The sequence below is a fragment of the Mus caroli genome, unplaced genomic scaffold (genome assembly GCF_978045245.1).
Source record: "Mus caroli unplaced genomic scaffold, Mus_caroli_1 scaffold_8, whole genome shotgun sequence".
NCBI classification, from domain to species: Eukaryota; Metazoa; Chordata; class Mammalia; order Rodentia; family Muridae; genus Mus; species Mus caroli.
In genome coordinates this window covers 135,311,455-135,383,543 of record NW_028227263.1, presented here as the reverse complement: position 1 = coordinate 135,383,543, position 72,089 = coordinate 135,311,455, and the positions used below count along the sequence as shown (strand labels likewise).

The 72,089-nt window shown below is 37.5% G+C and overlaps 2 protein-coding genes across 7 annotated transcripts; one reads left to right on the top strand and one right to left on the bottom strand.

Moving 5' to 3' along the window:
* Positions 1-12,922: 12,922 nt before the first annotated feature.
* LOC147003637 (vomeronasal type-1 receptor 4-like) lies at positions 12,923-24,612 on the bottom strand. Of its 2 annotated transcripts, XM_085841055.1 has the most exons (3): positions 24,467-24,612; positions 24,104-24,293; positions 12,923-14,068 (listed from the first exon to the last, which is right to left on the bottom strand). In XM_085841055.1, the coding sequence occupies exons 2-3, from the start codon at positions 24,287-24,289 to the stop codon at positions 13,199-13,201; spliced, it is 1,056 nt and encodes a 351-aa protein (XP_085697181.1). In that variant the 5' UTR covers positions 24,290-24,293; positions 24,467-24,612; the 3' UTR covers positions 12,923-13,198. The 2 variants fall into 2 exon arrangements, with proteins under 2 accessions (XP_085697181.1, XP_085697182.1); XM_085841056.1 differs by lacking the exon at positions 24,467-24,612 and having other exon boundaries at positions 12,923-14,121; positions 24,104-24,457.
* A 14,083-nt stretch (positions 24,613-38,695) lies between these two features.
* On the top strand, positions 38,696-70,604 carry LOC147003636 (vomeronasal type-1 receptor 4-like). Of its 5 annotated transcripts, none has more exons than XM_085842283.1 (3): positions 38,696-38,823; positions 63,148-63,205; positions 65,006-70,604. In XM_085842283.1, the coding sequence occupies exon 3, from the start codon at positions 65,014-65,016 to the stop codon at positions 65,923-65,925; it is 912 nt and encodes a 303-aa protein (XP_085698409.1). In that variant the 5' UTR covers positions 38,696-38,823; positions 63,148-63,205; positions 65,006-65,013; the 3' UTR covers positions 65,926-70,604. The 5 variants fall into 5 exon arrangements, with proteins under 5 accessions (XP_085698409.1, XP_085698410.1, XP_085698413.1 ...); XM_085842284.1 differs by having other exon boundaries at positions 38,727-38,823; positions 63,072-63,205; XM_085842285.1 differs by having other exon boundaries at positions 38,760-38,823; positions 63,077-63,205.
* Positions 70,605-72,089: the final 1,485 nt, after the last annotated feature.

Genomic DNA, 72,089 nt, shown 5'->3' with positions numbered 1-72,089 from the left:
CAATATTTATAATGTTGGGGACAATATTATGATTATTCCTTGTCCATACCTTAGTATTCTCACCACTTGTGAAAAAAATATTAAAACAAGTTGAATAGTTACAAAAAGAAAAGAAAAAAATCTACAACCATAAACATATTTGCTATTACAATGGTAGTTTTCCTAATGAATAGTGCCTTTGTTCATAAGACTATCAGAAATCTATGCATTCCATTACTCATGAACCATGGATTGAGAATCATCAGTATAGAGCAAGCCACAAACCCACCCAGACAAATGCTTTGTACCACAACATTATACATGCTACCAATGTGGCAATAATGGTAGTAAGTTACAAAAATGGACATTGGCGAAGTTCACAATGTAAAAAGCTGGGTAAATTTATTCTTTGAATAACTTGAATGCACTCAGGTGCTATAAAAGGTACCCAATAGTGCTGAATTGTCTTTGCCAACACTAACTTGATTTCTCATGTCCAATCTCCAAAGTTTGTGGTATCTTAGGCAAGAAGAACTTGCTATAACATTCAAGTTGATAATCAGGACTGACAGAAGTTTGTATTATTTGGGGTATCTATAGAAACTCAGAACAAATATTCAAGGGGAGCCATCCCACATAAGACTTTTAAGTCAGCAACCTGTGTTTTCTGAAATAAAGGTAATGCTCTGTTAAGAATAAGCCCAAAGAAACAGACAAGCATACAGAAAAATTCCATTTGGACTCTCAGTCATCCATAGTGTTATTACCTCCTGTACACCCTCACCTATTTCCCTAGTTTATATAATGTCAAGTAGTTTCCTGAAATGATTGAGCACCCTCCATGATAGAGGCAGATGAGAGGGAAGAGGAGATGGGGTCTTGAGGCGGGGAAACTTGGAAGGGGGATAACATTTGAAATGTAAATAAATAAAATAACCAATAAAAAGAAAATTATTATCATATTTTATAATAAATATATATCATGAGCTTAAATGTTTGAGAGTTTGCATATACATACATGTATATATCCATATATGTATGTATGCACCTATGTATGTATGAATGTATTTATGTGTATTTGTATACACATGTCTCATAGTTGATTATGTGTTGGGAATTTTACATTAATGTTGGTATATATGAATTTTTCTCCTCATAATAACTTATTTATTTAACATAATAAACCTGAATTATTTTATCCTTAAAATACAGACTTTCATTTAAAAGTTGATTTTTAAATTTTTTATTACTTTTAACTTTTACAGTCCAGTCATTTCCTCTCTCATGATTTGCCCTCTCACAGTTCCTCCTCCCATTCCTCTTCACCCCTTCTCTCTTGGAGGATTTCTTCCCCAACCCCTACCAGGCCTCTCCACTACCTCTCTCATGGGTTAGATGCCTCTTCTCCTACTAAGGCCAGACCAGGTAGTCCACGGCTGTATATGTGTCCAGCACTTCAGATCAGCTCATGTATGCTGTCTGGTTCTTGGCTCAGTGGCTGAGATATCTGAGGAGTCCCAGTTAGTTGAGACCATAGGTCTTCCTATGGGATATCTCTCCTTCTCAGCCCTCTTCTAGCCTTTCCCTAATTCAACCACAGTGGTCCCCAAGTTCAGTTGAATGATTGAGTTTTAGTACCTGCATCTGTTTCAGTCAGCTGATTTTTTGGGTCTCTCAGAAGAATACCATACTTGGCTATTGTTTGTAAGTACACCATAGCAGCAGTAATAATGGCATGCCTTGCAGCCTCCCTTGAAATAGAACCCAAGTTGGGCAGGTTACTGGACTGCCTTCCACCAGTCTCTTCTCCATTTTGTCCCTGTAGTTCTTTTAGACAGGTCTAATTCTGGATCATAGTTTTTGACTAAGGGATAGCATCCCAAACTCTCCACTTATTATCCTGTCTTTCTACTGGAAGTGGAATCTACAGAGTTTCCTCCTCTCACTGTTCGGCATTTCATCTAAGTTATCTCCCTTTGAGTCCTGAATGTCTGTCTTTCACCTCCCAGGGCTCTGGTATTTACTAGAGGGCTCCTCCACATTCCACCTTCTGAGGTTGCATATTTCCATTCATTCTGCTGGCTATCAGGACTTCTTGTCAACCCTCCCACCACCCCATAACTGATCATATTCCTCTTTTTCCCTCTTCCTCCTCCTTTCTCCCACTGAATTCTCTCCTTCCCCCTGCCTCCTATGATAGCATTCTTCTCCCTCCCAAGTGGGATTGAAACATCCTCACTTGAACTGTTCTACTTGTTAACCTTATTCAGTTCTGTGGTTTACATCCTAGATATTCTCTATTTCTTTAGCTAATATTCACTTATTTGTGAGTAAACATCGTACATGTCTGTTTGGATCTCAGTTACCTCACTTAGGATGATACTTTCTAGTTCCATTCATTTGCCTACAAAAATCATGATATCCTAGTTCTTAATAGCTCAATTGTATTCCATTGTGGAAATGAACCATATTCTGTATACATTCTTTGGTTGAGGGACATCCAGGTTGTTTCCAGATTCTGGTTATTATGAATACAGTTTTTATGAACACATTTAAGTAAGTATCTTTGTGGTATGATGGAAATTTTTGAGTAAATATCCAGGGAATGTATAACTGAGTCTTGCAGTAGAACTCTTTCCAATTTTCTGCATTATTTCATTAATTTAGCTTAAATAATGCATTCATAACTATAATTTCATTTATATAGTTCTTGTGTTTAAATGAGTTTTCTTTATAAATAAATTTGGTGTCTACTATTTGAGTGGAATTGGAAAAATTAGATATGTTTACTCCAGTTTAATATTTTATTAAGACATGGTAGTAGGAATTTTTAATTAAGGAGTCAAAAGACAAAGACACATATACCTATGAATTTGTTATTAGTGTGGTCCAGTACTGAGACAGTTCCAAGAATGTTAGGCCTATACAAAGACAAACCCACTATAAAAATTCAAAAGCAAAAATTTGGATTAATGTGTATTTTTTATTTTGAATAAATTTAATTAATTTCATTTTATTTCCAAAGACAAAATGACTAATACATGTCATTACCTGTAAAATACCATGAAATATTTACAAACTAAATTAAGAAAAATGGTAGAAGTATTTGAAAGGCATAGTTCTGATGATTAAAGAGGAAAAGAAAACACTATTTTAGTAATGATCCTGTGTTTTAATTAAGGCTATATTTGGGAGGTTACATTTGAGTGTGATTGCCAGTGGCCAGAGGCTTGTCCTACTGTTTAATTGTAGACACTTGTAAACCACCAGTAGGACCTCGGAAGTAACACTGATACAAAGTAACAGGAGAATAGACTCTTAATCATTCACTCATCTCTTTACATTAAAAAATATTTACAACTAAATTTAGAAAAACCTAAAATATAGATTAAGTTGAAATGTGTCCTGAATGTGGAAAAGCTTCCTATGAAGGGTTCGAAATCACCAATAATTAACATACAAAAATGAGGGGATAGAAATGAAGTTGAAATGAGAGACCATTACATACTTGACAAAAGGATGTTAGTTGAAATATATTACATAAATAAGAGCAGGAGTGAAAGCAACGTTGTATATGGAGGAAAAGCAACTGAGTATAGAAGCCACAGAAAAGTAAAATGTTGCAGAAGCTATAAAAATGCTGTTTTTCTTTTAAAAAATGAAAAATAGTTACCACGTTCCGACTGCAGTGTTGACAAATTCTTGTACTTGTTGGATAACCAACTCTTGTTCATCACAGTAACAAATCTTATATAATGAGCTGGGGTACGAAGGTACATAGGGAATGACCAATCTTTTTTTTTTTTTTTCTTTGAGACAGGGTTTCACTGTGTAGCCCTGGCTGTCCTGGAACTCACTTTGTAGACCAGGCTGGCCTCGAACTCAGAAATGTGCTTGCCTCTGCCTCCTAAGTGCTGGGTTTATAGGCATGTGCCACCATGCCCAACTGGGCATGACCAATCTTGAATAAGAAGGATTAAGGAGATGTTAGAAATTCCAGACCAATGCCCTGATGAGTTTCAGGAGTTCTCAGGAAGAAACACAAGAAGATTCATTCACTTCTTTCTTGAATGCTTGATGTAATCCTGTATTCAGATGTACAGACATCCTGAATGACACTGTGTAAACTGAATAGCCACCTGCAAAATGGGATTATATTTATGTCCGCTTACCAGTTACAAATATTAATGTTAAATTACTCTAAATGAGAAATGAAAAACCCCCAAAGTGAAATGTTAGAAACACAAGACATAGGTAGAGGCAATCATACTAATAGAAAGGTAATACAAAGACAGGCATGGTGGCACACTCCTTTAATCCCAGAACTCGGGAGGCAGAGGCAGGCAGATTTCTGAGGTCGAGGCCAACCTGGTCTACAAAGTGAGTTCCAGGACAGCCAGGGCTATACAGAGAAACCCTGTCTGGAAAAAAAAAAAAGGGTAATACAACAAAAATTAACTAGTGAACTGTAAGAAATTAAAAGCTTTCTGTACATTGAAGAAAACTATCAACCAAAAGTAGATAAAACATACAGAAAAAAACTTTGATGTTGGTATTTCACTCAGAAGCTTAAAACCTACAATAAAGGGAAATACAGATTAAACAATCTCATCATAAAATTTCCAGCAAAGAAAAAGTTAATGAAATGAGCCAGGGTTTCTTTAAAAAACAAGGCACTAATGTGCAGTATGTATTCCTATAGAGGAAATGTAAATTACAAATAATTTGAGACTATATTATTCCACTTAGAAATATTAACACCAAAAGCATAGAGCAGAAAAAATAGACAATGGTGTGGAAAGAACAGAGTCTCATTCTTTAATGATAAGTCGTTAAGTGTTTCCTTCATAGTACAAATAAATATGAAGATTTCCACTAAACTAAAATTAGAATTACAATATAACACAGCTCTATAATTTCTGGGCATATACCCAAGGGACTATATGTTCTACCATATAGAAACTGTACATCCATGTTTATTTAGTTGTACATATTTTAATCAGCACAAAAATAATATTCATTAGCATATACTAAAAGTATGGTATCAACGCACAGTAGAATTTTGTTTATCTATGAAAGCAAAGATATCATCAAAATTTCCAATGATCAGATGTACTTTCACCAATTGTGTCAGTGTTTGTGTGTTTAAGATTTCTGTATATCTTAAAATTAATTTAATTTTCTAACTCATTAACTTTACATCCTGCTGGCTGCTCCCCATCCAAAAGTCCTTTCATCACACCCCCACCCCCTTTTCAACCAATATGTCAGGGGTCTCTTCTGGGTTTCCCTAAATCTTGGCACTACAAAGTCTATTCAAGGCAAGGCAAACCCTGTCCTACTGAAGCCTAGCAAGGCAGCCTAGCTAGAAGAATGTTACCCATGTATAGGTAACAGCTTTTAGGATAGGTCCCATTCCAGTTTCTAGGGACCCACATATAGTCTATGCTGTACTATTTTTACATATGTGCAGGGAAGCCTACGCCCAGCTCATATATATTTCTTAGGTTGGTGGTTAGGATTCTTAGAGTTGGCCAGAGCACCTGGGGAAGCCATCTTGGTTACCGGATCCCTCAGAGACTAGTCTGCACAGGTGAGAGTGTGGAAACAGAAGCTAACAGCTTCTGGGACAGGCAGAAGCCACACAGCTTCTGAGGCAGACCCCGTTTCAGGATCCAGACATCTTAGCACCTTCCCTGCGAGAAGAGAAGTCTCTTCCCTGCCTGGGAGAGCTTTGCCTGAGCACCTAGGGGAGCCATCTCTGGTCTGGGATCACTTAGAGATTAGACTGTGTAGTTGAGAGTACTGACTACTGAAGCTACACAGCTTATGGAACAAGTGGAAGCGAAATAGCTTCTGGAACAGGCCTTGTTTCGGGCCTTCATCTTCTGCTAGGAGGCAGGTCCAAATGCCAGATATCTGTGCACCTTCCCTGCAAGAGGAGAGCTTGCCTGTAGAGAGTACTCTGACCACTGAAACACAGAAGAGAGCTAGTCTCCCAGGTCTGCTGATAGAGGCTAACAGAATCACGGGAGGAACAAGCTCTAACCAGAGACAACTAAAACAACTAACTGCAGAGATTACCAGATGGAAAAAGACAAATGTAAGAATCTTACTAACAGAAACCAAGACCACTCAACATCATCAGAACCCAGCACTCCCACCTCAGCCAGTCCTGGATACCTCAACATACCCGAAAAGCTAGATCTGGATTTAAAAGCATATCTTATGATGATGTTAGGGGACATCAAGAAGGACTTTAATAACTCATTTAAAGAAATACAGGAGAACACTGAGAAAAAGGTACAAGTCCTTAAAGAAAAACAGGAAAACACAACCAAACAGGTGATGGAAATGAGCAAAACCATACTAGACCTAAAAAGGGAAGTAGACACAATAAAGAAAACCCAAAGTGAGGCAACGCTGGAGATAGAAACCCTAGGAAAGGAATCTGGAACCATAGATGTGAGCATCAGCAACAGAATAGAAGAGATGGAAGAGAGAATCTCAGGTGCAGAAGATTCCATAGAGAACATGGGCACAACAATCAAAGAAAATACAAAATCCAAAAAGATCCTAACTCAAAACATCCAGGAAATCCAGGACACAATGAGAAAACCAAACGTACAGCTAATAGGAGTAGATGAGAATGAAGATTCTCAACTTAAATGGCCAGAAAATATCTTCAACAAAACTCTAGAAGAAAACTTCACAAACCTAAAGAAAGAGATGCCCATGAACGTACAAGAAGCCTAGAGAACTCCAAATAGACTGGACCAGAAAAGAAATTCCTCCAGACACATAATAATCAGAACAACAAATGCACTAAATAAAGATAGACTATTAAAAGCAGTAAGGGTAAAAGGTCAAGTAACATATGAAGGCAGGCCTATTAGAATTACTCCAGACTTTTCACCAGAGACTAGGAAAGCCAGAAGATCCTGGACAGATGTTATAAAGACACTAAGAGAACACAAATGCCAGCCAGGCTACTACACCCAGCAAAACTTTCAATTACCATAGATGGAGAAACCAAAGTATTCCACGACAAAACCAAATTCACACATTATCTTTCCATGAATCCAGCCCTTCAAATGATAATAACAGAAAAAAACCAATACAAGGATGGAAACTACGTGCTAGAAAAGGCAGGAAAGTAATCCTTTAACAAACCTAAAAGAAGACAGTCACAAGAACAGAATGCCAACTCTAACAACAAAAACAATAGGAAGCAACAATTAATTTTCTTAATATCTCTTAATATCAATGGTCTCAATTCCCCAATACAAAGACATAGACTAACAGACTGGCTACACCAACAGGACCCAACCTTCTCCTGCTTACAGGAAACCCCTCTCAGGGAAATAGAAAGACACTACCTCAAGTGAAGGTTTGGAAAACAACTTTCCAAGCAAATGGTCTGAAGAAACAAGCTGGAGTAGCCATTCTAATATCGAATAGAATCGACATCCAACCCAAAGTCATCAAAAAAGACAAGGAGGGACACTTCATACTCATCACAGGTAAAATCTTCCAAGAGGAACTCCGAATTCTGAATATCTATGCTCCAAATGCAAGGGCAGCCACATTCATTAAAGAAACTTTAGTAAAGCTCAAACCACACATTGAACCTCACACAATAATAGTGGGAGACGTCAACACACCACTTTCATCAATGGCCAGATCATGGAAACAGAAACTAAACAGGGACTCAGTGAAACTAAGAGAAGTTATGAAACAAAAGGTTTTAACAGATACATACAAAATATTTTATCCTAAAACAAGAATATACCTTCTTCTTAGCACCTCATTGTACCTTATCCAAAATAGACCACATAACTGGTCAAAAAACGGGCCTCAACAGATACAAAAATATTGAAATTGTCCCATGCATCCTATTAGATCACCATGGACTTAGGCTGATCTTCAATCACAACAGAAATAATAGAAAGCCTACATTCATGTGGAACCTGAACAACACTCTACTCAATAATACCTTGGTCAAGGAAGGAACAAAGAAAGAAATGAAAGACTTTTTAGAGTTTAATGAAAATGAAGCCACAACATACCCAAACATATGGGACACAGTGAAAGCATTTCTAAGAGGAAAACTCATAGCTCTGAGTGCCTCTAATAAGAAACTAGAGAGAACACACTAGCAGCTTGACAACACACCTAAAAGCTCTAGAACAAAAGAAAGCAAATTCACCCAAGAGGAGTAGACAGCAGGAAATAAACTCAGATGTGAAATCAACCAAGTGGAAACAAGAAGAACTATTCAAAGAATCAAACAAAGGAGGAGCTGGTACTTTGAGAAAATTAACAACATAGATAAACCCTTAGCCAGACTCACTAGAGGGCACGGAGACAGCATCCTAATTAACAAAATCAGAAATGAAAAGGGAGACATAACAACAGATCCTGAAGAAATCCAAAACACCATCAGATCCTTCTACAAAAGGCTATACTCAACAAAACTGGAAAACCTGGATGAAATGGACAAGTTTCTAGACAGATACCAGGTACCAAAGTTAAATAAGGATCAGATTAATGACGTAAATAGCCCTATATACCCTAAAGAAAAAGAAACAGTCACTAATAGGCTCCCAACCAAAAAAAAAAAGCACAGGACCAGATGGCTTTAGTGCAGAGTTCTATCAAACCTTCAAAGAAGATCTAATTCCAGTTCTTCACGAATTATTCCACAAAATAAAAGCAAAAGGTTCTCTATCCAATTCATTCTATGAAGCCACAATTACACTAATACCTAAACCACAGAAAGATCCAACAAACATAGAGAACTTCAGACCAATTTCCCTTATGAATATCGATGCAAAAATTCTCAATAAAATCTTCACTAACTGAATCCAAGAACACATCAAAACAATCATCCATCCTTACCATGTAGGTTTCATTCTAGGGATGCAGGGATAGTTTAATATATGGAAATCCATTAATGTAATCCACTATATAAACAAACTCAAAGACAAAAACCATATGATCATCTCATTAGATGTGGAGAAAGCATTTGACAAAATCCAACACTCATTCATGATAAAAGTCTTGGAAAGATCAGGAATTTGAGGCCCATACATAAATATGATAAAAGCAATCTACAGCAATCCAGTAGCCAACATCAAAGTAAATGGTGAGAAGCTGGAAGCAATCCCACTAAAATCAGGGACTAGACAAGCCTGCCCACTTTCTCCCTACCTATTCAACATAGTACTTGAAGTCCTAGCCAGAGCAATTCGACAACAAAAGGAGGTCAAGGGAATACAAATTGGAAAGGAAGAAGTCATAATATCACTTTTTGCAGATGATATGATAGTATATATAAGTGACCCTAAAAATTCCACCAGAGAACCCCTAACCCTGATAAACAGCTTCATTGAAGTAGCTGGATATACAATTAACTCAAACAAGTCAATGACTTTCTGTACACAAAGGATAAACAGGCTGAGAGAGAAATTAGTGAAACAACACCCTTCAAAATAGTCATAAATAATATAAAATACCTTGGTGTGACTCTGACTAAGGAATTGAAAGACATGTATGATAAGAATTTCAAGTCTCTGAAGAAAGAAATTAAAGATCTCAGAAGATGGAAAGATCTCCCATGCTCATGGATTGTCAAGATCAATATAGTAAAAATGGCTATCTTGCAGAAAGCAATCTACAGATTCAATGCAATCACCATCACAATTCCAACACAATTCTTCAAGGAATTAGAAATGGTAGTTTTCAAATTCATCTGGAATAACAACAAACCTAGGACAGCAAAAAATCTTCTCAAGGATAAAAGAACCTCTGGTGGAATCACCATACCTGACCTAAAGCTGTACTACACAGCAACTGTGATAAAAACTGCATGGTACTGGTATAGCGACAGACAAGTAGACCAATGGAATAGAATTGAAGACCCAGAAATTAGCCCAAACACCTATGGTCAATTGATCTTTGATGAGGGAGCAAAACCATCCAGTGGAAAAAAGACAGCATTTTCAACAAATGGGGCTGGCACAACTGGCAGTTATCACGTAGACGTATGTGAATTGATCCATTCCTATCTCCTTTTACTAAGGTCAAATCTAAGTGGATCAAGGAACTCCACATAAAACCAGAGACAGTGAAACTTATAGAGGAGAGAGTAGGGAAAAGCCTTGAAGATATGGGCACAGGGGAAAAATTCCTGAATAGAACAGCAATGGCTTGTGCTGTAAGAATCGAGAAATGAGACCTCAAAAAATTACAAAGCTTCTGTAAGGCAAAAAACACTGTCAGTAAGACAAAAAGGCCACCAATAGATTCAGAAAGGATCTTTACCTATCCTAAATCAGATAGGGGACTAATATCCAATATATATAAAGAAATCCAGAATATGGACTCCAGAAAATCAAATGACCCATTTAAAAAATGGGGAACAGACCAAAACCAAGAATTCTCACCTGTAGAATGCTGAATGACTGAGAAGCAACTTAAAAAATGTTAAAAATATTAAAATATATATAAAGAGCTCAAGAAGGTTGACTCCAGAAGATCAAATAACCCCATTAAAAAATGGGACTCAGAGCTAAACAAAGAATTCTCACCTGAGGAATACCAAATAGCTGAGAAGCACCTCAAAAAATGTTCAGCATCCTTAATCATCAGGGAAATGTAAATCAAAACAACCCTGAGATTCTACCACACACCAGTCAGATTGGCTAAGGTCAAAAACTCAGGTGACAGCAGATGCTGACTTGGATGTAGAGAAAGAGGAACACTCCTCCATTATTGGTGGGATTGCAAGCTTGTACAACCACTCTGGAAATCAGTCTGGCGGTTCCTCAGAAAATTGGATATAGTACTATTGGAGGATCCAGCAATACCTCTCCTGGGCATATATTCAGAAGATGTTCCAACTGGTAAGAAGAACACATGCTCCACTATGTTCATAGCAGCCTTATTTATAATAGCCAGAAGCTGGAAAGAACCCAGATGCCCCTTAATAGAGGAATGGATACAGAAAAGGTGGTACATTTACACAATGGAGTACTACTCAGCTATTAAAAAGAATGAATTTATGAAATTCCTAGGCAAATGGATGGACCTGGAGGGCATCATCCTGAGTGAGGTAACACAATCACAAAAGAACTTACATGATATGCACTCACTGATAAGTGGATATTAGCCCAGAAACTTAGAATACCCAAGATACAAGATATAATCTGCAAAATACATGAAATTCAAGAAGAATGAATACCAAAATGTGGACACTATGCCCCTTCTTTTAATTGCGAACAAAACACCCATGGAAAGTGTTCAGAGACAAAGTTTGGAATAGAGACGAAAGGATGGACCATCTAGAGACTGCCATACCCGAGGATCCATCTCATAATCAGCCTCCAATGGCTGACACCATTGCATACACTAGCAAGATTCTGCTGAAAGACCCCTGATATAGCTGTCTCTTGTGAGGCTATGCTGAGGCCTAGCAAACATAGAAGTGGATGCTCACAGTCAGCTAGTGGATGGAACACAGGGCCCCCAGTGGAGGAGCTAGAGAAAGTACCCAAGGAGCTAAAGGGGTCTGCAACCTTATAGGTGGAACAACAATATGAACTAACCAGTACCCCTGGAGCTCATGTCTCTAGCTGCATATGTATCAGGAGATGGCCTAGTCGGCCATCATTGGGAAGAGAGCCCCCCTTGGTCTTGCCAACTTTATATTTGTCAGTAAGGGGGAACGCCAGGGCCAAGAAGTGGGAGTGGGTGGGTAGAGGAATGGGGGGGGGTGTCTGGGGGGACTTTTGGGATAGCATTTGAAATGTAAATTAAGAAAATACCTAATTAAAAAATCTAAAAAAAAAAAAAAAGAAAGAAAGAAATGCACCTAGCAGGGATAAATCATCTTGGTCAATATGAACTTAATATGCCATGTCTTATGTCTAAATCAGGTGGTCTTTTCAGCAAGAGGGTCTTGCCATAAATTTATGGTTGGAAAATAAGATTACAGTATCTCTATGGTGTGTGGGGATTATAATCACTCAGACCTGAAAAACGGGAAAGCATGTCACACTGCACTTTTAAGGTACCAACCTATGGCTTCTGGGATGAGCATAATACTCTGTATAGGATAACCCTAGTAAACACTCAAACGGACAGCCATAATCAGAGCTATCATACTGCTTTTTCAATATTCTTGCTACTTGTACTTCTGCCAACACCATCCCTGGTCAAGCTTGTTCACCTCTTCATACAAAGGTATGCAATTTTCTGAAATGAATAAAATATATTATGAGCATAAATATTTGGTGATTTACATACACATATATGTATCTGAGCATGTATATGTATATACATATATATACACATATATTTATATATATGTATTTGTGTATTTATGTATGAATGTACGTCTATATGCATATGTATGTATACAAATGTATACTTATTAAGTCTGAGTTCAGACTTTTACAGCAATTGTGGCATATATTAATTTATCTGCTCATGATTAATTATGCAGCTTAAAGTTGGGAATAATGTGCCATATTGTCCTTAAAAATATAACTTTAATTTAAAGATCAATTTTTATAGTTTTTAAATCATATGTATGGGTGTCATGTTGACAGTATGTTCTAGTGATGGCTATTCTTCAGTGTCAATATTACTGTGTATGTGTTTTAGAGAAACTCAACTGATTGCAGAAGACCCACTTTGGATCTATATGACATCAAAGTGTAGACTGACACTGGTGTAGAGTCTTAAAATTATTACCCCATCTTAAAAAATGGGAAAAAATAAACAACAGATGAGAATTCTAGTTCCAGTGGATCCAACATACTTGCCTTGTGTCTGTGGGTAGCAAACATGCATTTTCTTCCCCTATATGCATCTAGGCACACATACACAAAACTAAATTTTAAAATATACTCAAAATATTCAGGTCTGGACACATGGCTTGGTGCTTGAAAGCACTGATTGCTCTTCCACAAGTCCAAGGATTTATTTTTATCATAAAGGAGTGGCTCAAAGCTAACAGTAACTCCAGCCATAAGGAGGACAATGCCCTCTTAAAGACTGACCAGATATTATACATATGTTTTACACAGACATAACACAGAAAACAGAAAAATGAAGTTACACACAGAAATACACATAGATGCAGCACACACACACTCATTCTGTGTGTGTGTGTTTATGTTTCATTGAGATCTCATGCTAAACTTGGAGGAAGCTATCTCTTAACAAAGTAGGGTAAAAACGGGCTGGAAATGGGCTTCATATTGCTGAGAAGAACAAAGGGACAAAGTATGGGAAAACATATTTCCAGAAATGTAAATACACTTACTCCCCATAGCATTGGATATTTGGAGTAGGTTGTAAAGATCACCACAATAGAAGAGAATGAGTAAGAGATGATAAATGTGAACACCAAGATGAGGATTGTTTGGGTAGCTCTGTTTTCTGGTGATTGTTTTAGAAAGTACTGAGCCTTATGAATATGTCTCACTTGTCTCTTGTGTCTGTAGAGGATAATCATCATGGAGACACTTGAGTAGGCCATGAGACCCAGGCACAGTCCATCAGAGAAGCATAGTAAGAACATATACAGTGCAGTTGCAAAATTGCCTGATGCAAACCATGAGCAGTAGGCATAGCTCATCATGTTAGTCACATTTTTCTTGTAACTGGGGCCTGACACTCTTGCTGGAGTCAAGATGTTTAGAAAAATATGCACAAGCCAACTGACTGAACAGGAAGGACCAATGTACTTGATGACTCTTTGTTTAAGCATCAGCCCTTTGGAGTTATTAGGGCTGATTGTGATTGCTTGGAAGCAACTCAGTAGGCACATTGCATAAAGGGACACCCCCCTTGTTATTCTGTATATATACACTATCAATTTACATCCAGTGTCATCCAGGAAATCTTTAAATCCATAATCTGCCAGTGTTTGTGGAATACCTCTTGAGATGATAGACAAGCAGTTGGCAAAGGTCAAGTGCTCTATAATCAGGTCTTTAGGCATTAAATTCTTTCCGGTGAACATCAAAATCACATAATGAAATAGTATTGAAGAATTGCCAAGCATTCCCACTGTCATCTGGGAGAATAGAAAAATTCCCATTGCAACATTTTCAGAAGCCATTTTCATCCCTATGAAAAAAGTTAATACATTTGTTATGGCCATAAGACCCTAGAAATACATTGTCAGTGTGTATTTCTAGTGATGTTAGCTAAAATAATATAAACATCACATTATTGCATTTATCTCGAACTTCTTTTAAAGAAGAACATCCATAGCTTTGCTATTTACTAAAGTAAATAAATAATTTATATGATTTATCATTTAAATGGAAGGTATTGGATATGTTTACTGAAGGATAGTGTTTTACTGGACAAGGTGTTGCATGACCTTCAAGATAGCAATCAAGAGATAGAGGCAGACAGACATTTGAACTTATGGCTAACCTGGTCTACTGAGTCATTTTCAGAGCTACAAAAAGTAACAATCTATCTTCAAAACCCAAATAAATGAGTAGTGCTCTCACTGCTTTTGACTAAACAGAATGATTTGAGTTCAGTTTTTTTTAATTAAGATCTGCCATTATTTCTGAAATGTCTTAAAGTTTGCTTAGTTTCTATGTATTGTAATGGTAAATACTGACCCCCAAGGTCTGGTTGTCCTCAAGGACAAGAGAATCCTCATGTACACCAAAAATGCTATATGACCTTGCTTCTTAATTTAAAACTGTTGGTTGATTCAAGATACTGACAATCTCCACACATTGCTCTGACTTCTTGAGTTTCATGTGATCTGTGAATTATATCTTTGGTATTTCAAACTTTTGGGCTAATATCCACTTATCAATGAGTGCATACCATGTGTGTTCTTTTGTGATTGGGTCACATCACTAAGGATGATATTTTCTAGTTACAACATTTGCATAAAAATTTCATGAAGTTATTATTTTTAATAGCAGACTACTATTCTATTGTGTAAATATATCACATTTTCTATATCCATTCCTCTGTTGAAGGACATCTGGGTTCTTTCCAGCTTTTGGCTATTATAAATAAGGCTGCTATGAATATAAAGGAGCATGTGTCCTTGTTATATGTTAGAGAATCTTTTGGGTATATGCCCAGGAGAGGTATAGCTGGGTCACCAGGTAGTACTATGTCCAATTTTCTGAGGAATCCCCAGACTTATTTCCAGAGTGGCTGTACCAGGTTGCAATTGCACTAGCAATGGAGGGATGTTCCTCTATCTCCACATCCTTGCCAGCATCTGCTGTCATTTGAGTTTTTTATCTTAGCCATTCTGACTGGTGTGAGGTGGAATCACAGTGTTGTTTTGATTTCCATTTCCCTGGTGCCTAAGGATGTTGAACATTTATTTAGGTGCTTCTTGGGCATTTGATATTCTTCAGTTGAGGATTCTTTGTTCAGTTCTGTACCCCATTTTTTAATTGGGTTATTTGATTCTCTGGAGTCTAACGTCTTGAGTTCTTTGTATATATTAGATCATCTATGGGATGTAGGATTGGTAAAGATCTTTTCCCAATCTGTTGGTGGCCATTTTGTCCTATTAACAGTGTCCTTTGCCTTACAGAAGCTTTGCAATTTTATGAGGTCCCATTTGTCCTTAGAGCGTTAGCCATTGGTGTTCTGTTTGGGAATTTTTGTCCTGTGCCCAAGTGTTCGAGGTTCTTCCCAATGGGAGGAAATACATAGACAAAGTGTGGAGGAAAGACTGAAGGAAAGGGCATCCAGAGACTGCCCCACCTGGGGATCCATCCTATATACAGTCACCAAACCTAGTCACTATTGAGGATACAAACAAGTGCTTGCTGAAAGGAGCCTGATATAGTTATCTCCTGAGAGGCTTTGCCAGATCCTGAAAAATACCGAGATAGCCCACCACTGGACTGAGCAAAGGATCCCCAATGGAGGAGTTAGAGCAAAGCCTGAAGGAGATGAAGGGGTTTGCAAGCCCATAAGAAGAACCATAATATCAACCAACCAGACACCACAGAGCTCCCAGGACTACACCACCAATCAAAGAGTAAACATGGAGTGACCCATTGCTCCAGCCACAAATGTAGTAAAGGATGGCCTTGTAGGGCATCAATGGGAGGAGAGGCCACTGGTCCTGGGAAGGCTGGATACACCATGTAAGGAAATGCCAGGGCAGGGAGGTGGGCATGGGTGGGTGTGTTGTGGAGAACACTCTTAGAAGTTGGGGGAGCAGACCAGATACAGTGAAACTTGTAGAGGAGAAAGTGGGAAAAAGCCTCGAAGTTATGGGCACAGGGAAAATTCCTGAATAGAACAGCAATGGTTTGTGCTGTAAGATTGAGAATAGAAAAATGGGACCTCATAAAATTGTAAAGCTTCTGTAAGGCAAAAGACACAGTCAATAAGACAAAAAGGCCACCAACAGATTGGGAAAGGATGTTTACCTACCCTAAACCAGATAGAGGACTAATATCCAATATATATAAAGAACCTAAGAAGGTGGACTCCAGAAAATCAAATAACCCCATTAAAAAAAATGGGACTTAGAGCTAAACAAAGAATTCTCACCTGAGGAATACAGAATGGCTGAGAAGTACCTGAAAAAATGTTCAGCATCCTTAATCATCAGGGAAATGTAAATCAAAGCAACCCTGACATTCCACCTCACACCAGTCAGAAGGGCTAAGATCAAAAATTCAGGTGACAGCAGATGCTGGTGAGGATGTGCAGAAAGAGGAACACTCCTCCATTTTTGGTGGGATTGCAAGCTTGTACAACCACTCTGGAAATCGGTCTGGGAGTTCCTCAGAAAATTGGACATAGTACTACTGGAGGATCCAGCAATACCTCTCCTGGGCATATATTCAGAAGATGTTCCAACTGGTAAGAAAGACACATGCTCCACTATGTTCATAGCAGCCTTATTTATAATAGCCAGAAGCTGGAAAGAACCCAGATGCCCCTCAACAGAGGAATGGATACAAAAAATGTGGTACATTTACACAATGGAGTACTACTCAGCTATTAAAAAGAATGAATTTATGAAATTCCTAGGCAAATGGATGGACTTGGAGGGCATCATTCTGAGTGAGGTAACCCAATCACAAAAGAATTCACATGATATGCACTCACTGATAAGTGGATATTAGCCCAGAAACTTAGAATACCCAAGATACAAGATATAATCTGCAAAACACATGAAACTCAAAAAGAACAAATACCAAAATGTGGACACTTTGCCCCTTCTTAGAATTGGGAACAAAACACCCATGGGAGGAGTTACAGAGACAAAGTTTGGAGCTGAGACGAAAGGATGGTCCATCCAGAGACTGCCATACCAGGGGATCCATCCCATAATCAGCCTCCAAACGCTGACACCATTGCATACACTAGCAAGGTTTTTGCTGAAAGGACCCAGATATACCTGTCTCTTGTGAGGCTATGCTGGGCCCTAGCAAACACAGAAGTGAATGCTCACAGTCAGCTATTGGATGGATCACAGGGCCCCCAGTGGAGGAGCTAGAGAAAGTACCCAAGGATCTAAAGAGGTCTGCAACCCTATAGGTGGAACAACAATATGAACTAACCAGTACCCCCTCCCAGAGCTCATGTTTCTAGCTGCATATGTATCAGAAGATGGCCTAGTCGGCCATCATTGGAAAGAGAGGCCCATCAGTCTTGCAAACTTTATATGCCTCAGTAGAGGGGAACACCAGGGCCAAGAAGTGGGAGTGGCTGGGTATGGGAGTGGGGGGGGGGGAGGCTAAGGGGAACTTTTGGGATAGCATTGGAAATGTAAATGAAGAAAATACCTAATTAAAAATATTAAAAAATAAAATATAAAAAAAAATGAAGTTGGGGGAGCGGGGTTGCGATTAGGGGGTTTTTAGAGGGGAAACTGGGAAAGGAAATATCATTTGAAATGTAAATAAAGAAAACATCCAATAAAAGAAAATAAAAAAATATAAAAAAGAAAGCTTTAATAAAGACTGCAAATCACCAGGAAAAAAAATGCTTACAGCCAACAGCTGGGCAAAAGACAGGTAGGTGATGTTTGAGTTTCAAGGCCTAGGGCCTGAGTAGGCCCATGTGGAAAGAGAAAGAAGATGGATAGAAGAGAAGATGCCATGGGGGTAAAGACTGCAAATTGACTATGCATGTTAGTCAGAATAAGTAAAAATTGCTCAGATGAAGTATGGCAACTCATATCTCAGGGTTATTGGCAGAGAAGTAGACGTATTAGCATAGAAAGTAGATATCTGCCAAGCTCTAGTGTTGATTAAGGCATATTATAATTATAAAAGTTTTGTGTCTTTTATCTGAGAACTGAATGGTCAAAGGTTTGGTAGAAACCCTCAATTGAGACTAATTATTTTATTGAACAGAAGTTCACAAAAAGCAGAAATCAAAAGTCATCAATAAAAATAACAGACACTGCTTGAAAATCCAATTTAGACTGGTTAAATATTCAGACTACATAAGGTATATTTTGTTTTAATATTTACTTGGTTTTTAGTTATGTATGTGCTGGAGTTGGTTGCATGTGAGTGTGAGTGCCAATAGGGACCAGAATGTTGGGATCTGCTACATGAGCCACAGACAGGACCAAGGAATTGAAATCACATCCAAAGTAATAGCAGCACAAACTCTGAAAAACTGGCTTATCTATCAATTATAAATTCATTGAAAAAAACTGAAAGAAAAAATAGAAGAGCTGTTAAACTTTCATATCGTAGTGAGTTTGTATCTTGTTAAAAACGTTTATGAGTTTATTGATACAGTCCTCAGGATCTTTAGAATGTAGTATCATATCAATTACAAACCTGTATAATGTGAGTTCTTTATTATTTGTATGTCTTTTGTTGCTTTCTGTTATTTTATGACTCTAGCTTATATTCTAAGTATTTTATTGAATATCAATGGTGAGGAGAGACACTCCGCTGCTATTTCTATTTTTAGAAGAAATGTTCCTTTTTAAAATGCAGTATAATGTATGTTAACTTCTGTCCTATACACAGCTTTGATCATATTGAGATAAGACCATTGTAGCTAATATATTTGTCTTATTTTATTTTATTTTATTTTATTTTATTTTATGGCTATGGATGCTCTACCTGCATGTATGTCTGTGCACTACATGTGTGTGTAGGGCCTGTAGAGGACAGAAGAAGGGACTAGATCCCTTGGTACTGGAGTTACAGATGGTTGTGAGCCACCCTATAGGTTCTGGGTCTTGAAGCTAGGTCCTCTGGAAGAACAGCCAGAACTCTTATACACTAAGCTACCTTTTCAGGCTCTCCATATGCATTTATTAATTTATCCTATTAATGACAGAAATAGAGGAAACTTCGCCCCAATGGGAAAGAACATTCCCTAGTTTTTATCCTGGGGTGATATACATTTGTGAATTTTTATGTTGTTTTAATTTTGATTGAGAATTTATTATAGAATACTGTAAGGGAAGGAACTTATGTGTTAGACTGGATAATCTATACCTTAGCAAATTTTCAGTGATATAATAAAATACCATGACAAATGAAACTCCTAAGAGAAAAAAAAAACTGGCTTATCTGTCTATTCTAGTATTTGAAACTACAGTGAAAAAACTAAGCTAAGAGATTTCCTATAAATAATTCAGGTATCCAAAATGTGTTCAAAATAATAGCAATATCACAAATAATTAAGGGAATACAATGAAGATATGCAAACCAAAGCTGCAAAGAGAGATCATCACATACTGTATAAACAGGTAATATTTTTAAAAATTGACATAAATAAGAGTAGGATTTAAAGCTGCTGAGCTTAGGGTGAAAAAAAAGATCTCTAATACAGACTCTATTGAAAAGTAAAATGTTGTAGTAACTATACAAGCTAGTATTGTTTTTCTTCAATAAACTGATCAATCATTACCAAGTTCAAATGTAGTGTTGCAAGGATCTGTAGACCTGAAGGTATCAAAAGCTACCCAGGGAATAGCTAATTTTGAGTAAAAAGGATAAAGGAGGGTTCTGAGTTTCCTTGTGACTGCCCTATTGAGTCTCAGAAGTTTTGTGGAAGAACATAAAAAGACAGAATAATTTCTGTTTTGAATGTTTGGTGGTCAGAACTTCTGACTTTTAAAGACTTTGTGTAAAATGAATATTCACTTGCATAAAAATGGAATATGTTTCTATCCTCTCCAATTGCATAAAATTAATGTTAACTTACTCAAAAGCTTAAATGCTAAATCTGTCAGAGGAAAATGCTAGTAGTACATGATTTATGTAGAGGCAACAGGATTCAATAGCACAGACAATGAACCACAAATTAAGGAGTGAAACTGCATGAAACTAAAAGCCTTCTGTGCATTAAAAGAAAGTAATAACTGAGAGAGGATAAATGCTTCAAAATTGGAGAAAAATGTTTCTACTTCTAGCAGGAGTTGAATGCCTAGAATGCATAAAGGAAAATAAATAAATAATAAAATAAACCAAATCCCCACAAACTTTCCAGTTAACAAACAGGTTAAGGAAATAGGCAGAATTAAAAAAAAAAAAACAAGAAACATACATAAGTAGTAAATGCCTTTTGCAAGTGTTCAACATATTTATCTTTTGTGAAAATGAAAATTCAACTACTTTCAGACTCCATTACACACCTTAAAATAATTATCATCAAGAGACCATAACAAGCAGTGATGCTGGTGTGTAGAAATGTAGTCATCATTTTTTGCTTGTGGGAGGACAAAGTTTTACTTGTATTTTTGAAATAAATACAAAGATTTATCATAAAATTAAAAATAGAATTACGGTGTAACACAGCTATATGGGCTGTGTTCAATAGAATAAATAGTGCATAGCTCCTATTTACTCTGGGCCTATATGAACAGGACTCATGTTCTACCACTGTGATGCTTGCACATCCACATAAGCTGCTGCTTCATTCACAGCAGCAAAGAGATTATGCCCATCCTAGGTGTTCATAGTCAGATAATGGATGTATGGTAACTTTCCACAGTGGAATTATGTTCTACTGTAAAAAAACTAAAATCAGGAATATTCAGGAACTAGATGGGATTGCAATCAATTCAGCCAGGTGACAGACTTAGTAAAGAAAGTGTCACCTGTTGTTTGTCAAAAAGGGACATGTCCATATGAACATAAATGGAGAGAAAATGTTTATGGGCTATGAAAACTGGAAGGAGATCAAAAATCACAGACAAAAGACATGTTAAGGAATCAAGAGAAGGTAATAAATAAAGCATATGTGGCAAAAAAGTGAATAGGATTTAGAAGTGCAAGCAGTTATTGGGGGGATTTGAGACAAAATCTAGAAGAAGACAACAAAAAAATAAAATTTTTAGAAACATCATAATGAAATACAAAATTGAAAGACCACTCCCCCCAAAAAAGAAAAAAATATTATTGTATTGTGGTAATTTTTTGACACTGAACATGACAAAAGTGCTATGACCAGTTTTTTTTGTTGCTCTTTGATTCTGTCAAGCTGTTTTAACTAACGTGATCAACTACCAAAACCTGAAAACTAAAATAATAAGGACCAGCTGGCCTCTTCAGCAGATGAAAGTACTCTCTGAAAAAGCCCTATGGCCAGAGTTCAAAATGGGTACCACATAGTGAAAGGAGAGGATTAGCTCTCAAAATATATTTTCTAACCTCCACACATGTATGCTGTCTTAGGTGCATATGTCCTTCCTCAAAATAAATGAATCATGCAATGTAAATTTGAAGAGCGTTAGAATAATGATTGACAGGAAGCAGGGAGAAGGTGGTGTATGTTTATTTCATAAGCACAGAGTTTTGGGTTTATATTGAAATATTCTGGAGAGAAGCTGCAGAACAATAGGATCCTGTTTCACGTGAGTGAACTATGCACTAAAAATGGTTAAAAGGATAAATGTTTGTAGTTTGGCTTTGTTTTTTAACTATGAATAAGGACTTTGTCGTTAATAAACAGGAAGTTCTTGCTCTGTTGTATGGTATGGGGCAAGAATGATGACAGTCAACTAAACAATGCACTGACTTAAGCTCACAGGTTTGTATCATAAAATTAGGGTCATAGTGAGTTTTCATTTTTATGTGTAAGTCAGATTTAGAAACATATCAAGTAAGGGTATGGTATGGCAGAGTTTTGTGCTGTTGTTTTGGGTTCTACTTATTAAGAACAATCCCTGACAGCAGACAGATATATATGATATCTTCTAAAATTCTCAATAGTGACATTGACATTGAAATAGAGAAAGCCAAAATACTTGTGTGTATTTTCAAGAGGGGGACATGCCTAACTCTTTACACAATAAGAAGACTGTGTCTACATGTTCTTTCTAATAAGAAGTAATATGGGATTCTATACCAACAAATCTAAGGCATTTAACAAAAATGAAGAATCCAAAGAAACCTTTCTTTTAAAAACTAAACTTAAAGAAAACATAGGAAGTGAATCAGAACTATTAAATCGGTCATATTTCAGAATAGGGTAAGTACCAAAAAAATTAAACATACACCTAAGATTCATTCAATAATTTCTTGTAATTCATTGAACTTTTAATTTTTATTCTCAACCTTTCATAAAATTAATTTTTCCTCATAGAAAATCGCCCTATAATTTTATCATTGATAATACAATTTAAATTACTAGTAACAATATTCTGTGCAACCCATTCCTATATTCTAATACTTGAAATACAAAAAAATAGAATATAGCATTTTCCAGAAGCATATAAATATGTAAATAGAAGGATCTGAAGAGTAAAACACTTCAAACTATTTATCATAAGATGCGGATGTAGATCATGGCTTGTCTAGCATTCAAAGTCCCCTGAGAGTGAACCTCAAGACCATAATTAAACAAAAATGAAGAGTCCAAAGAAACCTTTCTTTTAAAAACTAAAATGAGGGGGCCATGCCTAACCCCTGGATACGGTCTCTACATTTTCTCTCTCCCCTTCATTGAGTATTTCAACTAATGCCATCCCATTTGGATCCTGGGAGCCTGTTGTTTCACTACCATGTGGGACTTTCTAGTGACTACCCCAAGTTCCCCAACCCCCACTGCTATACAACTCCATTTAATTTCCTGACCCTCTGTTACCAGAGGTTAGGCATTACCCCCAGGTGAGGGATGGGACCACCCACCCATCTTAAAAAATTAACCCAGAATTGTTCCTGTCTAAAGAAAGTGGAGGGACAAAGAGTGGAGCACAGACTGAAGGAAAAGCCATCCAGAGATTGCCACGCCTAGGGATCCATCCCATCTGCCAACACCAAATCCAGACACTATTGCTGATGCCAAAAGGCACTTGCTAAATTGAGTCTGGGATAGCTGTCCTCTGAGAGGCTCTGCCAGAACCTGACTAATACAGATGTGGATACTTTCGCAGCCAACCATCAGACTGAACATGGGGACCCCAATGGAGGAGTTAAGGGAAGGACTGAGGAAGCTGAGGGGCTTTAGAACCCCGTAGGAAGATCCACATAATCAAGGAACCAGACTTACCCCCACCCCAGAGCTCACAGGGACTAAACCACCAACAAAGAATGGAATGACCCATGGCTTCAGCTGCCTATGTAGCAGAGGATTGCCTTATCTGGAATCAATGGAAGGGAAGACCTTTGGTCCTGTGGAAACTCAATGCCCCAATGTAGTGGAATGCTAGGTCAGTGAGGTGGGAGTGGGTAGTTGGGTGGGTGAACGCCCTCATAGAATCGGGGGGGGGGGAGGAGGGAGGGATATGGGGTTTACAGAGAGGAAAACAGGAAGGGGGATAACATTTGAAATGTAAATAAAGAAAATAACCAATAAAATAAAACATACAAAAACTAAATATAGGAAGACATACAAAAAAAGATACAGAGAGGATGTAAAAGATAATGAAAAATACATAAACAGAGAGGAGAGACAGAGTCAGAGGATAAGTGAAGAACAGAAAGAAGAAAATGAGCTAATATCAGTGCTAAGAAAGATTCAGCAGCAGATTATGTGAAAGGGGTCATACAGCTGCGGGAAGTTTAGAGACAGACTACTCTGACCTGAGGTGGAAATAGAAGGAATTTCACCCAAAAGGGCATTTAAGTTCCCACTTCATAAACAATTCCTGAATGCCTTTTACTTAACCTACCTGTGTTGAGTTTTCCTTCTTTTCTTCCTTGTATGCTTCCTTCCTTCCTTCTTTCCTTCTTTCTGTGTTTCCTTCCTTCTTTTCTTTCTTCCATTCTTTCTCTATCTTCTTTCTTTGTCTTTCTTCCTTAATTTGCTTTCCCCCTTTCAGTCTTTCCTTCCTTCCTTCTTTCCTTTGCTCCGTCATCCTTCTTTTCAGCAGAGATTTCAAAACAAATTTTTACTACAGATTTTAAATACAATTAAAAGTAAGAGAAGCACTCAGGAAGGAAATATGAAGCACCTGACAACCCACATGTGGCTTCTCTGAACATAGCTTTCTAAAATCTTTAGTTTTTACTAGTCCTGTGCTCTGATCACTCACCTCAGTCCATGATGACACTATGGTTATACCTTCACGGTGAGAAGTGAGTCTCTGCTGAAAGTGTGATGAAACACTTGTGCTCACTTAAAGAATCATGATCTCCTATTACTCTTTCCCAGAAGATTGGTCATTTTCAACTCAACTCTGGAACCATGACAGCCTCTCAACAAGGATCTGCAGTAACTTTTAAACACCTTCCTGTCAGAAAACAATACAAAAGCAAACAAAACAAGATGTGCAAATTACACACACTACTCCAAGGAAGCAATTAGGAATCTGGATTGGAACACTTTTGTCAGAATTTGGGGCACCAAGGGTATGTCAAAAAGGCAAGGAGAAGGATCTTTTTTTAAAAATATTTTTATTAGGTATTTTCCTCATTTACATTTCCAAGAAGGATCTTAAATGATATTAAGTATCAGCAAGTTGCATGGCCTTGCTCCTGGAGGATCGTTCCCTATCACCCAGCATCCTCGAGAATTTCAACATCTCAAAATTCTATCCTCCCAAAGACATTCAGGACAAATGGCTAATTTAGGTGCCTATTGATATATGAAAGCAATGCTAGCTGCCAGACTCTCAGAGCATTGCAAGTAGCTCCTACAGACTCCTGGCTACTCTCAGCATTCTCACCTCAGGCCCCTACCCTAAACCTCTATTGAACCTGGAATTCATTTCCTTTCTCCCAGCTTCTCTTTTCTATAAACCTTGACATTTTCACCATGTGCTTCTGTGTCGGTGGATCATTTCTTTGTCAGTGGACCTTCTCTTGATTCTTCTCTATTTTTTCCAATATTTAATTTATATATTCACATTAAATTCCAAGCAAAGCCAGCCCTTACATCCAATTCCCTCCCCATCCCTGTACATGGCCCCTACACCCATCCCCACTCTCATTTATGTATGAGAAGTGGGGTGTCCTCTGTGGATATCAACCCACCCTGGCAACACATGTCACAGCAGACCTAGGTCTATACTCTTCCACTGAGGTCAAACAACTTCTCTCCTAGCTCAGTTAGGAGAACAGGATCCACAGGAAGGCAGCAGAGTGAGATTATGTCTCTGCTCAAGTTTTTGTGGAACCCACATGAATAACAAACTACACATCTGCTACATTTGTGCAGGACCTACGTCCAGCTTTCTATGTTCTTTGGTTGGTGATTCAGTCTCTGAAAGCCTCCAAGGGCCCAAGATAGTTGATTCTGTTGGTCTTCTTGAGGAGTTCGTATCATTTCTTCTGGTTCCTTAATCCCTCCCTCAACTCTTCCACAAGATTTCCTGAGCTCCATCTGCTTTGCTGTGAGTTTCTACATCAGTTTTGGCCAGCTGCTGGGTGAAGGCCCTCAGGGGAAAGTAATTCACTGTATCAGGGATTATTATTTACTCATGGGGTAGATATGTCTCAAGTTGGGCAAGTTATTGGTTGGCCAGCCTTTGCTCCATCTTTAACCCTGCAATTTTTGTAGACCGGACATATTTTCAGGTGAACATTTTATGTGAGGGTTGGTGTCCTCATCCCTTGGGAATCTTGTCTATCTACCAGAGGTGGCCACTTCAGGTTCCATATACCCCACTGCTTGGAGTCACAGCTAGAGTCACTCTCATAAACTGCTTGGAGCCTCCCCCATCCAAGGTCTTTGACACATCCCATAAATGCTCCCCTACCATATTACACATCACTTGTTACCTTCCCCAACCCCTGTCTCACCCAATTCCCCACATCCATTCACTTCTGATATCTATTTTGTTTTCCTGACTTTGTGGGATTCAAGAGTACTCCCATGAGCCCATGGATTAAAGCATATGGATTGTTTACTTTATGGCTAATATCTACTTATAAACAGGTACATACAATGCATGTCTTTGGGTCTGGGTTAACTAACTAAAATGATATTTTCTAGTTTCATTCCTTGCCCTGCAAATTTCAAGGTTGCTTTATTTATAATAGCTGACTAGTATCCCGTTGTGTAAATGAACCACATTTCTTTATCTATTCTTTGGTTTAAGGGCATCTGTTTCCAATTTCTGGCTATTACAAACAAAGATATTATAAATATACCAGAGTCAGTGTTACAGCACTTTTTGGGTATATGGCTAGGAGTGATATAGCTGCATCTTGAGATTTCCCTAGTTTTCTGAGAAACCACAAAATGGATTTCCAGAGTATTTGCACAAGATTGTACTCCCACCATCAATGGAGAGTGTTGACCTGGCTCCACATCCTTGCAAACATATGCTGTCCTGAGTTTTCTGTGTTTGTTTTGTTATTGTTGTTGTTCTTGTTCTTATTTTTATTCTGTTGCTGTTGTTGTTTTTGTTTATTTTTGGTAGACTAAAACTAGAGTAAGTTATTCTTATTTTTTAAATTTTTTATTGACTTTACATTTCATTCACAGCCCCACTTCCTCTTCTATTCCCAGTCTCAACCTTACAAATCCTTTCTCCATTACTACCTTCTCTTCTCCTCAGAGAAGGGGAGCCCCACTTGGGTACCATCCCAACCTGGGACATGTAGTTCTAGCAGTACTAGCATATGCTGAACAGCTGTGGCCAAATTAGGCAGTTCTAATGGCAGGTAACAGAGATGGAGATAGACCCCAGTCCATTTTTTAGGGGCCCCACATAAAGTCCATGCTGCATATTTGCTACCAATGTATAGGGGGTCTACATCTAGCTTCTGCATGCTCCGTGGTTGATGGCCCAATCTTTCTGAGCCCCTATGTTTCCAGGTTAGTTGAGTTTTTGGGTCTTTTGATCTTAGCCACTGTGTTTGGTATACAATAGAATCTTAGGTTCATTTTGATTTGGATCTCCCTGATGACTAAGGACTTTGAACCTTTCTTTGTTTATAGGTGATTAGAGATTCCTCCACCTAGAATGCCCTGTTTAGCTTTGTACCCCCTTTATAATTGTGTTATTTGGTTTATTGATGTCTAACTTCCTGAGTTCTTTATATGTTTTGTATGTGGTATATATCTCTTGGATATAGGGTTGGTAAAAATCTTTTCTCCATCTGTAGGCTGTTGTTTTGTCCTATTCATAGTGTGTTTACCTTACTGAAGATTTTCACTTTTATGAGGTACCATTTATCAATTTTTGATCTTAGTGCCTGAGTCATTAGTATTAGGTTTAAGAAGTTGCAGTCAATGTGTTTGGTAAGATGGCTTTTTTATTGTATAAAATCTACCAATACATGAGCAAGGGGCATGTGTCTATCTTTGGATACCTTCTTCAATTTCTTTCTTCAGAGACTTGAAATTCTTGATCTACAAGTCTTTCTCTTGCTTAGTTAGAGTAGCACCAAGGTATTTTATGTTATTTGTGGCTATTGTGAAGGCTGTTTTCTTGATTTCTTTCCAGGCTATTTATTATTTTTATAAAGGGAGTATACTCATTTTTGGTTTTAGTTATTTTTTTTAATCCAGCAACATTAATGAAGATATTTATCTGTGGTAGAAGTTCTCTAATAGAACTTTTAGGGTCACAAATGTATACTACCATATTATCTGCAAAGAGCTATATTTTGATTAGTTCTTTTCAAATGTGTATGCCCTTCATATGCTTTAGCTGTCTTATTGTTCTGACTAGAACTTAAAATACTATATTGAAAAGATATGAAGAGAGTGAACAGTCTTGTTTTGTCCTTTATTTTAATACAATTGGTTTATGTTTCTCTCCATTTAATTTGATGTTGGCCATTGGCTTGCTGTATATTATTTATTATGTTTTTATTATATTTATTTATTAAAATGTTAAAACATATTTATTATGTTTTTATTTATAATTATTTATTATGCCTTTATTATGTTTAGCGATGTGTCTTTTATCCCTGTTCTTTCCAAGACTTTTAACATGAAGTGGTATTGGATTCTGTCAAAAGACTTTTCAACATCTAATGAGATGATCATTTGTTTCTTTTTTCTTCCAGTTTGCTTATCTTGTGGATTACTTTAACAGATTTTCATATTGTGAACTTCCCCTGCATACATGGGATAAGGCATAGTGATCATGGCAGATCATGTTTTGATATGGCCTTGAATTCAGTTTTCATGTATTTTTGCATGAAAATTAGTTCAAGAAATTGGCCAGAAATTCACTTTCTTTGCTGATTCTTTGTTTGGTTTGATTGTCAGCCTAACTTTGGATTCATTATTCACCATAAATAAGTTTGGTAATTTTCCTTCTGTTTCTATTTTGTAGCATAGTTTGAGAAGTATTAGTATTAGCTCTTCTTTGAAAGACTGACAGATTCCTATATGAAATCCATCTGGTCCTGGGCTTTTATTGGTTGAGAGACTTTTTCTTACTGCTTGAATTTTCATGGGGTCTTTAGGAATGTTTGCATTGTTTACCTTATCTTGATTTAAGTTTCCTAAGTGGTATCTATCTAGAAAATCATCTGTTTCATTTAGATTTTCCAAATTTATGGAATACAGGCTGCTGAAATGAGACATAAAAATTCTTTGGATTTTCTTGGTGTCTGTTACTATATAACCCTGTTCGTTTATTATTTTCTTAATTTTAATAATCTCTCTGTGTCTTTTAGTTAGTTTGCATAGGAAATTTCTCTATTGTTGAATTTCTGAAAATATCATCTCCTGGTTTTGTTGAGTTTTTGAATTGTTCTCTTTGTCCCTAGTTTATTTATTTCAACACAGAGTTGGATGATTTCCTATCTACTTCTCTTTTAGTGTTTGCTTCTTTTTGTTTTAAAGGCAGTCCTCTGCTACATATGTGCCAGGGGCTTTCAACCATCCAGGTATATGTTTTGCTTGGTGGCTTAGTCTCTTGGACCTGCCAGGGGTACAGGTTACTTGAGACTGTTGGTCTTCCTTGTGGAGTTGCCATCAGTTTCAGTTTCTTCAATCCTTACTGTAACTTTTCATAGGGTTCCCGACTTCATTCCAATTCTTGGCTGTGAGTATTTCCATCTGTCTCAGTCAGCTGTTGATTGAGCCTCTTAGAGGATAGCCATGTGAGGATCCTATCTTCAAGCACCACGTAGGATCAATAATAGTGTCAGGGTTTCTTGCTTACCAATGGGATGGATCCCAAGGAACGCTGGTCACTGGTTGGCCGTTTGTTCAGTCCTTGCTGTATTTTTGTCCCTGCATTTCTTTTTGGCAGGAACAATTTTGGGTAGAAAATTTTAAAGGTGAGTTGGTGTCCCCATCCCTCCAGAGTGGGCCCTGTCTAGGAAGTAGTCTCTTCATGTTGCATATCTTCACTGTTAGGCATTTTGTCTAAGGTCACCCACACTGAGTCCTGGAGCTTCCCCCATCCCAGGCCTCTGGGAATTTCTAGAGGTTCTTACCACTCTTACTGCCAGCAGCTCCATATTTTTGTTCATTCTCCTGGCCCTCTGGACTTCTCTCCTCTCTCTCCCCATACTTGAACCTGCTCCCCTTTTCCACTGCCCCTCTTCTCTCTCATGCAAGTACCTAACTAACGAAAGAAAGTTTTCAACACAATTTTTTTTTCATATTAAATCTCATGTAGCTTTCCAAGAAAAACTAGGATACACACTTGCTATTTATTCTCCATTTGTCAAACATCAGTTTTCCATTTCACTGTGAGGAAGCATTTAAATATATATATATATATATATATATATATATATATATATGTGTGTGTGTGTGTGTGTGTGTGTGTGTGTGTATACATATATATATTAGATTATTGAAGACATTTTAGAATTGGGCATGTAATATATGTTTTCATATTATTCTTCAAGTATTATAATATATTTATTCTTTAACAATTTTATATATTATATTATAATAGATTCTTTCACATTGATCAACTCCTCTCAGATATTCCTTTGCTCTATACATACTAAATTTTATATTCATTTTCCTTCTTAAGAGAAGGCAACATCAAAGATAAGAAGAAGGGAAAAATAACACTGAAAATCAGTCTAAAATGTTTTGGCTAATGATTCCTGAGTATGAGGACTGACCTCAATGTGGTTTCCATTCCTGGTGTCATTTTAGTGAAGAAAACTGATTTACCCTCTCCTAATTGCTCTCAGTTTCAAGTTGCTCCTTCATTAGGGCTAGAAATTGAAAAGAAAATGTGTTAAATATTGAATGAAAACGCAAGGAGGTGGGAAGGAAGGAGTACATGGACAGAAGTAAGAATTAAGAAATGAAAAGAAGAATCTCACTTAAGGGAGGAAAGTATCAAGTGTATCCTTTGGGATCCGCTGGAAGTTATTATATTTTCACATGATGAGTTGGACACAAACTTTTCTACACCCAGCAGTAAATATCTTCCAATTTCTGCTAAAATGTTTTCAGGTCTCAATCACAGCATCATGGTCAATTCCTCGATGCCCAGGTGATTTCCAATTTTATACATCTCTTGACTGGAAAGTAGTTCTCCCCTGTATATTGTGCATTGCCACAAGAACAAGTGCTGAGCTAAAGAGGTGCACCTGTTCTGTGTGGAGATGAGACTCTGAACCCTGATATGTAAGTTTATTATTCCCAGGTCCCATTTACTATTACAGTAATGACTTTCAACTCAAACCAAGATCCAAAACACCATCTATACAAGCACCAAGAAAACTTTTTAATGACTTTCCAACAATTACATGTCAATGCAAAGATATCCTTCTCACAGGAGCAAATGCAATGAAGCAATGAGGAATAATTAGGAAGAAAACTGCTTTGTGATCCCACAGCATTACAAGGCAGGATGCAGAAGGCTGAAAGAACCAATGGTAGGAATATGAAGTTCATGAATACAGGACAAGTTGAGACCTATTTTCAATGCCCAGAAATGCTCTGATACACATTTAAACTCTGAAAACCAAGGGAATTAATAGGCCTGAAGGAATGAGTTATAGTGAATGACCTTTGTCTCACTTTCTTCAAGTCATATTTCCTAAAAGGTTAATTCATTTCACTTACTTTAACTGCTGATACCCTCTGAGGCTGCAACTTAAATTTTCTCTGTAATTCAGCCAGCCTTATAATGAGGGCTTCAGTTTGATTTTCTGCAACTTGTGCTTTGTGGCTGCTGGAGAGGAGATTCTCTTCAAGGGCATACTTAGCAACTTTTAGATTGTTTACTTGTGTCCAGGGCTGTTCGATTTTATCATACAACTTCTTTTCCTTCATTGTTTTTTTCCCTGAGATGCTAAGAGCAACCAGCAAAGGTTTCACTTTAGTAGTCCTGGTATCTTGTTAATCACAGATGATTCTTCAGTCCCAGCTAACAAAAGCACATAATCTTCACAATCAAAATAGCAACAGCCCTGATAAGAGCTCCAATCTGTTGTTTGTTGCTTCTCACATGAAGACACTACAGTTCTTCCAGTGTTATCACTGGTCTGAAATGGTTGTAGAAATATAAACTATTCAGAAGAAATACATGTGATAATGAGTGGTAAATATGACAGAAGTACATAACACAGAGATATGAAATTATCACAGTGCAATCACCTCTTATGTACCATTAATATCCTCTTTCAAATAAAATGTATTTCAAAACTGTCACCCTGTGGCCTGCTGCTTTGTTTCATTTCCATGATGATCTTCATGACTCCAGTTCCTCCATGCCATATTCTGTAACATCCAGCTTGCAGAAGATTCATTAAAACACTTTAATTTGTACAATTGTATTCTTTGCATATACTTATTTATTCAAGAAAGAATATCCCTGTATTGCTCATTTTCCTGAGGAGTTACCTATTTATTGTACTTAATATATAGCAATTTTTCCTAGGAGTAAATTTTCTTTTTCTTCAAAGAAGAAAATGGTCTTGGCTGAGTGTCTTTTGATCCTCGGAGGATATACACACTAAAAACATAAGTATTAACAGTCTAGGTGTGAATTGCTACATCATTTCCACGGTGGGAGGAAAGGTTAACAAATGGAACCACAATAGGCTCCTTCAAATTCTGACACTAGTGCCATACAGACTTCCTGGCCTTTTAAAATAGTCTTTTCTCATATACATCCTAGCTACAGTTTCCTAGCCCTAGCCCTCTCCAAGTATATTCTTACCACCTGTCACACAGATCTGTCAACACTACCACCCCCTGCCTTCTTCCCTCAGAAAGATCTAGCCTCCCAGGGACAGCATATTAAGAGTGCATAACAAGTTACAATAAGAATAGGCACATTAAATCACATCAACGCTAGACAAAGGCAACCCAGTATGAGAAGTTCCCATGAGTAGGCTAGAGTCATGTTGAATAGAATTAGAAAATAAAAATCATTGTGAGTGAGGAAAACCAGAACCTGAAAATCAAACATGATATGTACTCACTTATAAATGGAAATATCCACTTATAAGCTGTAAAATTCACAGATTCAGAAAGGCTAGGTAACAAAGTGGAGTGATGTCAAGATGCATGTGTGGAACAGTGAAAGGTAGCATGGTCCCCAGTTGAGCTAAGGCTAGAAGCCCCAGAGACCCTGAAGGGACAGTTGGAGTTTTGCCTGCTCCTGGGCACCAAGTCCCTGTCACTAGCCATAGCACCCCCCTAGATTTCTGGCCATCAGTCACATAAGGGCAACACTCTAAGCCCTCCACATGTAGATGAGGAAAAGGACATGACCACAGGTCATGCCTGCTCAAGACAGATGTCCATGCTAATGAGATACATAGAGGCCTGTAGGTTGTAGCCAGTAAGTTTTCCTTACCAGATATTCCTTCCTGAAAAAGGTATTTAATCCCAGGCCCACCCTATGAATTGGGGTATGGTTTTACACATTCAATTTCTGCCATGACAATAAATCCCTTAGAACCATGGACTGTCTCTTTTCATTGGTATCTCCCTTGGGAAGTCAAGGAGAAGTCCTTCACCTAGAGATTCCCTGTCTAGTCTCCTGTAGAAGGCCTATCTACACTTGTAGCCATGACCATCACCAATCTCAAGCCAAGTCTATCACCGTCAAGCCAAAGACTCTCATGGTGGGACCAGCTTAAGCTCCCCCTTACCTCTGCCCTGAGCTAGATCCATTCCATAGGACCCTATTCTAATCTAGGCTCTTCCATGGCTCACAGCATCACCTGGGCGTCTAAGAACCAGAGAGTCAGACTGCCCCAACCTCTTGGCAGGCCCAGTGACCTTGAGCCAGCTCTGGCTGTCCAGCACCTCAGACTTCTCTTTCCTATACCTGAGCAGTGTCCCAGGGCTTCCCTACTGCCCAACACACACCAAGAGATGGCTTGGGTCAACTCCTGTGTCCTGCCTCCCTGAGCTGCAGTGCCCTGTGGTGGAGCTGATGCAGGACCCACAATCCTACATGGAAGGATCTGCCTAGCAAGGGAACAGACAATATTTTCTATCTTATTTCTTCATTCTGATAGGCTTCCCACAATAACATCAAGCTAAGAAACCATTAAAAATTATGCAGAGAACCAAGGTTACATCTCTACAGGCACAATGATCTCTGTAAGTCCCTATACGTCCCAGTTATTTGATTCTCTAGCCCATGTTCTCATGGTGTCCATACCCCTCTATTTCCTATGATTCTTGCCTCTCTAATCTGTATGACTTTCAGAGCTCTGGCTGTTTGTGTGTGAGACTCTGCTTCTGTTCTCATCAATTGCAGGGATAAAATCTCTCTGGTCTCTGATGATAATTATGATAGGTTCCAGTCCCAGAACACTTTGCAAGCAAGACAACCTTGAGGTTGAAGATTTGTAGCTCTGTCCATGTCCCTCTAGAAACCTGCCATTCATAGATTCCATGAAGATTCTATTGACTAGGTTTCTATCTCATCCACAAAATTCTGCCCTCAATTTGTTAGTTCTTAGAGTATTTTCACCACCCACCAACTTAATCACTTCTGTAACCAACCACTATTTCCCACAATCCACCTGAAAAATTAATTCTAGTTCCCCTTAACAAAGAGATCCTTAAGTTTCCTCCTACAGCCCTCATTTGTACTTAGCCTCTCTGGGCTTGTGGATGATAGCATAATCATCTTTTGCTTTACAACTAATATCCAATTATAAGTGAGTACCATATTTTTCCTGGGTCTAGGTTACCTCACTCAGGTAGCTCTTTTCTAGTTCCATCCATTTGTATATCAACTTTATGATGCCATTGTTATTAATAGGTGATTAATATGCCATTTCTTTTTTTTTTTTGCATTTCATTCCATTTTTATTATTTTTCCCACATTTTTATTAGATATTTTCTTCATTTACATTTCAAATGCTATCCCAAAAATCCCCTATACGCTCCCCCCTGCCCTACTCCCCTACCCACTCACTCCCATTTCTTGGCCCTGGCATTCCCCAGTACTGGGGCATATAAAGTTTTCTAGACCAAGGGGCCTCTCTTCCCAATGATGGCCGACTAGGCCATCTTCTGCTACATAAGCAGCTAGAGACATGAGCTCTGGGGGTACTGATTAGTTCATATTGTTGTTTCACCTATAGGGTTGCAGACCCCTTCAACTCTTGAGTACTTTCTCTAGCTCCTATATTGGGGGTCCTTGTGTTCCATCCTATAGATGACTGTGAGCATCCACTTCTGTATTTGCCAGGCACTGACAAAACTTCACAGGAGACAGCTATATCAGAGTCCCTTCAGCAAAATCTTGCTGGCGGATACAATAGTGTCTGCATTTGGTGGCTGATTATGGAATGGACCCCTGGGTGGGGCAGTCTCTGGATGATCCATCCTTTCATCTTAGCTCCAAATTTTGTCTCTGCAACTCCTTCCATGGATACTTTATACCGTATTCTAGGGAGGAATGAAGTATCCACGCATTGGTCTTCCTTCTTGATTTTCTTGTGTTTTGGAAGTTGTATCTTGGGTATCCTAGGTTTCTGGGCTACTATCCACTTATCAGTGAGTGCATATCAAGTGACTTCTTTTGTGATTGGGTTACCTCACTCAGGATGATATCCTCCAAATACATCCATTTGCCCAAGAATTTCATAAATTCATTGTTTTTAATAGCTGAGTAGTACTCCATTGTGTGAATGTACCATATTTTCTGTATCCATTCCTCTGTTGAGGGACATCTGGGTTCTTTCCAGCTTCTGGCTATTATAAACAGGGCTGTTATGAACATAGTGGAGCATTTGTCCTTATTACCAGTTGGAATATCTTCTGGGCATATGCCCAGGAGAGGTATTGCTGAATCTACAGGTAGTACTATGTCGAGTTTTCTGAGGAATCGCCAGACTGATTTCCAGAGTGGTTGTACCATCTTGCAATCCCACCAGCAATGGAGGAGTGTTCCTCTTTCTCCACATCCTTGCCAGCATCTTGATCCTAGCCATTCTGACTGGTGTGAGGTGGAATCTCAGGGTTGATTTGATTTGCATTTCCCTGATGATTAAGGATGTTGAACACTTTTTCAAGTGCTTCTCAGCCATTCAGTATTCCTCAGTTGAGAATTCTTTGTTTAGCTTTGAACCCCATTTTTAATGGGGTTATTTGAATTTTTGGAGTCCAGCTTCTTGAGCTCTTTTTATATATTGGATATTAGTCCCCTATCAGATTTAGGGTTGGTAAAAATCCTTTCCCAATCTGTTGGTGGCCTTTTTGTCTAATTGACAGTGTCTTTTGCCTTAAAGAAGCTTTTCAATTTTATGAGGTCCCATTTATCAATTATTGATCTTTCAGCACAGGCCATTGCTGTTCTGTTTAGGAATTTCTCACCTGTGCCCATATCTTGGAGGGTTTTCCCCACTTTCTTCTCTATTCTTTATCCATTCTCCATTCTCCTGTTGAGGAACATCTAGGTTGTTTCTAGTTTCTGACTATAATAAATTAAGTGGCTATGAACCTAGCTTTGGGAGTGCTTTTGATGTGGTAGGGAATATTCTCGGTTTGTGCCTAAATTTGTTATAGTTTTGAGGTAGACTGACTGCCAATTTTCTGGGAAATTGCCATATTGATATCCAAGAGGCTGTGCAAGACTGTACTACCACCAACATAGAAGAAGTGTTCTCATTGCTGGATATCCTTGCCAGCATGAGCTGTCACTTGTGTTTTTAATCATAGCCATTCTGACAGAAGTAAGAGGAAATATCAAAGTCATTCTTATTTGCATTTTCCAGATGGCTATGGCTAAGGATCTAACAATATTCAACATTTCTTATATGGCTCTTTTGAGATACCTATGTGGAGAGTTCTGTTTAGATTTGTACCCTATTTTATAATTGGGTTATATGTTTTATTGGTATCTAATTACTTGAGTTCTTTATATGTTTTGGATATTAGCCCATTGTCAGATGTAGGGTTGGTGAAAGCCTTTTCCCATTAGGTAGACAGCCATTTTGTCCTATGGATGGTGTCCTCTGCCTTAAAGATGTTTTGGTTCCATGAGGTCCAATTTATTAATTTATGACATTAGTGCCCACCCTATTGTGTTCTGTTCAAGAAATTGTTTCCTTTGCCAATGGTTGAAGATTATTCCCCACATCTCTTCTATCAGATTCAGTATTTCTGGTTTATATTGAGGCCTTAGAGTTACTTGGACTTGAGTTTTATCCAGGGTTGTAAATGTAGGTCTATTTGCATTCTTCTGCATACTGACTTTTAGTTAGACCAGCCCCCCCCACCACCACCACCACTATTGTGTATTTGCTGAATCTTTCTCAAAATTCAGTTATCCTTAAGTGGGGTATTTAATGTTCGGTCTTTAATCCAATTCCATTGATCAACATTTCTGCATTTATGTCAATGCCATGCCACTTTTATTACAATAGTTCTGTAGTACACTTAGCCATTCTTTTCTTTTCTGTCATTTTATTTGTGTGGTTTTTTTTTTTTTTTTTTTTTTGGTTTTTTTGGTTTTTTCTTTTTCTTTTTTTTTTTTTTTTTTTTTTTGAGATAGAGTCTATCTATGTATCATGAAAGTCCTGGAAGTCATTCTGTAGACTAGACTAGCTTTGAACTAAAAGAGGTCTACCTGCCTCTGTCTCCAAAGTACTGGGATTAAAGTCATGCACCACCATCACCCCAGATTGCCATTTTTAAGAAGCATTGATACTTTGTTTGCTAACTGTCTGGGCCACTGCTAAGCCATGAGCACCAAACTCAACTCTGTTTCTTAGGTCTGTATCCACACTTTTAAGATTGATTTGTTCAGATATCTCAATTTTAGTTTTACTTTCATTTGCCCAATTCATAAAAGGAGGACAATTATCTTTATTTTTATTTGTATGAAGCTTAACACTGTTTTAAATCTTTTCGGATTTAATGTTAGCCTCTTGTATAGTACAGTATTTGTAAGCTTTCTCTACATATTACAGAAATTATCACTTGCTGACCATCTCCAAAATGCCTGAGGAATTTGTACTTATTCTGTAGTTACTTTGGTCAGAAGTTTCTCATCTCTTATTAAGAATTCTTTTTCTGACAAAATACAATTTAGACATGAGCAAATTAAGAGGTTTCCTAAATGCTACATTTAATACTTGATCATATCTCTTTTTTCCTTTCTTTTTCATTTTTGAATCATTTTCTTTCTATTTTTATTAAATTATTTTATTTACTTACATTCCAAAAGTTACCCCATTTCCTGGTTGCCATTCCCCTAGATTTCACCCTCCTTCCCCTTGCCCCCTACTTCTGAGAGGGCATTACCCCATGTGCTCACCCATCTGTATCCTACCCCCACCATCATCCTTCTTTCCTGGGACATTAACTTTACACGTGCATTAGCAGCCTCTTCCCCTGATGCCATACAAGGCAGTCCTCTGCTACATTTGTGTAAATTAGGCCATATATGCTCTTGACTTAGACTCTGGAAGCTCATCTACGAGGATTAATGTACAAGGCTTGGGTAAGAAGTGTTGAGAGGAATCAAAACTCTGTAGAGGTACTTACAAGGCTCTGAGAGTATGTCCAGCTAGTATCTGCTTTTAGTGTGTTAATAGGCACCTAATTTAGCAATTTGTCCTGTGTGTCTATGTAACCAAATTTTTCTTTATGTGGAAACTATCTGAGAGGCTGGGTGATAGGAGAAGCCCCTCTAGGGAAAAGTCCATGAAAATTTCTTATACTTTAACTGCCTTGAAGTTCAGCCTGTGTTTCACTTTACTGTAAGTTTTCTGCTGCAAGGACTAACAAAATAGTTCCTGTTCAGATTCCTAATTGCTTCCTTCTGATAGCTCATGTAACTGTATATCTTGGTTTGTTAAGTTATGTATTTTTTTTTTTTTGAGAGGAAGGTGATTAAAAGTTACTGAAGATTCATGTGGAGATGCTGTCATCAGGGGTCCAGAACTGAGTTAAAAATCACCAATCCTCTGGGAAAGAACCCCAGGAGAACATTACCCCTTTAAGTGATGGGGAGTACTGCACCATGGTTTCAGCAGAGACTCACTTCTCAAGGTTCCAGGCATAGCCATGGTGTCATCAAGCACTAAGGTAAGTGGCCACAGCACAGGAATAGTAAACATGAAAGACCTTAGAAAGCAATCTTTGGAGAAAGCAGGCATGTGCTCTTACCCTCTTCCCGAGTGTCTCTGTAAATCTCAGTTGTACTTAAAATATGTATTAAGAATATATTTCAAAACCTCTGCTGCAAACAAGAATGATGGAAGAAGGAAAGAAGGTAAGAAAGAAGTTTTTTAAAAAGAAAGAAAAAGAGAGGGGAAGTGTACTGGCAGGTTTTGTGTGATAACTTGACAAAACTGGAGTTATCATACAGAAAGGAGTTTCCCTTGAGGAAATGCCTCCATGATATCCATCAGGAAGGCCTTTTCTCAATTAGTGATCAAGGGGAGAGGGTCCATTGTGGGTAGTGCCGTCCCTGGGCTTATAGTCCAGGGTTCTATAAGAAAGCAAGCTGAGCAAGGCAAAGGAAGCAAGCTAGTAAGAATCATACCTCCATGGTCTCTGTATCAGCTCCTCCTTTCTGACCTGCTTGAGTTCCAGTCCTGATTTCCTTTGGTAATGAACAACACTGTGAAAGTGTAAGCTGAATAAACCCCTTCCTCCCCAGCTTGCTTTTTGGTCATGATGTTTATGCAGGAATAGAAACCCTGACTCAGACATGAAGGAATGAAGATGGAAGGAAGAAATGAAGGAAATAAGTAAAGAAGGGAGAGATACGGACAGAAAAGAAGAAGGGAGGGGAGGATTGAAGAAGGGATTGAGAGAAGAAGGGATGAATGGTGTGAAAGAGGGAGGGAAACTCAAGACATAGATAGGTTATGGGAAAGGCACTCAGGTGCTATTTAGAAAGAGGAAACATAAATGTATTTTTGGCTGAAACTGCAGCTATTTCCATCTCAGGTCAGAGTAGACTGTTTCAAATCCTCCCTCAGCTGAGTGATCCATGTTCCTCCAATAAGCTCTTGCTGAGCCTCTCTTATTATTGATATCACCTCATTTTCTTCTTTCTTTACCTCCTCTACTTTACCTCCTTCTTTGTCTCTTCCATGTGTTATCTTTATCTTCTTCTTTCTTGCCATATCTATATTTTTGCATGTTTTTGCCTTCTTTTGGTTTTTAGAAGAAAGTTTTCTTTGGATTCTTCATTTTTCTTTAATGATGCCACTGGGGTTCAAACCCAGACTCCTTTCAAGGATAGACAAGCTATTATCTACATCCCCATATTATGCTAAATAGATTAAAGTGTTTTACACTTTTAAAAATATTTTTATTTTCTTTTGTTACATGAAATATGAAATCATTGAGATCTTTGAAAGTCAAGTATATTTTAATAAAAGAAAAAAAAAAAAAGAAAGAAAGAAAAAACCTAGCCAGAAATCAGTAGATTGTAGGCATTTGAGATGCAAATGTTTTTGAAGGTGGTAACAGACAGGACCTGACTACCTGACCATCAGAAAAGTCAAAGTCTTTTCCAGAGTCTCATTATGGTTGACTTCATCTTCTACTTCCTCACTGGGTAAGACCACCTGCTGTTCAAGCCTGAGAACCCAAGTTTAATTCCCAGCACCTACATAAAAAGCCAGATCTGTGTGAATGATACTTATACAGCTAGCATTGGTGCTGGGGCCAGGTGAGTATAGATGTCTATGTAGAGTTTCTTCTTCACAGAGAGACCTCTTTCTCAAGCTGATGAGGCAGGGAGCAATAGAGGAAGACATGGCATCTTTTGTGGCCTCTTACATTATGTGCACCTGCACACTGTTTTTCGTACTCTCCTGCTCCAGCAAAATTACACAGGTTTAATATGGTGCTTTGGGATCAAATGTCCAGTGCATTAACTGAATCTTCTCTCCATTTGTTTTGCTTTAGTAAAAAGCAAAACAACTCTTTTCAACTCTCTTGATCAGTTACACTATTTATAGTATCAAAGATTGTGGCATCCTTAACAGCTTAAAGTGAAAATTCCACATTCAGGTTAATTCAGGTTAATTCATTAATTATAATTAAGATTAGTTGCTTTCGACATTGCTCAGGAAGGTCCTTGCATAAAAACACATCAGATACTCTACAAATTCTCTGGAAGGTGACTTATTTTCACTAAAGAAAGAATCCCAAGTTCACAGAGACAGGGAGGACAGTGCAGAGGCCTCTGTAGGAGACATTGGAGCACTTTTCTTTTTAAAGTTCTTATCTATTCTGCCCTCAACTCACTGAATGTTTGGGGCTCTCACTGATTGTGATCCTGTGAAGGTTATCAACCAAGGAAGAAAAGGAATCTAGGCAGGGGCCTGGGGGCACTCACAAGAGAGCATATCAAGGAAAGGTGTAGCTTCCTGGGTCGTACTGTTGCTGTCTCAATTTTAATTTCTGACTGAAGATAAGTACCAATTGGAGATCTGATTCCCTCTTTTACTGTGTTCCTCCTTATCTCTACTGTCTGCATGATCATCAAACCATTTGCATGTTGCTAAGATAAAGCAGTTATAGAGTAATGTCCTTGGGACTCTCCCCATGTCAAAGACAGATGTGTATGTGAGTGATTATAGAATACAACCACATGATGGGGACTATCTTCTTTATTCCCTTTGCATTGTTTGTCAGTGATATGCTCAGTGTTGATCTGAAGTAGTTTCAATCTTTGTCCTATTTCTACACCAAAATATCTTTAATTCCAACACTTGGAAAGTAGAGCCAGCTAGATCTCTGAGTTCAAGTCCAGCCTGGTCCACATAGTAAGTTCCAGGACTGTCTGTGCTACATAAAGAAACCTGTCTTTAAAAAAAAAAAAAAAAAAGTGAAATAAAAGAAAACCTCACCTTTAAAATGGAACATCAACAAACCAAAGCAAGCAAAAATCAGTATATTCATTTTCAAATTTATTCCTGACAAACAGGAATAGGATAAACACAGCGTTTCTCTAATGAAAGCCAACTCTCTGTCATGGCTGTTACTCAGAATCAAGGGAAAATTACATTCTTGATCCTAGTTAGCTATATTGCCCCTCTATTTACAGTTTGCTCTTATTGTTTCCTAAAATAAGCATTTAAAAAATTTTTGAAAATTCCAAATGAATTATAGAGGGCATATTGATCATGTCAAACTGTGATTCCTTCAGTCTGACTTTCCCAGACTGTCTCAGATACATTGATCTTTCTCACCTTTATATCCCTTGTTTGTTTGCTTGTTTTTGTTTTGGTAACACTCTGAGTCCAATTTATCCATTCCCATGCTCTCTCCGCTATTCCCCCTCAGATTCATGCCCTCCTTTCTCATTACTTATTATATATATATATATATATATATATATATATATATATGTGTGTGTGTGTGTGTGTGTGTGTGTTCAGTATGTTTAGTGTTACTTTTATGTGATTTCAAGGTTGAGTAGTGCCATGAAAATTTCCCTTTCCACGTTAGCACTTGTTCAGGTCTGCTTTAGTCAGTCACATTGTTGAGGTATCATGGGTGCAGCTTCCCTACCATTTCTAAGAGACAATCTTACAGCAGATTTCCTCTCTGAGCCTTTTGTGTTGACCTTTCTATGCAAGCATCCAAAGGAGGGAAGCAACCAATAATCCTACGTTACAATGAAACCTATGATACACAATGAAGACAAGGGTGGTAATACAGTCCTAAGAATGAAGTGGTACTGATATCTTGGCAGTAACCAAGAGCTGTCCAGTTGTACTTAAGGTCTGCTCAACAGAGGAAAAATCAGGCCTGGCACATTACCCAAATTCTCATGAATAGTGAGGTCCTATGTCTTAGAGGAGAACTATCTACTGCCATTTTACTAAACATTTTTACTTCCTAAAAAGCAATTTGACCACTCAGACTCATGAATTAGAAATGTTTTTTTTAGCATCTGAAGATAATATTATATTGATTCTTTAAAAACTCACTTTTATATTTTTCTATTTTTTAATTTTTCTATAAGTTTTCCAGTTAATTAGCAATGTTTATTTCTTTAAAATTTTATATTTTGATATTTAAATATATTTCTTTCATGGATCTTCCCCAAATAAAAAAGTAGGTATTAGTATTTAAAAATTGTTTTTCTTAACTTCCAACTTACCTAGAAGATACTGTTTCTCTGTGTAGTTCTTCATGTCCTGGAACTTGCATTATAGAGAAGGGTGGCCTCAACTCAGAGGTCTTCCTGCCTGCCCCTGCCTTCTCTGCTGCTGAGATTAAAGGTGTATACCACCACAGTCTAGCCAAAAACCTGTTGTTCATTTTTTCTTTAATTATTTTATTTATTTTCATTGCCTCTCCCATGGCCCCCCCACAGTTTTTTTTTTGTTTGTTTGTTTTGTTTTGTTTTGTTTTGTTTTTATCTCAAGTTTCTCATTTGGCAAATAGCAATTGGAACAAATGCTCACTGATAAAGTTTATTTAGGCCCTTTGGGGAGCAGTAACAAGCAGGGGGCACAGTACTTTAAAAGTAGCATTTTATTGCATTTATAACTTATTACACAATCAAAATCTTCTTTTAGTGTACAATTATACAGGGAATTCAGAAATAGGCAAATTAACAGTACCTTAAAAGAACAAATAAATCACACACCCACAGTTCTTCTATCCATTACACCCTCCTTGTCTCCAAGAGGATCCTCCCCCTCATCCCCCTTCTCATGTATCCCCTTTGCTGGGGCCTCAGATCTCTCCAGGTTTAAGTGCATTTTCTCCCACTGGGGCCAGATCACTTAATCCTTTGCTATATATGTGTCAGATGTGAGGAATGGAGGGGAAGGGGGAGGCTGGGACCAGCAGGTGTATGCTGCCTGGTTGGTGGCTCAGCTGCAGTGATCTGCCAGAGGTCTATTTAGTTGAGACTGCTGATCTTCCTATGGGGTCACGCTCCCCTTCAACTCCTTCAATCCTCCCTAATTCCTCCATTGGATCCCCAACTTCAGTCCAATGGTTGGGTGTAAGTATCTGCATCTGTCTTAGTCAGCTGCTGGTAGGGCCTCTCAGAGAACAACTATGCCAGTCTTCTGTCTGTAAGTAAATTATATCATCAGTAATATTGTCAGGTCTTGGTGCTCCCCCCACCCCCAGTGAGAAGGATCCCAAGTTGGGCCAGTTACTGGACAACCTTTCCTTCAATCTCTTCCATTTTTGTCCCAGCAATTCTTTTAGACAGGAACAATCTGGGTCAGAAATTTGACTGTGATTATTTCAATATTCCTGTAGCTGTTGAGGCTAGTTTCATGCCTGATTATATGGTCAGTTTGGAGTTGTTTCCATCCAGTGCTGAGATGAAGATATATTCTCTTGTTTGGGGGATGAAATGCTCTTTATATATCTGTTAAATCCATTTGGTTCAAACTTCTGTTAGGCTTACTGTGTCTCATTTTAGTTTCTGTTTCAATAAGCTGATCATTGGTGAGAGTGTGGTGTTGAGGTCTTTTACTATTAATGTTCAAGTTTCAATGTGTGTTTTGAGCTTTAGTAAAGTTTCTTTTACAAATGTGGGTGTGCTTGAATTTGGCCCATAGATGTTCTGGATTAAAACCTCCTCTTGGTGGATTTTTCCTTTGATGAATATAAAATGTCCTAATCCATCTTTTGATAACTTTTGGTTGAAACTTTTTTGCAAGTTTAAGGAATTCACACGTTAATCAACATTTCAGAAATTATTAACCATTTGAAAATATACAAATAAAACTCTAGACTACCTAACCTCAAAAAAGCTAGTAATATCATGAAAAATGTAACTTTCCATGATCTGTTGAAATCCCACAAAATATCTTTAATATCTAATAGTTGATGGTTATTTTTTTCTTTCTCTTCTCCTCTTTCTTCCGTCCTTCTTCTTGCTTCTGCTACTTAATCTTAATTCTACTTCTCCACTACTTCTTGAAGCAGAATATTTAGTAGTACAAATTGGTTTCTTGATCATCCTGCCTCTGACTGCTATACTTCAATAAATGTTTTGAAAAATACATAATTAATATATAGTCATAATTTCTTGGATTTTATATTTAACCAGATTTTTTCTAATTATAAAGGGATATGTGTGTGAAAGAAAGCATCTTGTATAGGATGTGGCAACAATAACACACTGTGAAGATACTCAGAAAAAGCAAGAGACTAAGCTAACATAAGCAGCATGGGACTTCATAGAATTCTAGACTTTACTGTCCAAATTTTTAGCACTGCCAAAGGTTTATCTCCAAATATTATGCACAGGGAGGACAATGTGAACTGTAAGGTGTTTGAATTATATATAGACAAATGCCTCACCTACACACATTTTAAAACTTACCATGCATCAGTGATTAAAAAGCAAATTATGTTGGAACTTGTTATATTCATCTGTGACTCATTCACTTATTTCACAACACTATATACTTGCAATAATTAGAAGTAAAGATAGGCAGAGATGAGTCTCCTTAGCATAAGATTTGAATGATTGGTAAATGCCCAAGGCTTTTATCAAGACCATCCAGGTGGATGGGAGATGTGCTGGAAAAAATTAAGAATGGAATTACATTTCCCCAAATCTCAGTTTCATGGGCGTATGCTGATTTCACTTGTCTATTGAGAGCAAAGCACACTTGAAAAGGTAAAACATGCTCTGTGTTTAATGTCATTCCATCCATCTGATTCTCTCACATGTTCCACTGCATCTTTCTTCTTCATGCTTTCCATTGTTGTATGTAAATCAGTCACAAATTCAAGGGAATTCTCTATGAAGTATAGTGCATCTTTGGGATTGTTGGATTTAGGATAGGTAAAGGAGGATGTCACCATGGGAGTTGATCCAGTTGGTTATTTTATCTAAAACTATTAGAGAAAGACTTTGTAGGCTTCTGAAGTCTGCTGTGGAAGGACCGCATAAGAAAGCCTGTGACAAGTGGATGCTCACAGTCATATATTAGACGGAGCAAAAGGTCCCCAATGAAGGAGCTAGAGAAATCAACCAAGGAGCTGATGGGTTTTGCAGCCCCCTAAGATGAACAAAAATATGAACTAACCAGTATACCCAGAACTCCCTGGGACTGAACCACCAATAAAAGAAAACACATGGAAAGACTCGTAGATCTAGCTGCATATGTAGCTGAGGATGGCCTAAAAGGTCATCAATGGGAGGAGAGGCCCTTGGTCCTATGAAGGTTCTATACTCAGTATACGGGAATGTCTGAGCCAGGAAGCCGGAGTGGGTAGGTTGGTGAGGACGAGGAGGGGGTAGATGAGAGGGGATTTTCAGAGGGGAAACTCACAAAAGGGATAACATTTGAAATGGAAATAAAGAAAATATCTAATTAAAAAAAGGTTAGGTCAAAAATAAAAGAATAAGAGAGAGAGAGAAACCTGTCACAGAGCAAAATGAAGGATTTATCTTTTTTTAATTAGATATTTTCTTTATATACATTTCAAATGCTATCCGAAATTTCCCTATGCCCTCCTTCTGCCCTGCTCTCCTACCCACCCACTCCTGAATCTTGGCCCTGGCATTCCCCTGTATTGGGGCATATAAGGTTTGCAATACCCAGGGGCCTCTCTTCCCAGTGATGGCCAACTAGGCCATCTTCTGCTACATATGCAGCTAGAGATATGAGCTCTGGGGGTACTGGTTAGTTCACATTGTTGTTCCACCTATAGGGTTGCAGATACATTCAGTTCCTTGTGTGCTTTCTCTAGCTTCTCCATTAGGGGCCCTGTTTTCCATCCTATAGATGACTGTGAGCATCGACTTCTGTATTTGCAAGGCACTGGTATAGCCTCATATGAGATAGCTATAGCAGGGTCCCTTCAGCAAAATCTTTCTGGCATTGTGCAATAGTGTCTGGGTTTGGTGGTTGATTATGGGATGGATCCCCGGGTGGGGTAGTCTCTGGATAGTCCATCCTTTCATCTTAGCTCCAAACTTTGTCTCTGTAACTCCTTTCATGGGTATTTTGTCCCATATTCTAAGAAGGAATGAAGTGTCCACGAATTGGTCTTCCCTCTTCTTGATTTTCTTCTGTTTTGCAAATTGTATCGTGGGTGTTCTATGTCTCTGGGATAATATCCACTTATCAGTGAGTGCATATCTAATGACTTCTTTTGTGATTGGGTTATCTCACTAAGGATGATATCCTCCTGATACATCCATTTGTCCAATAATTTTATAAATCCACTGTTTTTAATACCTTAATAGTATGGTACATTGTGTATATGTACCACATTTTCAGTATCCATTCTTCTGTGGAGGGACATCTGGGTTCTTCCAGCTTCTGGCTATTAAAAATAAGCCTGCTATAAATATAGTGGAGCATGTGTTCTTATTACCAGTTGGAACTTCTTCTGGGTATATGCAAGGAGAGGTATTGCTGGATCTTCCAGGAGTATTCTGTCCAATTTTCTGAGGAACCTCCAGACTGACTTCCAGAGTGGTTGTACAAGCTTGCAATCCCACCAGCAGTGGAGGAGTGTTCTTTCTCCTCTTCCTCACCAGCATCTGCTGTCACCTGAATTTTTGATCTTAGCCATTCTGATTGGTGTGAGGTGGAATCTCAAGGTTGTTTTCATTTGCATTTCCCTGATGATTAAGGATGTTGAACATTTTTTCAGGTGCTTCTCAGCCATTCGGTATTCCTCAGTTGAAAATTCTTTGTTTAGCTCTGAACCCCATTTTTAATGGGGTTATTTGAATTTCTGGAGTCCAGCTTTTTGAGCTCTTTGTATATATTGGATATTAGTCCCCTATCAGGTTTAGGAATGGTAAAAATCCTTTCCCAATCTGTTGGTGGCCTTTTTGTCTTGTTGACAGTGTCTTTTGATTTACAGAAGCTTTGCAATTTTATGAGGTCCCTTTGTCAAATTCTTGATCTTACAACGCAAGCCATTGCTGAACTCTTTAGGAATTTTTCCCCTGTGACCATATCTTCAAGGATTTTCCCTACTTTCTCCTCTATTAATTTCAGTGTCTCTGGTCTTATGTAGAGGTCTTTGATCCACTTAGACTTGAGCTTTGTACACGGAGATAAGAATGTATCAATTCGCATTCTTCTACATGCTAACTGCCAGTTGTGCTAGCACCATTTGTTGAAAATGCTGTCTTTTTTCCACTGGATGGTTTTAGCACCCTTGTCAAAGATCAAGTGACCATAGCTGTGTGGATTCATTTCTGCGTCTTAAATTCTATTCCATTGATCTACCTGTCTGTCACTATACGAGTACCATGCAGTTTTTATCACAATTGCTCTGTAGTACAGCTTAATGTCAGGCATGGTGACTCCATCAGAGGTTCTTTTATTGTTGAGAATAATTTTTGCTATCCTACTTTTTTTTATTTTTCCAGATGAATTTGCAAATTGCCCTTCCTATCTCAGTGAAGAGTTGAGTTGGAATTTTGATGGGGATTGCATTGAATTTATAGATTGCTTTTGGCAGGATAGCCATTTTTACTATATTAATCCTGCTGATCCATGAGCATGGGAGATCTTTCCATCTTCTGAGATCTTCTTCAATTTATATTATTAAGAAGAGTTGTATATGCATAAACAACTGCAAATTTGAGAATTTATAGTATCTGAGGGATGAACAATTTTAAGCAATTGTAAGCTCTGAGATATATTTTGACTATTAATATACAAATTAAAGTTTGATTATTCAACATTTTAAAACACCATCTACAGCACACAATTTAATTATCTGTGCTGAAGCAGGAGGGAACTCAAAAGAATAAGCATGTGATCCAATTCACATATACTTTTTTTCCCATAGAAGGGCTGTTTTTAAACACAGTAAATGGGATGCATGCATGAATTTATAGAAGGTACAAAAGCATGCATAAAAACAAATTTTATCAATTTATCTTTAGGATAATGATTATCAATTATATTTAAAATGATGGTATGCAATAGGCCGAATATCAATATTCTGCAATAACCAAATTAATTGCTGTTTGGAACAAGGAACAGACACGTTGTCAGGTTCTTAAGACACAATTTTTTAAATAGGTTTTCTAAAATATATGAATTTATCTTACAATTCTGTATTAGCACCACAGCAGCCTTAATAGGATGTTAAAACTTTGCTTCGAGGTGAAGAAAGATGATTTTACATTAATGTTTCTTTTGCCAAAGAGTTGCTGTGGGCACATTTAATAACCCTAACTAAAATAAGCAGCTAATATTTGATTACCATTGATCATAACTGATAACAATTATAAAAGCTTTCTTTATTTTCTGCAAAGCCTTTTGTTCTTTGCCAGTTAATTTGTGTCTCACTTAATAGCTCCTAACAAAGACTAAAGTTCTCCTGTGGTGAGTTTAAGGTGAGGTCTTAGCCAAGTAACATGTCCTGGAAGCTTTTGAAAATAAAATAAAAGCAAATCAATTTTTCGTTCTTAGATTTTCTGTACCACAATTTTCTCATATAACTAAAACCCTAAATATTATAAAGATATTGCCTTTGAATCTTTTCTGGAGCAACAGCTACTCCCCAGAACTTTAAAGCTCATTGTGTGAGAGCAAAGATGTGAAGTACACTTCCTTTGAGAGGCAAGGAGAGGCAAGTTTCAAGAGCTTCCTTAGGCTCTTTTGAAAGACCAAGTCACACAAGCTTCTCTGAGGCTGCTCTGTTTTGTATGGCTGTATAGCCACAGAGTATTAGTGCTCTCATAAGATGATTACTCTTGTAATTATCTTAATTAACAACATATGGGTGAGTAGAAAATCTTAAATTTGCAATCAAACTGCAAGCTGCCGTCAATGGAACACTGGCAGTTTTAACCATAATTTTCAAATTTCTTTTACAGCGTTAGGATAATATCTACAAACTTGGGAAAGCAAAACCCAATTTCAAAACAATTTATCACCTTAGAATCAATGTTAGAAACATCACTATCACGTTATGAAATTTGGCTGCCAATTTATACCTATGAATGCATGACTGCAAATTTTAATGCTTCATTAAAGAGACATTGCTTTAAATCTTACCTTTATCTACCTTTTAGTATAAGAATCGCATTAAATATTATCTCAACTAGAAGTATCCCTAGGAGGCCTAGATTTTTGGCCTGCTTTATGCCACGTGTTGTAAAGACTCCAAACCTGAGTTACCAATTTAAAGCTAACTTTCTAGTAACCAGTGTTACACCTTTTTGATCAGACCCAATAACTTATAAGCTAATACTCTTGTGATGAAGACACGCAGAGCATATTACACCTCTAAGACCAGTAAAAGACCAAATGAAGCGGCTACACGAGTCTTATAAATTTGGACCAATCAAAGAATTTTAATTTTACTAGCTATAATTATAAGATAAAAAAACACTTTGTCATTTGCCAAACACATTAATCATGAGTTCAGAGAACCCTGCAGGAAAAAAAAAATCTATCCGCTTTTTTGCCACAAAACTAAGAGACTGCAGACTCCCTTTCTTTGAAAGCAGCTTATCCAGCAGTGGCTCCCCTGCTGTCCCTGATCTTTGGCTAAAGCATGTGGCTACTCTAGGGCTTTGCTGAACCAGCAGATAAAGTCTTAGCCATTTTTATTTTCCAACATGAAACACATAACATTCAGTCATTCCGACGATGAGACAAAACACACGTGGATTGACACATAAACGGATTTGGTGCACCAGACATTAGACAACACAAAGAGGGCAGAGAACTTCTGCTGCATGGGCCAGAGAGAAAAAGGCAGGGTGTCCCTTGATTTTCTCTCTGTCTCTGGAAGAGTTTCAAAATCTATTTCCCTCTATTTATTTTACTCCATCATTTTAAGCCCTATTCCTCTAGCCTGATGCAGTTCTCAACTGAGGACAACCACCTGTTTCATTATTTTAAACCCTATTCCTCTCGCCTGAAACAGCTTTTAAAAGCTGCCGACAACCGCCTGATTCACAGTTTCTAGTCCCACACGTATTTAGCTGTCAAATCCTAAGTGGAAAAAGTGTCAGGTTAGCACTGTTCCAAACTTAGCCCATATCCTTCTGCACCTCCAGCTACACTTTTAAAAAGTGAAATTTAAAGCCAGCGCTAGCATAAATACCTGTTGCTCACAGTGCCCCATATATTCCTCTGATTCTTTCCTTCCCTTGGAGCTCCATACAAGACAGTGATCCCCTCAGGGTTTTCCCTCTGTTCCCAAGGTCCCTGGCTCAGATTCTAATCTGTTGTATGCCGGTCCACAGCCTACTTGAACGGGGTACACCTGGGAGGCAGGCTGGGGCTGAAAAAGACTTAGACAGCAAGAGAGATAATGGAGCCAAGACTATTCCGTGTTCAAGGCTCTCCAGTTTACTAAGAGAGTGTGCCCATAAGGGGGAAGGCCCATCCCCTGCTAGTCCATTCTTGGTGTCTGGAGCCAGCCTGTAGGCGACATGCAGGATAGGATTTTCCTCCGGAATATCTCAGGGGCCTGTCAGCAGGTAGCAATGTCTTGGAGGAGAGAAGAGGCAGGTGACAGAATAATAGAGCCATCTAGGTCTGAAGGCTCCACCCTAGGCAATCACCTTCTTAGTGGCAGCAAGGTCAAATGTTGGATCAGCCTGCTTCTGGCTAGGGGAGCCTACAGGTCCTGTTTGTGTAGCCAGTCTATTAGTCTGTGTCTTTTTATTGGGGAATTGAGTCCATTGATATTAAGAGAAATTAAAGAAAAGTAATTGTTGCTTCCTGTTATTTTTGTTGTTAAAGTTGGGATTCTGTTCTTGTGGCTGTCTTCTTTTAGGTTTGTTGAAGGATTAGTTTCTTGCTTTTTCTAGGGTGTAGTTTCCACCCTTGTATTGGTGTTTTCCCTTTATTATCCTTTCAAGGGCTGGATTTGTGAAAAGATATTGTGTGAATTTGGTTTTATCATGGAGTTCGTTGGTTTCTCCATCTATGGTAATTGAGAGTTTTGCTGGGTATAGTAGCCTGGGCTGGCACATGTGTTCTCTTAGGTCTGCATAACATCTTTCTAGGATCTTCTGACTTTCATAGTCTCTGGTGAGAAGTCTGGTGTAATTCTAATAGGCCTGCCCTTTTATGTTACTTGACCTTTTTCCCTTACTGCTTTTAATATTCTATCTTTACTTAGTTGTCTGATTATTATGTGTCGGGAGGAATTTCTTTTCTGGTCCAGACTATTTGGAGTTATGTAGGCTTCTTGTATGTTCATGGGCATCTCTTTCTTTAGGTTTATGAAGTTTTCTTCTATAATTTTGTTGAAGATATTTGCTGGCCCTTTAAGTTGGGAATCATCATTCTCATCTACTCCTATTATCCGTAGGTCTGGTCTTCTCATTGTGTCCTGGATTTCCTGGATGTTTTGAGTTAAGAACTTTTTGCATTTTGAATTTTCTTTGATTGTTGTGCCGATGTTCTCTATGGAATCTTCTGCACCTGTAATTCTCTCTTCCATCTCTTGTATGCTTGCATCTATGGGTCCAGATTTCTTTCCTTAGGGTTTCTATCTCCAGCGTTGCCTCACTTTGGGTTTTCTTTATTGTGTCTACTTCCGTTTTTAGGTCTTGTATGGTTTTGTTCAATTCCATCACCTGTTTGGTTGTGTTTTCCTGTTTTTCTTTAAGGACTTCTACCTCTTTCGAAGTGTTCTCCTGTTTTTCATAAAGTGAGTTATTAAAGTCTTTCTTGATGTCCTCTACCAGTATCAAGAGATATGATTTTAAATCTGAATCTTGCATTTCCAGTGTGTTGGGGAACTGGCTGAGGTAGGAGTGCTGGGTTCTGATGATGGTGAGTGGTCTTGGTTTCTGTTAGTAAGATTCTTACGTTTGCTTTTCGCCATCTGGTAATCTCTGGAGTTAATAGTTAGAGTTGTCTCTGGTTGGAGCTTGTTCTTCCTGTGATTCTGTTAGCCTCTGTCAGCAGACCTGGGAGTGTAGCTCTCTCCTGAGTTTCAGTGATCAGAGTACTCTCTGCAGGCAAGCTCTCTTTTTGTAGGGAAGGTGCACAGATATCTGGTATTTGGATCTGCCTCCTGGCTGAAGATGAAGGCCCGAAACAGGGCCTGTCCCAGAAGCTGTGTCACTTCTGCCTGTCCCTGAAGCTGTGTAGCTTCTGTAGTCCGCATTCTCACCTGCACAGAGTAGTCTCTGAGGGAACCAGGACCCAAGATGGGTCCTCCAGGTGCTCTGCAGCAGAGCCCTCCAGGGCAGTTCGGACACATGTCCTCTGGCGGGGAAGGTGCCTCAATGTCTGAAGCCCGAAATGGGGTCTGCCTCAAAAGCTGTGTAGCTTCTGTAGTCCACACACTCACCTGTGCAGACTACTCACTGAGGGCTCCGGGACCCAAGATCAGGATTTATCTCTTAATTCACCAGGTCTTCAACTAAAAGCCATCTCATTTATCCTGGCTCCTTGAAGATAATTCTTTAGTGAAGGTCTTAGGAAGAAAAAGTTTACATTGTCAGGAAGATTCATTATCTGGAAAGAGAGAGAAAGACAGAGAAACAAACAAACACACACACACACGAGAGAGAGAGAGAGAGAGAGAGAGAGAGAGAGAGAGAGAGAGAGAGAGAGAGAGAGAGAGAGAGAGAGAGAGAGAGAGAGAGAGAGAGAGAGAGAGAGAGAGAGAGAGAGAGAGAGAGAGAGAGAGAGAGATGTTCACCATGTAGGCTACTGGGTTGTGATGAAGAGGAAGTTCAGATTTACTCCTTTTTTCTCATAATCATCCTATTTTTATGACTCCCAGAAACCTTAGATTCATGATGCCTAGAATAATCTCACGGCTATGAGACATTCCAATAAAATAAATATCAGGTATAGTTTAGATTTCATTCAATTTCATTTCATTTTAAATGTGGATTCCTAGCCCTGCCCTTAATGATTTCTTATTCAAGCTTCATGATTTTCCTTCTTATCTACTGCTTTTCAATCTGTTCTACCTCTACTGTCTTCCAACTCCTGTCTTACCTCCTGCTGAACATTTTAAGAAAAAATAAAAAACAAATTTTCTCTCTGATTCAGCCTTTCTTAAAGTCATTCTGAATCCCATTCATACTGATGTATGTCTGTACAGAAACATAATTTCTTTTAGATCCCCTAAGTCACCTGATGAACATTGAATCAAGGCCTGAGATAGCCCTTCTTCAAAGACAGTTTCATGAGGGAGATAGAAGGAACAGTCCTGATCTGATCTAATTTCAATGGTTTGTGACAGGTATAGTTTAGATTTCATTCAATGGTCAATGCTCCCTGTCTGTTTCATCAGCTTTGAAATCCTACTTACACTCTCCTTATGATGTTTCTCTTTGAGCTTTGGTCTCTACTTTTGAGATTCAGAGTTAGAGTCCACATATTTTGAAATTTATTGTTCTATTTTTCTATATGGACACTTACTTTCTTCCTTTGTCCAATGAAATATTATATAGGTGCCTTTCTGTCTATCCCTTGGCTCTTACACCATCTATTAAAATAAATTATCCATTACAGTAAGAAGTAGAGCTGAAAGATTTGCAATGGAATCAAAATAGAGTCTATTCTCTTTTTTATTGGATATTTTATTTATATACATTTCAACTGTTATCCCCTTTCCCAATTTCCCCCCAGAAATCCCCTACACCATTCTCCCCGCCTCCTGATTCTAGGAGGGTGTACCCCTACACACTCACCCAATACCACCTCCCTGCCCACACATTTCCCTACATTGGGGCATTGAGCCTTCATGGGACCAAGGGCCTCTTCTACCATTGATGGCCAAACAAGACCATCCTCTGCTACGTATACGGATGGAGCCATGCGTCCCTCCATGTGCACTCTTTGGTTGGTGGGGGAGCTCTGGTTGGTTGATAATGTTGTTCTTCCTATGGGTTTTCAAACTATTTCAGCTCCTTCAGTCCTTTCTCTATCTACTCTATTCGGGGCCCTGTGATTAGTTCAAAGGCTGGCTGTGAGCATCTGCCTCTGCATATGTCAGTCTCTGGCAGAGCCTCTCAGGAGACAGCTATATCAGGCTCCTGTCAGGATGCAATTCTTTGTATCCACAATAGTGTCTGCATTTGGTAACTATGTGTGGGATGTATTCCCAGGTGGGGCAGTCTCTGGATGGTCTTTCCTTCAGTCTCTGCTCCACACTTTGTCTCCGTATTTGCACCCATTAGTATTTTGTTACCCCGTCTAAGAAGGACCGAAGCACCCAAATGTTGGCCTTCCTTCATAGGCTTCATATGGTCCATGAATTGACTCTTGGGCACTCCAAACTTTTGGGATAATATCCATTTATCAGTGAGTACATACCATGTGTGTTCTTTTGTGATTAGGTTTCCTCACTCAGGAAGATATTTTCTAGAACCATCCATTTCCCTAAATTTCATTAATTCATTGCTTTTAATAGATAAGTAGTACTCCATTGTGTAAATGCACCATATTTTCTGTGTCAAAGGCTGCCTCAGTCAGTTCCTCACCCCATGGGAGAAATCAGGGTCCTGGTACTCAGATGGGCAAGGAGTCAGTGAGTGACAAACAGACAGGAACAGAAGGGAGTGCGGGATCTGGATGTAATTTCTCAAAGCAAGCATCAGACTTACAATACAGAAGAAAACCAAGGAAGTTAGGTGGTACATTAGCCAAGGTACATCGAGGTTATCTGATTCATAATGACTCTTTACAGAGAAATGCATACATAAAAGTCAGTAGGAACCAGGCAGTGCTTACAACTGAGATACGATCAGCCCTGTCTAAGTTAGCGATTCTTAGGAGCCAGGTGAAAGGGCTATACACCCAGGTGCAATTCTAGTCTATAGTTTAACCCACCACTAGGGGTCCCTTAGTAAATACCTAATTATGCTATTCCTCTGGGCCTAGTGAAAAACATGTACCAGGAGAGTTCCATTTTACTAACCTTTTCATGAATAATACAATACTCTAGTTCTTCCTTAAACCACAACTCTCCTTCTTCCTAGACCATTGTAAATTGCTACATATGGGAGTAACTTAGCTGTTATTTTAAGTATCCATAGGGAACCTCCATTTATCAGAGGAGTTCACAAACTTTTTTCTAATATCTAATGTAGTCTGCCATAACTGACTGTAATGAGAATTCTAAGTTTACTTTGTTGAACGAGCCCTGAGATTCCTAGCTCTTACCAAGTAAACTGCAATGCCTGATATCTTTCAATATCTTTCTGGAGGCATTTCGTCTGAATAAGTAACATTCTTATAAAATTCCAAGCCCAAGGTCGACTCAAAGATTGCCTAGGATATTGGGACACTAGTGGAGACCAGGAAGCAATGTTCAATCTAACTTATGTATTTGTCAAATCATTCCTTGGGAGCACCTATAATAAAACAATACTGAAAGGAAGCATGCAAGACCCTCCACCACTATGGCAAGGACATATCTGCACCACATCCATGTTATAGGACACCAAAGACTCCAGAAGACCAGTTTTCATGAAACTTTGTTCCTCAGGACTGTAGCCAAGCTTTTGGACTTGTCACACAGACTCCACTAGAGTGGGTGTGGCATTTCTGTATCTATTTCTCTATGAAGGGCATCTGGGTTTTTTCCAGCTTCTGGCTATTATAAATAAGGGTACTATAAACATAGTGGAGTATATGTCCTTGTTATATGTTAGGGCATCATTTGGGTGCATGCCCAGGATTGCTATAGCTGGGTTCTCAGGTAATACTATGTCCAATTTTCAGAGGAACTGCTAGACTGATTTCCAGAATGGTTGTACCAGCTTGCAACCCCACCAACAATGGAGGAGTGTTTCTCTTTATCCACCCTTGCCCTTGAATTTGTAGCATAGATGTTCAGAATTGAGAATTCATCTTGGTAGATTTTTCCTTTAACCAGTAGGAAGTATCCATCTTTATCTTTTTTGATAACTTTTGGTTGAGAGTCAATTTTATTGATATTAGAATGGCTACTACAGCTTGTTTCTTGGGACCATTGGCTAGGAAAATTGTTTTCCAGCATTTTACTCTCAGGTAGTGTCTGTCTTTGTCACTGAGGTGCATTTCCTGTATGCAGAAAAATGCAGAGTCCTGTTTACATATCCAATCTGTTAGTCTGTCTTTTTATTGTGGAATTGAGTTCATTGATATTAAGAGATAACAAGGAAAAGTGATTGTTGCTTCCTGTTATTTTTGTTATTAAGATGTGGAAGTTTGTTTGTGCACCTCTTTCTTTAATTTAGGAAAGTTTTCTTCTATAATTTTGTTGAAGATATTCACTGGCCCTTTAAGTTGGGAATCTTCCCTCTTTTCTATACCTATTTTCCTTAGGTTTGGTCTTCTCATTGTGTCCTTGATTTCCTGTATGTTTTGGGTTAGGAGCTTTTTGCATTTTGCATTTTCTTTGACTCTTGTGCCAATGTTTTCTATGGTGTCTTCTGCACTTGAGATTCTCTCTTCTATCTTTTGTACTCTGTTGGTAATGCTTGCATCTATGACTCCCGTTCTCTTTCCTAGGTTTTCTATCTCTAGGGTTATCTCCCTTTGTGATTTCTTTATTGTTTCTATTTCCTTTTTTAGATACTGGGTGATTTTGTTCAATTCCTTTACCTGATTGTTTGTGTTTTCCTCTAATTATTTAAGTGATTTTTGGGTTTCCTCTATAAAAGTTTTTACCTGTTTACATGTGTTCTCCTGTATTTCCTTAAGGGAGTTATTTATGTCCTTCTTAAAGTCCTCTATCATTATCATGAGATATGATTTTAAATCAGAGTCTTGTTTTGGGGTATCAAGGACTTACTATGGTTGTAGAGCTGGGTTCTGATGATTTCAAGTAATCTTGGTTTCTGTTGCTTATGTTCTTGTGTTTGCCTCTCTTCTTCTGGTTATCTCTACTTCTAAATGTACTCACTGTCTCTACCTGGAGCCTGTTCCTCATGTTATCTTGGTTGTGTCCAAACTCATCAGAGTCCAGCTGTCTCTGTGATCCTGTAATCCAGAGATCCTGGGTGTAAGAGCTCATAGTAGTCAAGCTGCCTCTGGGATCAAAATTCTGGTGTGACCAAGCTCCTGAGATCCTGTGATCCTATGATCCTGTGCATGTTAGAACACTTGGAAGTAGAGATTCCTCTGGATCTTGTGGGACTTGGTGGGGAGCTAGCACCTAAGGTCTGCTCAGGACACTTACTCAGACTGGAAGGAACCTGTGCCACTGGCTGGGCTGGAGTTCCTGCATTTCTGGAGCCCTGGGTGTCCCAGTACCTCCTGGTGTTGGGGCAGATGTTGTAGTCTCACCTATGATTCTGATCTTTAGAGATCCTGGGAGTCCAACTTACTCTGAGTGTTGTGGGTTTGGGGCAGAGTCAGTGTCCAAGATCTGCTCAGGGCACCAGCTCAGACTAGAAGGTGAAAGTCTATTTTCTTGGATATTAGAATGGCTAATCCAGCTTGTTACTTGGGACCATTAGCTTGAAGAACTTTTTTCCAGCCCTGCAGTCTGAGGTAGTGTCTGTCTTTACCACTGAAGTGTGTTTCTTGTATACAGCAAAATTCTAGATCCTGCTTGCATATCAAGTCTGTTAGTGTGTTTCTTTTTATTGTGGAAATTAGCCCATTTGTGTTGAGAGATATAAAACACTAATGTTTGTACATTCCTGTTACTTTTGTTGTTAGAAGTGGTATTATGTATATGTGATTCCCTTCTTTTGGGTTTGTTGTGAGATGTTTAATTTCTTATATTTTCTGGATTATAGTTAACTTCCTTGTGTTTGAGTTTTCCTTCCAGTATGTATGGATTAGTAGAAAGATATTGTATAAAGTTAGTTTTAACAATGGAATATATTGGTTTCTTTATCCATGGTATTGAGAGTTTTGCTGTACACAGTAAGCTAGCATTTGTATTCTCTGATGGTATGATTGACATCTGGTCAGGATATGCTGGCTTTTAGAGTCTCTGTAGAGAAGTCTGGTATAATTGTGATATTTCCTCCTTTTTCCCTGCATAACTTTTAATATTCTTACTTTGTTCTGTGCAAGTATTGTTTTTTAATTATTGTATGATGGGAGGATTTTCTTTTCTGGTCCAATCTATTCTGTGTTCTTTAGGCTTCATGTATATTTATGGCCATCTCTATCACTAGGTTATGGAAAGTTTTTTTTGTTTTTATTTTTGTTTTTCCCTATGATTTTTTTTTAATTTTTTTGGACTTTTGAACTGGGAATCTTCTCACTTTGCTATTCCAATTATTCTTAGATTTGATCTTTTTATTGTATCCTGAATTTTCTAGCTGTTTTGCACTAGTAGCTTTTTACACTTTGTATTTTCTTTAACTAATGATAAAATTACAGGGTGATTTTTCTATAAGGAAAATATGAATTTTATAGAAAATTGAGAATTGGAATCAAAAGTTCAATGAGTTATAAGAAAGTGGTGAATGCCTACTGGGAATATGTTTAATTTCTTTTTACTTCACTTATTTTGACTGTTTCAGATGTTTTTCTGATTCTGTTTCTAGGTTTCACTAAAGAAACCCTTAGATTGGTTGGTATAGCATCCCAGGTTACTTGTTATTAGAAATAACATGCATTCCTACTGGAGGTGGGCTCTATAAATACCCACTCCCTACTGTCGGGCATATCCTCAAAGGTCCCTCCCTATGAGTCCTGGGAGTCTCTCACCTCCCAGGTCTCTGGTGCATTCTGGGGGGCCTCCCTAACCTCTGCTTTCCTGAGGTTGCCTATTTTCATCCTTTCTGCTGACACTCCAGGCTTCAGTCGTTTTCCATCACCCAATACCAGACCAGGTTCCCCTCTATCCCCCACTACCACCCACCCTGTCCACATTCCGTCCCAGTCCCTCCCTCCCCACTTGTTACTGATTTCTTCTTTCTCCCAAGTTGGGCTGAGGCATCCTCATGTGGGTACTTCAGCTTGTTGAGCCTTTTGGATTCTGTGGACTGTATCTTCAGTATTCTGTATAGGTTTTTTTCTTTTTTCTTTTTTGGCTAATATCCACTTATTAGTGAGTTCATATCATGTATGTCATTTTGGATCTGAGTTACCTCACTCAGGATGATATTTTCTAGTTCCACCCATTTGCCTGCAAAAGTCAGGATGTCCTCTTCTTAATAGCTGAGTAGTATTTCATTGTGTAAATGAACCACATTTTCTGCATCCATTCTTCTGTCGTGGGTCCTCTAGGTTGTTTCCAACTTCTGGCTATCACAAATAAGGCCACTATGAACATAATGGAACAGGTGCCCATGTGGCATGGTGGGACACCTTTTGGGTATAGTCCCAAGAGTGTTATAGCTGGGTCTTCAGGTAGATCTATTTCCAATTTTCTGAGGAACCTCCAAATTGATTTCCAGAGTAGTTGTAGCAGTTTGCAACCCCACCAGCAGTGGAGGAGTATTCCTCTTTCTTCACAGCCTCTCCAACATGTGTTGTCACCTGAGGTTCTGATATCAGCCATTCTGACCGGTGTAAGGTGGAATCACAGGGTCGTTTTCATTTGCATTTCTCTGATCACTAAGGAATTTGAACATTTCTTTAGGTGTTTCTTGGCCATTCTAGATTTCTCAGTTATGAATTCTCAGTTTAGTTCTTTTTCTTTCTTTTTCCTTTTTTTTAAATTAGGTATTTTCTTTATACATCTCCAATGCTATCCCAAAAGCCCCCCATGCCCTCCCCCCACTCTCCTCCCCCCCCCACTCCCACTTCTTGGCCCTGGCATTCCCCTGTACTTAGGCATATAAAGTTTGCAAGACCAATGGGCCTCTCTTTCCACTGATGGCCGACTAGGCCATCTTCTGATACATATGCAGCTAGAGACACGAGCTCTGGGGGGTACTGGTTAGTTCACATTGTTGTTCCACCTATAGGGTTGCAGATCCCTTTAGCTCCTTGAGTATTTTCTCTAGCTTCTCCGTTGGGGGCCCTGTGTTCCATCTGACTGTGAGTATCCACTTCTGTGTTTGCTAGGCCCAAGAATAGCCTCACAAGAGAGAGCTATATCTGGGTCCTTTCAGCAAAATCTTGCTAGTGTATGCAATGGTGTCAGTATTTGGAGGCTGATTATGGGATGGATCCCCAGGTATGTCAGTCACTAGATGGTCCATCCTTTCGTCTCAGCTCCAAACTTTGTCTCTGTAACTCCTTCCATGGGTGTCTCAGAGCTAAACAAAGAATTCTCACCTCAATTTAGTTCTATACCACATTTTTTTGATTGGGTAGAAATAACATGCAGATTCAGGGTTCTTTTAATATGAACAGCTAGGCTTATCTACCTCTTGAAATTCTACACAAGTGTTTGGCTTTCTATATTCCAATGTCATGGTCACTGTAGAGAATTTCAGAAGATATCATGCACCTACCTAATGCCAGGGATTAATGTTACTAACCAAAAATAACAACAGCAAAACTCTTCCATATTATACCCTTATCTAATACAATTCTAAATCTTCCTTATACGCAAAAATGGAAACTCATCATTGTGACCCTATGCTATATATCAGAAAGCTAAGAGCACAAATTAGTATCCTGCTTAGTTGGCTGTCATCACTATAGCTCCATACCTCAAAACATAACTTTCCACATGTTACTCACAATGCCCTCATTGTGAAAGTAAAAACCAAAGTCAAATTACAAATATTTTTCATGTAAATCATTCTAAGTATACAGTTCAAAAATGAGAAACATGATCTTATTATTCTGTAGTGATCTCAAGAATTTTTCATCACAGATCTAAAACACTTTGCCCAATCATCAAATATTCATCACCTTCTCTGCATATCCTTGTCAATCATTATTCTACTCTCCTTTATATTTTTATTATAGGATTCATTTATTTTGAGAAAAAATATGTGAACCTAGGACAACATATTAGTTCGGAACTTAGAAGATATGTTTTGCGAGCTGATTCTTTCCTTTCACCATGTTGGACCCTTTTTGGTATCTGGACATCAGGCTTTGTAGAAAGCATATATTATATAAACTACACTATAATACATATAATGTCATTCCATTATATGTATACACCATGTAGTCTTCATGAAATTCTTTGTTGATGGACATGTGGAATAATTGCTTTTCTGCTGTTTTGTTTTGAGTGATTGTGTTATGGAAGTTACTGACAAGGTACTTTTCACAACTTTGATTTTAACTATTTTTTAATCATACTAAGAAGTGGAATTGGTAGATGAAATAGCAATTCCTCTTTCATATGAAAAATATATCACAAACATATAGACATATATCATAAGAACTTCTTTCAGAGATATATTTACACTCGATTTTCAGAGATGTGTTTATATCAAAACATAATTAATAAAACATAAGAAATATCTTGGAAAATGCATTGCTTTTAGGAATAAAGTTATTACACTTTAAAATTTACTCTATAAAGCAAAGAGGAATGTTCATTTATGTCATGTCCTTCAAGCTAAAATTATGGGACAAGAACAAGACAGATTTAATCAAAATTTCCTATGCACCAAATGACAGTATAGCCACCGTATCACCAAGATATAAATATTTCAAATTTCATTTTCCTAAATCATGGCATACTGGTCTAAAATTCATATAGAAAAAATAGGACTATAGCATCATGGCAGAGTACTCATCTTCTATTCATGAACTCAGGGTTTAATTCACAATCCTTCAAATATAAGCAAATTTCCATAGAAGACATATAACACAAGAATCACTAGGAAATTTTAATTTTAAGTATAGGGTATAAGTTGTAAAATTATATTAACAACAAGAATTGTCATGTTTATCTGTAAAAATTTACTCCAAAACAATAATAATGGAGGGGCAGATTTTAAAGCTAAGTTACTATACATAACGTTGGATTTCATTACTTTTTCAAAAATTTAGTTTTGTTTCTCTTCTAGGTTTTCTCTCAAACCCCCTCAACATCAAGCACTTCAGTATATAATAATATTCACTTTTTGCCACATATACTATATTTACTACCCTAGCCTTGGTTCCTCAATATCTCTTTTGTCTCAATGTTTTGAACTCTTTTCTGATTTTATAGTCCATAATAATTTTTTACCACATACATTCATATAGACATGTCTGTGTTCTATGAACAACTTGTTTATCTTAAATTGTTACCTTGCTGAATTATTTTCCAATCTGTCTCCTTACTGAATATTTCACAATTTTATTTTCCATTAGAGTTGAACAAAATTTCACTGTAAATTTCCATTGTCTGCTGGTGAACATTATGTTCATCATGTTGTCCAACAGGATGGACATCATGTCTTCACTACAGCAGCATGCCTGGTGCGGTAGGTTATAGAGTCCTTTAGATATATACCCCAAAATTATATAGCATGTTATATGGTAATTCTATTCTTAATTACTTGAGGAATGTTTATATTCACGTCTGTAATGAATGTATTTATTACTTTGCCCTCCCACCAGTATAGAATTATGATTATTTATCACAACATCTTCATCACTTGTTATTGTCTATTCTCTTGATGCTAATCATTCTAAGGTCTGCAAAGTAGTCTCAAAATATTTGGAATTTTCATTTCACGGGAATGCTAAATAAGGTGAGTTTATGTAAAAAAAAAAAGACATTTCCTGCCCTTCTATGTTTCATATTTAAAGAATTACTGTCAGTTTCATTACTCTCCTGACTGAAATGTTAGTGAAGATATAGTTTAATCTTTATTTTCCTTTATACCTGGTTGGTACTAAGCTCTTGATTCAATTTCAAAAGTCAATATGTTCTACCATCCTGTAGGTTTTACCTAGCTAGGGTTTTACTTTCCTTTGATGTGCTGAATGCTTTTTAATTTCAAACAATTCTACTTCTAAATTCTTTGTGCAATGTCTCTACTATTGAATCTTGTTGTTTCTACCAACATCTGTGTACTAGCATTTTCTTCTTACAGTTGTTGCATTTTAGCTTTTCAATGAGATGATGATTTTATTGCAAAGTGAGAGGATATACTCATAATCCAGTTTTTAGGTATGCTGATATCAATTTCATACAAAATCACTCAGGGTCAGAAATTCAGACTACAAAACAATAAAGAAAGAAATTACTGTGGCTTTTCAAATTCTACCTGAGAGCTGCTGAGACTCAGTAGGGCAATGTGACAAAAACAAAAAGCATTCATTTATACTTTTTACTCAAAACCAATCATTTCTGATATGGCATTGGATCCTTTCAGGACCCTAGATTCTTGTAACATGTCAATTGGAATTTGGTAATGATTTATCAGTTTCCTGAGGAAAAACAATACTAGTATAGTTGCTAAAATACTTTACTTTCCACTAGTCTGAACATGGATACTTATTTCATCTTATGCTCAGCAGCTTTAAATCATGCCTTTATTTATGGTAATTTGTTTTGATTAACACCTGTTTATACTGAATGTGTTGATGTCTCATTGCAGCTTTGATTTGCTTCCCTTCATTCTATTCCTTTAATTATTGGGGATATTGGGCCAGATCTTGCACATTTTTGACATGTGAACAGTTTATATTTAACTAATCTAAGTCATGAACTCATCTTTCATTTGCTTTATATTTTATGTTTTCTTTCAAATGTAGACTCAAATATTTTTATAGGATAGATAACAATAAGCCAATTCTTAAGAGTGCATATTGCTAATACTTTTTATGTGAGTTTATTTTAAAGTTCCTATTTGTGGCTATAAGCCTCTCTTTAAATCCAAAGATGGCAGAGCCAATAACTCTAGCCCCTGTTGGCACTTACACTCTCATGCAACCACCCCAGTAGTTAAAAACACATAATGAAAAATTATATAAATATTAAAATTAAAAACACTTTATATATTGTGAATATTTAACCACTCTTTTAAAATAAGATTTTCAAATATCTATTGCTTTTCTTAAGGAATTGTGAATTGTATTTCTTATGAATTTCAGAATTAAAGTGTCTTAAAAATTCTTTCTTTGAAAATTGACCCCAAATCATCTTTTATTTTTTAAAGCAATAAAAGTATTTATCATTTTGGGGGGTTAACATAGATTTATGTGTTCTGTAACACTGTCTACCCTGAAAATAACTCTGTAGACTAGGTCACTCTTATATTCATTTGTCTGTGTACTTCTATGTCTTGGTAGCTATGATGAAGGTCATGCATTACCTTGTCCAGTAAAAACATTATTCTTAAGGAAAGGTATTCAAACTTTTCATGTAAATAATAGAGAATATTTACTCTAACAATGAGCAAGCCTTTGAAAGTTCTTCAGTGGGAGAGCTGTAAAAATATAATAAAGTAATAACTACATTCCTTTAGGTAACATGAAATAGTGCACACTGATAATATATTTCTAGAGACTCATAACCATACTAAATTTGTTTACTTTTAAAATAGGAAACAAAATGGCTTCTGAAAACTTTGCAATGGGGATTTTTCTCTTCTCCCAGACTACAGTGGGAATGCTTGGAAATTCTTCAATACTATTTTATTATGTCATTTTGATATCAACTGGAAAGCCTTTAATGCCCAAAGACCTGATTATAGAGCATTTGACCTTTGCCAACTGCTTGTCTGTCATTTCAAAAGGTATTCCACAGACACTGTTAAATTATGGATTTAAAGATTTCCTGGATGATATTGGGTGTAAGTTAATAAACTATGTTTATCGAATAACAAGGGGAATGTCCCTGTATTCAATGTGCATACTGAGTTGCTTCCAAGCAATCACCATTAGCCCCAACAACTACAGGTGGGTGACACTTAAACAAAGAGCTACTAAGTACATTGGTCCCTCCTGCTCAGTGGGCTGGCTTGTGCATCTCTTTCTAAACATCATGATTCCAGTAAGAGTATCAGGTCCCAGGTATAACAAGAATGTGACTAAGTGGAAGATTTATGAATACTGCTCATGGTTTACTTTTGGAAATGTGGGAGATGCATTGTATATGTTCTTACTGTGCTTCTCTGATGGACTATGTCTGGGTCTCATGGCCTGCTCAAGTGTCTCCATGGTGAGTATTCTCTACAGACATAAGAGACAAGTCAAATATATCCATAGTTCTCAGCAGTTTCTAAATGCTTCACCTGAAAACCGAGCCACCCAATCTATCCTCATCCTAGTGTGCACTTTTGTCATCTCTTATTTGTTCTCCTCCATTATGGTTATATTTATGTCCTACTCCAAATATCCAATGTTACTGCAAGTAAGTGTATTTACATTTCTGGAAACATGCTTTCCCATAGTTTGCCCCTTTGTTCTCATGAGCAATATCAAGCCTAGTTTTAGCCTGTTTTTATCCTGCTTTTGTAAGTGATAGCTCTGTCCAAGCACGATATGAGCCCTGGTCATCTCTCTTATCTTATACCTTGTCTTGTTCTTTTATCTGTTGTACAATGCCATGATTGCAGTTTGAAAATATTAAGTTTCCTTCAATTCCTTTTCTATATGGACCCATTAGAAGTCAGTTATCAGTCATCACAACTTTATTTTTACATGTTACTATTCAATAATGACCAAAATTTTTACTATATAAGATTACCCTTTTATATAAATTGTTATATAATATTAATAAAAGTATAGTGAACATAAGATAATATATTTGGGAGGCTAGAAATTATCTGATGGCCCAGGAAAGTATATATTTGATTGAGTGAGTGTATGTGCATGTATAATATTCTCTTTGTATATGAATGGATATAATTCTTCCATGTCTATCTGTGTACCTCATGTACAAAATACCTGAAGAGCTTAGAAGATGTTTTGTACAATTAGATCTGGAGTTACTGATAGTTTTGAGCAAGCAAGCATTGGGTGATAATAAAACACTGGAACTCTGGAAGAACAGCCATGGATTATAATTGCCAAGCCATCTTTTCAGAACTGAAATCTATTAATAATGTTTTAATATTTTAATTTTGTCCATGTGTAAGTGCTTAAGTGTGTATATGTCCACACCATACAAGTCTGCTGCCCACAGAGGCAAGAAGAGTGCTTTGGATCTTGTGGAACTATAGCTACAGGCAGTGACATATCAGTCAATGCAGTTGCTTAGAACAGAAATCAGTTTATTTGCAAGATCACTGTATGATTTTAAATACTGAGCTAGCTCCCAAGCTCCAAGGTCTTGTTTATTGCTTCTCATGTGTAGAAACTACAATGTTCCAAGTGTCATCTCTGCTATGAATACATTAAAGAAATGGGGATGCAAACAGAGGGGGACTTAATAAAATTAGTTGTTCTGACAAAGGTAAACATAACATTTTCTTTAATGTGAAATCATGGAACAATGAGGAACCAGAGTCAAATATGAATTACAGTTGAAAAGATCCATAGAGAAAAAAAGGGAGATAGAGATGAGATGAAGAACAGCTGGTATGACACAAACTCATATTTTACATGTATTTAAGTATCACAATCCCTTAATATTTTAACATGGATAATTAGCATATGCTTTAAAATAGAAAGAAATTGAAACCTTTCATCACAGCCCTGGGGCTCATTTCATTTATTTTGCTTCCATGACTATCTCTGTGCCTCTTCCTTCTCTCCTGCATGCCATGTGCTGTAACTTTAACTTTCTAGAAAGTACTTCAAAATACTTTAATTGTGTGAAATTATGGTGTTTGCACAGATTCATTTTCTCAAGAAAATATACCTCTGGCCTCCTGCTTATTTCTAAGGAGTTACATGTCTTACATGCTTAGTTTATACTAACTTTAACTAGGATAAATTTTCTTATTTTTCTGCAAAGAATAAATGGGTCAAGTCTGCAATTTCCTAGAGTGTGTGCACCCCAATAACCCAAATGCTTTCCATCAAGTAGTTAAACGCTCCAACTTTTTCATGGTGGAAAAAAATCATGTTAACGGATTGTGCTTTGTGCAGAGACCTTCAAATTCAGACTTTAGCACCCTTCTTAAGAATTTCTGAGTTCGAGACCAGCCTGGTCTACAAAATGAGTTTCAGGACAGCCAGGGCTACACAGAGAAACCCTGTCTTGAAAAAAAAAAAGGCATTTATATATTTTCTAAATAACCAGGGCACTACCAAACCATAAGTACCATCTTCCAGTTGGTTTAGAGGATTTACATGACAACTTTAATTTGTTTCATTCAGATACTTCCACTTTAATTTTATTTCCATCTGTCAATTTCACAAAACAGAACAATTTTCCATATTTGTGATTTTATAACACTGAATATTTTAAGACTTCTCTGATTCAATTCTTATCTTCTAGTATAATGCATTATCTGTGAGCAATGTATCATATTACAGACATTATCACTTTGTTCTCCAGCTCCAAAATAAGTGAAAATATGTTCCCACATTTTCTTGTTTCTCCTAGATAATACATTTCCTAATCTTAGTATAGAATTTTATTTTCATATATGATTTGGATGTAAACATACTGTAGAGAAGGAAGGTTTGTAAATACTATATTTAATCCTGGCTCACATTTTTCAGAGGAACACTTGGTTTTCTTCTTACAAAGCACACCATTGTGGTTGTTGGGAAATATGAAAGGTGGTAGCTGATGAGATAGTATTGTTAAGTAGAGATGAATACTATGGGTTTGCAGTCTCAATGAGGATTTTGCTGTGATGCTGTTCCTGCTAGGAAATGTATACTAAATTTTGTGTGACATATGCTGTAAATAGTTACCTGTATAAATTCCCTATGGCAACACATTTGTTAGGAAAACATTCTACCACTGCATTGTCCACACCCTGAGAATCTGAGTAAAGTTAGATGGGAAAGTTTTTTTTTTTTTTGTAACTTTTGCAATTTTTCTATGAGCTCGAAATTTTCTCATAATATAAAATTTTCAAAAATTCAACTAGTAGCAGAAATGCCAAAACTTCTTATATTTTGTTTCATCAAAATATTGAGATAATACTACAAATTTAGTGAAAGCATTTTCAAAATTTGGAATTAGGTAAAAAGTTACCTATAAAACACACATACACATACACACACACTAACACACACACATATATATATATATATATATATATATATATATATACATATATATATATATATATACACACATGTGCGCATGCACGCACACACACACACACACACACATTTCACACCCTAGAAATAAGAAAAGCAGGATCTTAGGACAAATGAAAAGCCACCTGATAGAACTGATATTTATTTTCTTGTTCCTTGACAAAGCCAATTTAAAGAATGGGTCAGTTTCTTTCACTCCATAGTCTGGAGGTAAATTCCATCATGGAAAGCTAGAAGCAGTTGGGGAGATGGTTTTCGTGGTGGTAGAAGCATGACGTAAGTGTAAACACTGAGTTCACATTCATAAAGAAGAGACAATGAATTGTGGTATTAGGTTCTTTGGGGGCTGCTTTTTATTTAGATTTTATATCAGCTTATGAGATGGTATCACACAAATTGGAAATTGGTCTAATGCCTTCAGAGAAACCTCTCTGAAATACCTTCACTCTCATGTGGACAAGGAAGGGTAACTATCACAAGGCCATATTGTCTACATCCATACATATGATTTTGAATTATAAAAAATAATATTTTATTAAAATAATATTTTTAAAAAGTCTATATTTTTGAGTTAAGATGCACAGGATTCCCAACTTTAAAATGCATATTTAATCAGGAGGAGGTAAATACACATATACCATAATTGATGTAAAAATCCCAACACAGAATCAACAAATATAAAGATGCACACACACACAAATCAAATGTGCATATGAAAACCCTCAAATATTTATGCTCATTATATACTTTAATCATTTCAAAAAAACTGTTCTCTATTATATTACTGTAAACATGGATGCAGGTGGAGTGTGAGGGAGGGTATATCTAACACTATGTATACTTTAAAAAGTCATTTGGAAGGTCTATATATTTTTGTTTGTAGAAATATTTATTTAGGGTTATTATGTACAGATTATTACAATATTGCAATTCATAGGGTATCCACAAAAAGGCCAATTGTGATATGCATGCACTTGAGGTTTTGATCTGAGTGTCTGGAGACCCCTCAAACAATATAGACTATTGTCACTGCAGTTGGTTAAAAATAATAAAAGTAAAAACAAAATAAAAGTAATACAAGGCAAGACCCTCTTGTCAAAGACACCATACACTTTCAAGATGGAACATATGAAATTAAATTCATATTGACCAATATGTTTTCTCTGTGCTTGGTACATTCCTTGGCATCTGAGATGCACGTCATTCATAGTCTTACCTACCTGTGAACACTGTGAACTACAACAAACACTGACCTAGTAAGATACTCCCATGACTACATTGGTCTAACAAGTTTTTTGGGGGTAATCAGTCACTTTCCAGTTGCATTTGGGGCTTGCTCTACAGTAATCAGTCACTTTCCAGTTGCATTTGGGGCTTGCTCTACAGCAGTGGTTCTCAATCTGTGGATCCTGACTATTGGAAAACATATATTTCTGAGTATCTGAAAGACTTCTCATTAGAAAAATTACAGTCATGAAGTACCAACAAAAATAAATTACGGTTTTGGGTTCATACAAATAGAGAAAATATGTGTTTTTCTTTGGTTTTGAGCTACAGATGAGAATCACTGCTCTTCAGGAAGCCTAAAGCTGCTAATTGGACCAGGAACCCATGATAGGGGACTTTGTAGGCTCCATGAATGCCTACATGAATGCCATTATTTTAATAAATGAACATAGTAGCAAACTAGCCTTTAAATTCATAGATCCCATAACTTTAGGTTAGTACAACATTCAGAATCTATCAGAGAAATTTCTGTGTGCTGTGAGGGTAGTTATCATATTCACCAAAATGCAAAGAATGAGTAAAACTTTAATTCCCTGTCACAAATAGGATGTCTATATCATTCTCCAAACCAGATAACATCATGGTAAATAGGATGAAAAAATTCAAAGGGCATTATGTCAAGTAGTACCACAAATAATAATAATGATGATAATAATGATGATGGTAGTAGTAGAAGTAGTAGTAGTAGAAGAAGAGGAAGAATAAGAATAAGAATAAGAATAAGAATAAGAATAAGAATAAGAATAAGAATAAGAATAAGAAGAAGTAGAAGAAGAAGAAGAAGAAGAAGAAGTAGAAGTAGAAGTAGAAGTAGAAGTAGAAGTAGAAGTAGAAGTAGAAGTAGAAGTAGAAGTAGAAGTAGAAGTAGAAGTAGAAGTAGAAGTAGAAGTAGAAGTAGCAGTATCTACTGGCTCTGTCTGAACCAGTGTAATAATAAATTCATAATAGGTGGGGAATTTGTAGCCTGTGAGGTCACTGTGGTTTTTTGCTGTAAATGTTGCATTTGGCAATATACATACACAATATTAGGCCAGTCAACATTTTAATATGAGGAAGGTGTTCATGAAAATCTAGCCCTAGGTGAGGAGTTTTTGACAGTTCATGGCTTCTGGGCATGGAGAGGCAAATTTCACTAAGGGTGAAGCCCCTAGTAGGTTGACCAACCACCAGTAGATAAACTCATACATTTACACATATATGGACAACAGAAATTGACATGATAGGTTGGTTATTATAAAAGAAATTATGCAGTTGGGAGAATTTGGTAATGTGAAGGCACATCTAGAAGAATTCACAGGACAAGCAAAGGTGTCAACATGATCAAATACTACTTTATGCAAATATAGCATTCTCAAAGAGTTAATGAAGATACTATATTTAAAAACTAATCCAATAGATATTACAGTCTGTAGTCCAGATCCTTTACTGGAGACCAGAGCCATTCAAGGCTCTTTCCTCTTCAACAACCTCCACCTGCACAGCCTCTCATAGTCTCCATATTCTGGCCAAAGCCCCAGCAAAGACATCCTACTGGAAGTGAAGACATGCTTGTTAGCAAAACCCCAGGCAACTCAGACCAAAAGATCAGAGAGGAAATGAAAACCAAGGGCAGAAACAGGTAAAAAGACAAACTGATAAATCAGCACCTGTCCTTATAATAACCCTAAAGCCAGACAATTAGAGGCCAGCAATTAGAGGACAGCACAATCAACAAAGCTAGGGCATTATGGCACCACCAGAGCCCAGCTGTCCTACTACTGTCATTTATCATTAAAATCTCTCAAAATATATGGTTCAATACCTCAATAAAAAGATGCAAGCTAAAGGAATTGATGTAAAAACAGGAAATATTCTTCTGCTTCATAAACAAATAGCAGTTTAACATAAAAAAAGACATTGTCTCAGAGTAAAGGGTTAGAAAAAGTTTTTCGAAGCAAATGGGCAAAAGTTTAAACTGATGGAGCCATTCTATTTTATAACAAAATTGAACAGATAAGCCCAATATATATATAATATATATATATATATATATATATATATATATATATATTGAGAGAGAGAGAGATGGAGAATATATATATATATATATATATCAACAAAAAATATATATATATATATATATTGAGAGAGAGAGAGAGAGAGAGAGATGGAGAAGACACGATATACATCAAATGA

Coding starts and splice junctions, on each gene's coding strand:
- LOC147003637 (XM_085841055.1), bottom strand. CDS start 24,289: ATGACGGAGCAAAGGAAAGAAGGAAGGAAGGAAAGACTGAAAGGGGGA. Junction 14,069..24,103: donor AGAAGGAAAACTCAACACAG/GTAGGTTAAGTA, acceptor CTATTCTCCCAG/ATGACAGTGGGAATGCTTGG.
- LOC147003636 (XM_085842283.1), top strand. CDS start 65,014: ATGGCTTCTGAAAACTTTGCAATGGGGATTTTTCTCTTCTCCCAGACT.